General features: G+C 42.1%; 1 protein-coding gene across 1 annotated transcript; it reads left to right on the forward strand.

The window, feature by feature from the left end:
• The first annotated feature begins 4,615 nt into the window (after positions 1-4,615).
• On the forward strand, positions 4,616-55,513 carry Mfsd14b (major facilitator superfamily domain containing 14B). Its single transcript, XM_070033260.1, has 12 exons — positions 4,616-4,961; positions 21,828-21,923; positions 32,374-32,436; positions 35,591-35,718; positions 39,861-39,975; positions 42,388-42,606; positions 44,955-45,068; positions 47,067-47,138; positions 48,569-48,681; positions 50,050-50,147; positions 51,622-51,764; positions 53,767-55,513. Exons 1-12 carry the CDS (start codon positions 4,854-4,856, stop codon positions 54,013-54,015), a joined length of 1,518 nt encoding a protein of 505 aa, XP_069889361.1. The 5' UTR covers positions 4,616-4,853; the 3' UTR covers positions 54,016-55,513.
• Positions 55,514-72,089: the final 16,576 nt, after the last annotated feature.

Genomic DNA, 72,089 nt, shown 5'->3' on the forward strand with positions numbered 1-72,089 from the left:
TTGTTGGTCATGGGGCTTAAACTCTGGGCCTGGACACTATCCCTCAGCTTTTCAGCTCAAGGCTAGCACTCTACCACGTGAGCCATAGCACCATTTGTGGTTTTCTGGTGGTTTATTGGAGATAAGAGTCTCACAGACTTTCCTGCCTTTTGAACCGTGATCCACAGATCTCACTCCTGAGTAGCTAGGATTACAGGTGTGAGTCACTGGTCTTTTTTTTTTTTTTTTTTGGGTCCAGTCATGGGCCTGAACTCTGGGTCTGGGCACTGTCCCTCAGCTCTTCAGCTCAAGGCTAGCGCCCTACCACTTGAGCCACAGCGCCACTTCCGGCTTTTTTTCCCTGCTTATGTGGTGCTGAGGAATCGAACCCAGGGCCTCATGCATGCAAGGCAAGCGCTCTACCACTGAGCCACCTTCCCAGCCCCAGTCACTGGTCTTTTTTATATTTTTTTCCTATTCTTTTTTAAAAAAATTGTGATTAAGTGATTACATAAATTTCACAGTATTGTGGGATAGTGATACTTAGTTCAACTCACAAACACATTTTATCCTTCACGGGGCAAATTGTCTTCATCACGGTCTATAAAGTTTATGAGTTCTATGAGCTTTGACAATACAGTTATTTCTTCCACATCGGATGATATGTACATTTCTTTCCTTTTGCTTAGTGTCAGCTGTTCCCTCTTTCCTGCTCATTCCCTACCTCCCATCACTGCCATTGGGTTGCTTAGTTTGTTTTAATCAATGTCTAGTGCAGCTGATGGGTCCCGCTGTTGTATGTTTTCCCGTTTTCTTCTGTTTCTGTGTCCTCCTCCTAGTTTCCCTCCAATGTGCACATATATACCATCTATGTGGTCAGCAGCATGGGGTCATTTAGTAATGATTCAACCAGATGAGTGGAGGTCCTTTGTTTCTCGAGTCTTGTTTACTTTGTCATATCTCCATATGTTTTGAATTTAACATCCACTTATCAGGGAGACCAAATGCCATTTGTCTCTTTGCTCTTGGCTTACCTCACTCAACATGATTTCTTCAAGTTCCATCCATTTCCCTGCAAATGCCATTATTTTGTCCTTTCTAATGGCTGCATAATATTCCATTGTATATCGGTACCACAATTTTTGGATCCATTCATCTGTAGTGGGGCATCTGGGTTGTTTCTGTATCCTAGCTATTGTAAACAGTGCTGCAATAAACATGGAGGTTCATGTGTCCCTGTATCCTGGTTCCTGTTGTTCAGGGTAGATGCCTAGAAGTGGTATGGCTGGGACATAGGGGAGGTCTATATTTAGCTTGCTGAGGAGCCTCCAGACTGCTTTCTAAAGTGGTTGTATAAGTGTACATTCCCACCAACAATGCAGTATGGTTCCTCTTTCTCCACATCCCCTCCAGCATTTGTCATTGGCTGCATTTAGGATGTGAGCCACTCTGACTGGGATAAAGTGGTATCTCAGGGTTGCATTTATTTGCATTTCTTTTATAACCAGGGATGGTGAACACTTACTCATTTGTTTCTTTGCAGTTTTTATCTCTTCTTCTGAGAAGTCTCTCTTTAGTTCCCTTGCCCATTTAGTAATTGGTTTGTTGGGTTTAGGAGGGGTTCGTTTTTAGAGTTCCCTGTATATACTGGATATTAGCCCTTGTCTGATATATTTCTGGTAAATATTTTTTCCCAGTTAGTTGCCTGTCTTTCTAGTTTGGTTGCTATGTCTTTAGCTGTGCAGAAACTTTTTATTTTAAGGTAGTCCCATTTGTCAAGTCTCTCTCCAATTTGTTGTGACCCTAGGACTCTCTTCAGGAAGTTCCTGCCTGTACCTATAAGTTCAAGTGTCTCCCCTACTCTGTCCTGCAATAATTTCAGAATTTCAGGCTTGATGTTAAGGTCTTTAATCCATTTTGAGTTGATGTTGGTGCATGGTGACAGGCTGGGGTCCACTTTTAGTTTTCTGCATGTGGCTGCCCAGTTTTTCCAGCAATAGTTGAAGAGGCTGTGCTTCTTCCACTGTATGTCTTTGGCTTCTTTGTCAAATATCAGCTGACTGTAGGCGTGTGGTTTTATTTCTGGATCTTCTATTCTATTCCATTGGTCTTTGGGTCTGTTTTTGTGTCAATACCAAGCTGTCTTTGTTATTATGGCTCTATAGTTAAGTTTGAAGTCTGGCATTGAGATCCCTCCCGTGTTGTCTTTTTTGCCTAGAATTGTTTTCTAGGCAATTGTATTATAGGTCTTTTGTTGTTCTAGGTCTTTTGTTGTTGGACTGTTTTCTGTACTTTAGTAATGAACATCTTTGGGATTTTAATTGGAATTGAGTATGGATGGAACCATGAATATGAAGAGCTATTATTATTAATATTTTTTTGCCAGTCTTGGGTCTTGAACTCTTGGTCACTGAGCTTCTTTTGCTTAAGGCTAGAACCCGACCACTTGAGCCATAGCTCCACTCTGGCTTTTTCTGTATATGTGGTACTGAGGAATTGAACCCAGGGCTTCATGCATGTGAGGCAAGCACTGTGTCACTAAGCCATATTCCCAGCCCAAGCTATGATAAAAAGTGTGAATATGAGCCCTTCATTATAAAACAAGAAGAAAATGAATTCTAGCATTATCCTGATTAGAACTTTATCTTAAATTAATGTCTATAAAATATTTTTAAGTTTGAATAATTAATTGACTACGTTTCTGTAATACAGGTTCTTTTTGTGCTGGTCCTGGAGCTTGAACTCAGGGCCTGGGCACTGTCTCTGAGCTTTTGTGTTCATAGCTAGTGCTCTACCACTTGAGCCAGCTTCACCTCCAGCTTCTTATGGGGTGGTTAATTGGAGAAAAGAGTCTCCTGCACTTTGCTGCTGGAGCTGGATCTCATCTTTCTGAGTAGCCAGGATTACAAGCGTGAACTACTGGTGCCCAGAAATACTTTTAGTGTTTTGTTGATCAATTGGAGATAAAAGTCTCAGGATTTTCCTGCCGAGCTGACTTTGAACCTCAGTCAGTCTCAGCCTCCTTACAAGTAGTTAGAATTACAGGCATAAGACACTGTCACCCAGCTCATATTAGATTTTTTAATTTGATTTGATTTGATTGTAAAGATGCTGTACAGAGAGGTTACAGTTACATGAGTAAGGTAATGAATACATTTCTTGTCAAACATTGTTACCCCCTCCTTTGCTTTTTTTCCTACTATCCCTTCCTGGCCCTACCTCTCCACTTTTCCCTCGCCACCCCCTCCATATTGGAATTTTAAACAAATGGAATTTGATGTTTTTGCATAGGTATGGAAGGCAGAACCAGAATATCAAAGCACGGCTGAAACAGCCAAGAAGTCTTTGGCTCAGTAATAAGACAATTTCAGAAATTTATAAATGAACCAAGTCTGTTTAACATATTTTTTTTCAGCAGTATTTAAGCATTGGGGGCAATCTGCTGAGGTATTGTCAGGGGGATTTCCTGCTATAAGTACAAGGATGGCAGTGTCAAGAAAAAATCTTATCTCCTCTATACTAGAACATTTTCTGCCAGGATGAAATAGCAGTGAGTCTCTAAATCTGTTCAGGCAGATTACTAAATTTACAAAAATGACTACTATTTTTACAAGAAAGGTCAATTTTGGACATCAATATATTTGGAGAGGCAATGTTTGAACAATGAACATAAAATAAGCTAACCATACAGCAAAGATGTGTCAGTGAAAGGCAACAGTCTTTGGCATTCTGGTATACAAACTGTTTACAACATTGCAAAATGCAAATCAATATTTAATAGGCTATGCTATATCTTATGTGGTACTTCCAAGCTAGTAACAAGAAACATTTCATACAGTACTAACTTACCCAAAGTAGACTACTGTTCTTATTTTACAGACAAAGATTATATTTGTCACCAAATGATGAGTGATGGGCAGCTCCCCTTATTCTTGTAATTCCTGCATACTGTATGTAAATAAATAAAATATATATATATATACATATTTATTTTGCGGGTCCTGCGGCTTGAACTCAGGGCCTGGGCACTGTCCCTGAGCTTCTTTTGCTCAAGGTACTCTACGACTTGAGCTACAACACCACTTTCGGCTTTTTTCTGTGTATGTGGTACCGAGGAATCGAACCCAGGGCCTCATGCATGCTAGGTGAGCGCTGTACCACTAAGCCACCTTCCCAGCCCACTTATAAATTTTTGTAAGCCTACTTTCTAGCTTGCATATCTTGAGTCCGACTTTTTTGCTATTTGTTTAAAAAAAAATCACATTATTTTCATATCTCCTCATCCTTCCATCCTGCGTCAATATCCACACGAGTCCCCTAAACAAGACTACGCTCCTAGTCTCAATACAAATGGACCAGCCCTTCGTGCCTCCGAAGATGACGCACTTCCGGCCGACGGGGGCGGGGGAGGGCGCGGGGAGTGTGGTGGGGGGGGAGGGGGAATATACAAGGAGGTGGGGCCTGGGGTGGGCGGAGCGTTGTTGAAGGAGCTCGTGGCGTGAAGCCGACCTTTGGCGGGAGCAGCGTGTGGGCGGGGCCCCCTGCCGGTGCCCGCCTGTGAGGAGCGCGCGCGGCGCGGGGCGGGGCTTAGCGTCCAGACGGCGGGGCGGGACACTGACGCCGAGGGCGGCTTGGAGAGGTTGTTGTCAGTGCGGTCGCGAGCCGCGGTTTCTGGAGCTGTCGGCATCTCCTCGCCACTTCCGTGGCTCCAGCCTTGGCCATCTCCTCAGCATTTGGCGTCGCCGCTGGCGCCGCCATCAGATTCGCGGGCCGCCGTGGGCCGCGGAGCCCATGAAGACGCGGGCCCCGCCGCCGCTCCCGCGGCGTCGCCGTCGTCCTGGAGCGCTGCGAGCTCGCGTGGGTATGGCTGCAGCATGAACGCCAGGTCGCCACCGGAGCCGGAGTGGAAGGTGGCGATGCCACCGGAGGCGGGAGCCACGCGGGAGAAGCGCGCCGGCGCGCAGGCCGCGAGCGGCAGCTGGGTAAGCGCTTGGCGGGTCCGGGTCCCGGTCCCGAGCCGGGCGCGTGGGCTGAAGGCCGCGTCCGGGTGGGCAGGGCTCCGGGGTCGGAACGCCGGTCCGGTCGCTGCTACGCGCTCTCCGGACGACTGCTTGAAAGACGGCACTTTGGGCGGCTTGGGGTTTGGTTTGGTTTGTTTCCAGAGGCACTAGAGCTGGGAGGGTAAATGTCAATGATATGGGTAGCTCAGAGCTCGCCATCTCTGCGCCAACTGGTGCGATTTCGGCCCGAAATGTTAGACAATGCCCGCCCGTCGCGCCCCGCACTCCCGCGGAGCTGGCCGTGGAGGGAGGTTGCGCCCTCCGGGCTTCCGTTTTCTGCCGGCGGTCGTGCACAGCCGGCGACCCAGGGGAAGCTACCGACCGCCCCGCGAGGAGCAAGTTCAGAATGCCGTCTGTCGTGTTACTCAAGTTGAGGTGAAAGCTTGCTTTCGTTGGCCCAGGTTTAGCGGAACAGGCCTACTTGGCTCACGGATTTCTCTATTTTGTTTCCTGTGTGTGTGTCTCTGTGTCTCTGTGCTGGGACTTGGACTCAGGACTTGGGCACTGCCTTAGCTTTTTTACTCAAGGCTAGCGTTCTTTCTACTCCACATCTAGATTTTTGGTGGTTAGTTGGAGATGAGAGTCTTACATTTTCTGCCTAGGCTATCTTTGAACCAGGATTCTCAGATCCCAGCCTCCTAAATAGCTAGGATTACTAGTTACCTTGATTTCTTTCTTTCTTTTTTGTCGGTCATGGGGCTTGAACTCGGGCCTGGGCGCTGTCCTTGAGCTCCTTCAGTTCAAGACTAGAGCGCTCTACCACTTGAGCCACAGCATCGCTTCCGGTTTTGTGGCAGTTTATTAGAGATGAGAGTCTCGCCGACTTTACTGCCCGGGCTGGCTTTGAACCTGGATCCTCAGATCTAAGCCTCCATTTTTGTTTATTTGTTTGTTTTTGGGTCCGGTCGTGGGGCCTGGGCGCTGTCCCTCAGCTCTTCAGCTCAAGGCTAGCACTCTACCACTTGAGCCACAGCGCCACTTCCCGCTTTTTTCTTTTTTCTTATGTGGTGCCGAGGAATCGAACCCAGAACCTCAGGCATGCAAGGCAAGCGCTCTACCACTGAGCCACCTTCTCAGCCCCTAAGCCTCCGTTGTAGCTAGGGTTACAGGTGTGAGCCACTGGCACCTGGCAGTGGTTTCTTATGGAGGCAAATGAAATAAAGGTTTTGTCTTTTATTTTTATTTTTTTGTTTTTGCTGGTCATGGGGCTTGAACTCTAGGCCTGGGGCGCCATCCCTCAGCTCTTAAGATCAAGGCTAGGCCGGGCGCTGGTGGCTCACGCCTGTAATCCTAGCTACACAGGAGGCTGAGATCTGAGGATCGCGGTTCAAAGCCAGCCTGGGAAGTCAAGTCCGTGAAGCTCTTATCTCCTATAAACCACCAGAAAACCGGAAGTGGCGCTGTAGCTCAAGTGGTAGAGCTAGCGCCTTGAGCTGAAGAGCTGAGGGACAGTGCCCAGGCCCAGAGTTCAAGCCCCACGGCCGACAAAAAAAAAAAAAAGATCAAGGCTAGGACTCTACCACTTGAGCCACAGGGCCACTTTTGGCTTTTTCTGTTTATATGGTGCTGAGGAATTGAACACGGGGCTTCATGCATGCGAGGCAAGCAATCTACCACTGAATTACCTTCCCAGCCCTCCTCCTTTTTTTTCTTTTTTTTCCAATCCTAAATTTCAGAGGAGGAAGAGATTAGTTTAGGATCAGAAATACAAAAAAAAATTAATGATGAATCCATATTCAGGCATCATAGAGAATTTTGTCCAAAGGGAAAGAAAAGGAAATTATGGGAAAAAATAGTTGTCATCAGCTTTTCATTTTTAAGTTCATTTGTGCCACACCTCCACTTCTGGCTTTTTGAGTATTTACTGAAGATGAGTCTCATAGATTTTCTTGCCCAGGCTGGCTTCCAACTGCAAACCTCAGATCTCAACTTTCTGAGTATAGGATTAGAGATGTGAGCCCTTAAGGCCTGGCTGCCTTTATTATTATTTTTGTTGTCGTCCGTCATGGGCCTGAACTCTGGGCCTGGGTGCTGTCCCTCAGCTCTTCAGCTCAAGTCTAGCGTTGTACCATTTGAGCCACAGCGCCACTTCTGGCTTTTTCTGCTTATGTGGTGCAGAGAAATCGAACCCAGGGCCTCATGCATGCAAGGCAAGCACTCTACCACTGAGTATTATTGTTGTTACCATTATTATTATTATTTGCCAGCCCCTGGGCTTGAGCTCAGGGCCTGGGCACTGTCCATGAGCTTCTTTTGTTCAAGGCTAGCACTCGACCTACCACTTGAGCCACAGTGCCATTTCTGGCTTTTTCTGTTTATATGGTACTGAGGAATAGAATCCAGGACTTCATGAATTCTGGGCAAGCTGTCTACCACGAAGTCACACCCAGCGTTTAGTTTTTAAATGCTAAGTGATTGCAAGTGTGTGCGTGGTGATTTGAATTCCATTACCAGATTTAGAAGGGAAGTAGGAAGAGCATTAAGTAGGGTGGGGCCTGCAGAGCTGGTTTGTAATTCTGTTACTACTAGAGCAGTGCCACTCTTGACTGCGTGTTGGCACAGCCTTGCCCTTCATTGGCTAATCTATAAAATGAGGACATAATAATATTTAAGACTCTTCCTGATTTACTTTTTGAGAAAGCTCAGTGGTAGAGCGCTTGCCTTGCATGTATGAGGCCCTGGGTTCCATTCCTCAACACCACATAAGCAAAAAAAAAAAGCTGGAAGTGGCGCCTTGGCTTAAGTTGTAGAGCAATAGCCTTGAGCTGAAGAGCTCAGGGACAGAGCTCAGGCCCAGAGTTCAGGCCCCACGATGGACAGGAAAAAATAAAATGGAAAGATTATGTTGTAAAGAAAGGGGAATTCTGGTGAGGTCATCTTTAGCCTCTATACAAGACTAAACCATCAGTTACCCTTGTCTTCCTTTAGTTGGTGAACAGTAATTACTAACCAGAGGCCAAGCCAGTAACTTGACATGTAGTTTCTTTCACATCTTCCTATTCTTACAACAACCAGATAATTCCTCTTCATTGACCTGTTAGAGATTTCAGGGTTTTGTCTTCTTTTCCTCCTTCTGGTGGTTCATTTCTTTAGCGTTTTTGACATTAGACTTTTGACAATTGCTCACCTCCCATCAATCTGCCTTCCACATTGTTGACTGATGAGTTATAACATTTAAACATTTATATGTTTAACATCAATAATGGTGTCCTTGTTTCCATTGGATCCTTATGGCTTACCAAAAAACAAAACAAAACAAAAACGTAAGCCTACTTTACCTTTATCACCTGTGTTACTTGGCTAGGTTATATAAACTCTCCTAATGTGTGGGAATTCAGTTGCGAGAAGCCATATTTTGAAAGGTCCAATTGAGAATCATCATTGGAGAGCCAACAACTGGAGGTGGGCTTTTATCACAAAGACCTGCAGCTCAGAATGGAGCCTTGACCCAGCTTTTAAAGACAAAATCTACATGTTTGGGGTGAAGATCCAAATCCAACAGAAACAGACCATATAGAGAAAGCTCATGGGTCAGCTAAACTTTAGGACAACAGTTAAAGTTGAACAGATCTAACCATTAGAAAGATAATAACAAAGCTCTCTTGAGGCTAAACAGCATGACTTCTGCAATTCAATGATTGGCTTTTCTCACCTTTAGGCTTTTCAGAGTTGGGTGGAAAGCTCCCTCCACCCAGCAAGGCACCAGGATGGCTGTGAGATCGAGGCCAGGTTACTTAGATCTAGTCTCCCTACTTCACTAATAAAATGTTTAATTCATAGAATTGTGGGGGTTGCTGTAGCCCTCAATAAGTAATTATGTATTGTTCTCAATATGTTTTTTTGTGTGTGTGTGCTAGTCCTGGGGACTGAATTCAGGACTGGACACTATCCCTGAGCTTCTTTTGCTCAAGGCTAGCACTCTACCACTTGAGCCACAGCACCATTTCAAGCTTTTTCTGTGTATGTAGTACTGAGGAATCAAACCCAGGGCTTCATGCATGCTAGGCAAGCACTCTACCACTAAGCCACATTCCCAGCCCTGTTCTCACTGTTTTTGTGTGAGTTTTGCCTGGTCATAGTATATGTACCTTCAGTGATGAAAGTAGCCACTTCTGTTTTCTTATTTAAAAGAGATTGCATCCCAATCTAAAAATTAATGTTGCTAATTTTATGTATTTAAAGCAGGAAGGGTTTTTGTTGTTGTTGTTGTTTGCTGTTGTTTTTTCTTTGTGCCAGTACTGGGGCTTGAACTCAGGGCCTTGCACTCTCACTTGGCTTTTTATTTTTAGCTCAGGGCTGACACTCTATCTCTTGAGCCATATCTGTGCTTCTGGCTTTTTGCTGCTTAATTCGAGTTGAGAATCACATGGAATTTTCTTCCCCCAGGCTGGCTTCCAACCAATCCTTAGATCTCAACCTCTTGAGAAACTAGGATTGCAGGTGTGAGCCACCTGGCTAGCTGGAAGGTTTTTTTTTTTTTTTTTTGGTCGTGGGGCCTGAACTTTGGGTCTGGGCGCCATCCCTGAGCTCTTCAGCTCAAGGTTAGTGCTCTACCACTTGAGACACAGTGTCACTTCTGGCGTTTTCTGCTTATGTGGTGCTGAGGAATCGAACCCAGGGCCTCATGCATGCAAGGCAAGCATTCTTACCACTGAGCCACCTTCCCAGCCCCTAGCTGGAAGTTTTAAGGGATGTTTACTTAAAGAAACCCAGTTTTAGTTTTTTCCCTATTCTTTCTCCTTTAGATCCTGATAATATAAAATTTGGGCACAAATAATTGTTGCCGAGACTTTTTTGCCTGAGAGTGGGTAAAGCTGGTGTTGATAAGCAGCTAAAAATACTGAAGAGTTTTCTTGGTGTTTGTTGTAATTAGTTAACAGACAGGGATCAGTACATATTCTTAGTTTGTAGAAACTGAGAAAGCAGTAAATGCTTTTACTCATAGGTGTTCATATCATATGCCAGTACTCCTGCTTACAGTACCTTTCGGTGGTGTGTCCTGTAGTTCTCATTATCTACTTTCATTTTGATAATTTCTTTATTGCTTCGTTCCTGGAATATTCATGGTTTCATGTTATTTGATACTGCTAATAATCATAGGGAAGACTGCTCACATATAGGGAATCTACTTAGAATTTTTTCTATCTCATCAGCAAAGAAGTGATATAGCTTAATTGGGCTTGAACTCATGGCCTTTTTTTTCTGCTTGCAAAGGAGGCATTCTACCACTTGAACCACACCCCAACCCACAATCTGAAAAAATAAAAGGAATGAAGTATTTCCTTTATGAGATCATCTCTGTCTAGAAAAGAGAAGTGTGTATATCAAGTTAGCTCTCATTTCATTGTCCTCTGTTGCTTTATCACTTGCTGTGCAGACACAACACATTTTGAGATTTTTTTAAAATCAGAATTATTTGTTATTAAAAGTAGATGTTCCAATATGCATGCCCTTCATAGTCAAGCAAAGGTAAAGCTTATCAGGTGCTAGAAATTGCTCTTATTAAAGAGCACCAACTCCTCTCCTAGGGCCAAAAAGTAATACAATATAAAAGCCAGCCTTCATTTTGTAATTGTCTCTGTTCTAACAATTTGGGTCAGACTCCTACTTAACTCAGTTTGTAGGCATATTAATCATCCAAAGAGTATGAAAATCTGGTGATAGCTAACGTGTCATCCAAATTCATGGCTTGAAGATAGAAGGATAAGATTAATTGGAGTATTGTCAGTTTTCTTCTTCCTTTCCTCCCAGTCCTGGGGGCTGTCCCTAGCTTTTTTTACTCAAGGCTAGTACTCTCACTCAGTCACAGCCTTTCTACAGGCTTCAGTGCTTAATTAGAGATTAGAGTCTCTGGGACTTTCTGGCCCTGGCTGGCTTCTGACCTCATATCTTGGTCTAGCTAGGATTACAGGTGTGAGCCATCACCCAGCCACTGCCAACTTTATAATGACTGCTCCTGCTCCAGACCCCACAAGAATCTTAGTTTCAAGCCACTTTTCCCAAACCTTTGACCCCAGGAATCCTAAACCTGCAGTTAACCTTGGATTCTAGGAGCAGTGGAGCCTCACAGAAAGAACAATTACCAAGTAGGAGCTGTTGTCTCATAAGAACTGAACCATCCCTTCTAGCTGGACACTGGTAGCTCATGGCTGTACTCCTAGCTACTTGGGAGGCTGAGATCTGAGGATTGTGGTTCAAAACTAGTCCAGGGAGGAAAGTCAAGACTGATTTCCAGTGAACTATTCAAAAAAGTGGAAAGTGATGCTGTGGCTCACAACTTGAGTACTAAGAAGCTCAGGGACAGCACCCGGGCCCCAGGACTGGCAAAAAAAAAAAGAAAAGAAAAAAAAAGAAAGAAAAGAAAGAAAGAAAGAAAGCCCCAAACCAAAAAACTAGTCTATCTTGTAGAACTGAAATAATGAGCTACTGTTTGACCTAGACTGCTTTAATTATGCATATCTCTTGCCTTCTATTCCAATTTCAATGGCATACATAAATATAAGTGCACATTAAAATTCTTTTTAATTCACAATTGTCAATATATAGAAATTGAATTTATTTTTATTCATGTTAATGAACATTTTGCTTATTTCTACTTTTCAACTATTATAAATAATGCTATGAACATGGATATACAGATGTCTCTGAAACCTTGCCTTCAATCTTCTGGATATATACCCAAGAGAATTATTGGATTGTAGAGTAATTGTGTTTTTATTATAATAGTATTTTTTTAAAGAACTACTGAACCATTATTCCATACTAGGTATACTATGTATCATTTCTACTAGTACTGTACAAGGGCTCTAGTTTCTCACCAATACTTGTTATTTTTGGTTTTGCTTACATGGGCAAACGCACACATGCAGGTACTAGAGCTTGAATTCAAGGCCTAACCATTGTTCCTTATTGTTTTGTTGGTGGTGGTTGTGGGGCTTGAACTCAGGGCCTGTATGCTGTCCCTGAGCTCTTTCACTTTAGGTTTTTTTGCTTGTTCAAGGCTGGTGCTATACCACTTGAGCCATAGCTCCACTTCTAGCGGTTTTTGGTAGTTAATTGGAAATAAGAGTCTGATTGACTTTTTCTGCCCTGGCTGGCTTCAAACCTCCTGTCTCAGATCTCAGCCTCCAAAGTAACTAGGATTATAGGTGTGGGCCACTGGCACTAAGCTTTTGTTTTGTTTTTGATAGTAGTCATTCTGTTGGGTATTAAGTTTGATGTACATTTTCCTAGTGATTAGTGATGTTGAGCATCTTTTCATATGCTTGTTGACCATTTGTATGTCTGTCTGTCTGTATATATACACGTGCACGCGTGTTAGGCCTGGACAAATCTAAAACCTGACCTGAAAAGAAAGACAAGCAAAAAAGGGCCAGACATTTTCTTGCTCATCTGGCATCTTATTGTGATCTTCAAATCTCAGCCTCCTGAATAGCTAGATAATTACAGGAGTGAGTCACCAGGTCTTGGCTAACTTGGTATTTCAAACATCAGACATTTAGAATTTTTTTTTTTGTAGTAAGTATTTTTTACAGCTTTTTTTCTCCTTCATTTTCTTTTTTTTAATTTTATTTTTTTATATTTTATTTTATTTTATTTGAGAACATACTGTACAGAGGGGTTACAATTACATGGGCAGGATAATGCATACATTTCTTACCAAGCATTGCAGCCTCCTCCTTTGTTTACCCTTCACCTCCCTTCCCAGCCTCCCCCCTCCCCCACACACACCGACATTGTAAAGCTGGTTTTGACATGACATTTTGTACTTCTCATTGTTGCAACAGGTCCACCTGAATCCTTAAACGACTTGTTTGTCCCCATCTCCTCCACATGTTATACTGACATCAAATATAGTGAAAGCGGGGGTTACACTGTGGGGGAGGGATATACAAAGCAACAAAGAAATAATCTTATAAATGCGTTAGAAACACATGCATGAAAGAAACAAAAACATTAAAATACATATTTAAGGGTTCATTTTCCTAACATCACATTATCTGACCTTTTCCGCTTGACTCATACCTCTACTAGATATTGCAAATAAGGGAAACCATGGGGCCTATGTTTCTTTGGGCCTGGCTTACTTCACTTAATATAATTTTTTCCAAGCCTTTCCATTTCCTAACAAATGGGGAAATGTCATTCTTTCTGATGGAGGCATAGAATTCCATTGTGTATACATACCACATTTTCTTGATCCATTCATCTACTGAGGGGCATCTGGGTTGGTTCCATATCTTAGCTATGGTAAATAATGCTGCAATAAACATAGTTGTGCTGGTAGCTTTAGTGTGGTCTTTTTTTGTAAACATTAGGGTAAATGCCCAAAAGTGGGATTGCTGGGTCATAGGGGAGTTCTATGTGAAATCTTTTGAGGAACCTCCATACTGCTTTCCAAAGTGGTTGAACAAGTTTACATTCCCACCAACAATGAAGTAAGGTTCCTTTCTGTCCACATCCCCTCCAGCATCTGTTGTTGTTAGAGTTCTTGATTTTTGCCGTTCTAACTGGAGTGAGGTGATAGCTCAATGTTGTTTTGATTTGCATTTCTTTTATGGCTAGGGATGTTGAACATTTCTTCATGTGTCTATTGGCCATCCTTCTTTCTTCTTCAGAGAAGCTTCTCTTTAAGTCTTTCGCCCACTTATTTATTGGGCAGTTGTTTCTTTGAGGATTTGTTGTTGGGTGGTTTAATTTTTTGAGTTCCAAGTATATTTTAGATATGAGACCCTTGTCCGTTGTATGGCTAGTAAAGATCTTCTCCCAATCCGTGGGCTTTCTATTGATCTTGCAAGTATATTTTAGATATGAGACCCTTGTCCGTTGTATGGCTAGTAAAGATCTTCTCCCAATCCGTGGGCTTTCTATTGATCTTGCTAGCTATGTCATTTGCCCTGCAGAAGCTCTGCAACCTTATGCAATCCCATTTGTCCAACCTTTCTTTGATTTGTTGTGTTTCCGGGTCTCTATTCAGAAAATTTCGGCCTGAGCCAAGGAGACCTGGGGTTTCTCCTATTCCATCCTGTAATGTTTTCAGAGTGTCTGCTTTGAGTTCAAGGTCTTTGATCCATTTGGAGTTGATTCTGGTGCAGGGTGATATATAAGGATCTAGTTTTAGTTTTCTACATGTAGTTAACCAATTTTGCCAGCACCATTTACTGAAGAGGCTGTCTTTCTTCCATTCTATTGTTTTAGCTCCCTTATCGAAGATTAGATGGCTATAGGTCTGTAGGTTCATTTCTGGGTTTTCAATTCTATTCCATTGGTCCTGAGGTCTGTTCTTATGCCAATACCAAGCTGTTTTGATTACTATGGCTTTATAGTAGAGTTTGAAATTTGGTATTGATATTCCTCCAGCAGTGTTCTTTCCGTTGAGGAGCGTTTTTGCTATTCGGGGTCTTTTATTGTTCCATATGAATTTTTGGATTGCCTCTTCTATTTCCTTGAAGAATGAGGGTGGAATTTTGATAGGTATCGCGTTGAATTTGTAGATAGCCTTGGGAAGTATTGCCATTTTCACGATGTTAATCTTGCCAATCCAGGAGCATGGGAGGTTTTGCCATTTTTTTAAGTTCTGTGTTGATTTCCTTTTTCAAGATTTTAAAGTTTTCATCGTAGAGGTCCTTCACTTCTTTAGTTAAGTTAATTCCTAGGTATTTTATTTTTTGTGGGGCTATTACAAATGGAGTTGCTTTCCTAATTTCAGCCACACTTTTCTCATTGTTGGTGTACAGAAAAGCCATTGATTTTTGGGGGTTAATTTTATAACCTGCTACTTTGCCAAAGTTTTGAATCAGCTTGAGTAATTTGGGAGTGGAGTCTATGGGATTCTTTAAATACAAGATCATGTCATCTGCAAAGAGGGAGAGTTTTATTTCTTCTTTCCCTATTTGGATCCCCTTTATGTCTGCATCTTGTCTTATTGCTGTAGCTAGCCATTCTCATACTAGATTGAAGAGAAGTGGAGAGAGTGGGCATCCTTGTCTTGTTCCTGAGTTAAGAGGAAATGGCTTTAGTTTTTCACCATTGAGTATAATGCTGGCTGTAGGTTTGTCATATACAGCCTTTATTGTATTGAGGAATGTTCCATGGATTCCTAATTTTTCCAAAACCTTCATCATAAAGGGGTGTTGGATCTTGTCGAATGCTTTTTCTGCGTCTATTGAGATAACCATGTGGTTCTTGTTCTTGCTCCTGTTGATGTGATGAATAATATTAATTGATTTGCGTATATTGAACCAGCTTTGCATCCTGAAATGAATCCTGTTTGATCGTGGTGTATGATTTTTTGGATGAATTGTTGAAGTCGGTTGGCCAAAATTTTGTTGAGAAGTTTTGCATCAATGTTCATCAAAGAAATGGGTCTATAGTTCTCTTTCTTTGATGAGTCCCTGCCTGGTTTTGGGATGAGGGTTATGATGGCTTCATAGAATGTGTTCGGTAGTGAGCTTTCTCTTTCAATTTCATTGAAGAGTTGGAGGAGAATTGGTGTGAGCTCTGCTTTGAAGGCCTTGTAAAATTCCGCTGTAAAACCATCTGGTCCTGGACTTTTCTTAGCTGGGAGGTCTCCATTTTCTTTTTTCTTTTTTTTTTTTTTTTTTTTTGGGTCCGGTCGTGGGGCCTGAACTCTGGGCCTGGGCGCTGTCCCTCAGCTCTTCAGCTCAAGGCTAGCGCTCTACCACTTGAGCCACAGTGCCACTTCCGGTTTTTTTCTTATGTGGTGCTGAGGAATCGAACCCAGGGCCTCATGCATGCAAGGCAAGCGCTCTACCACTGAGCTACCTTCCCAGCCCAAATCTCAGCATGTTTTGTATGACCAAATTTCTTCCTAGGTTATCTGGTTGCAACACCCAGTTCTTTTGGTTTTCTAAGCATCTTGGTTTTGAAGGCAAGCTATTGGCTGTAACGAGCCATTCTACAGATTATAGTAAGTTCCTTGTGACCAGATACTTGAGGATAGAGGCTCTGAATTCTAACCCAATACCACCAAAAAGTTAAGTAATTATGTAAGGAAAGGCTACTCATTTGTCATTTTGTTCTTCATTTTCTGTATCTCATTTCCTATATTTCTTTTTGGTATTGATTGATTGATTAATTGACTGATGGATTGCCAGTCCTAGGGCTTGCACTTAGGGCCTAGGAACTGTCCCTGAGCTTCTTCTGCTTCTTCTACCACTTCAGCCACAGCACCACTTTCAGCTTTTTCTGTATATGTGGTACTGAGGAATGGAACCCAGGGCTTCATATGCTAACACCTGGCACTTGTACTTCAAGGAACTTATCCTGAAACATTTAGAATTACAGAAGTATTATTTATAAGGTATGTATACATTGATTATGTGTAAATGTGAAAGATTGTTACTTGATGAAACAATTGTGGTATGACAATATGGTGAAATAATAAACTGTTAAAAATTATGAAGGCCAGGCACCAGTGGCTCATACCTGTAATCCTAGCTACTGAGGAAGCTGAGATCTGAGGATCATGGTTCAAAGCAAGCCCAGGCAGGAAAGTCCGTGAGACTTATCTCCAACAAACCACTAGAAAATCAGAACTGGCACTGTGGCTCAAGTGGTAGAGTGCTGGCCTTGAGCTGAAGAGCATAGGGACAGTGCCCAGGCCCAGAGTTCAAGCCCCATGACTGACCAAAAAAAAATTATGAAGTAGCTATATGTTACTATTGTTATAAATGTGGTAAATATGTGTAACTTGGCCTCATGACAGTGTTAGTCCATTAAAAATATATTTGTATAGTATTATATATAGTTTGGCTCTTGAATGCTTAGGTATTAAAGGTTAGTCCTAGTTCATGGTACTAGTAGGAGGTAGATCTTAATAGAAGGAAGGTAGATTATTGCGGACATGGCTTTGAAGGGAAAATTGGGACTGTGGACTTCTCCTGGCCTCATCATGAAGGGAGCATGTTCTCTTCCATCATAATGTGCTGCCTCATCACAGGTCCAAATGCAACAGGCCAACTGATCATGAACTGAAACCTCTAAAATTGGAGAAAAAAAAAATCACCTCCTTTTTTTTAGATGTATTGTGTCACATTAATAGAAAGCTAACTTTATAGTTTTCTAGTCTGTGGTACTTTGGTTTAGAAATATTCAACTTGTACTTGTGATCCTTTGCAATAGTCGTCTTTGTATTTCATCATTGAAGAGTATATATGCAGCTATTTCTAAGTATTCTCTCTCTCATGCTCTCTCTTGTATGCTGTCTTTTTTCTCTCCATTGCCTCCCCCCCCCCCCCACCCGCGCCCCTATCCTCCTCCCCTCATCCTGGAGCTTGATCAGGGCCTAGGCACTGTCCCTGTTCTTTGTTTTTGTTTTTTCCCTCAAGGCTAGTGCTTTGGCACTTGAACCACAGCTCAACTTCCAGCTTTTTGGTGGCTAATTGGAGATGAGAGTCTCATGGACTTTCCTGCTTGGACTGTTTTCAAACCATGACTCTCAGATCTCAGCCTCCTAAGTAGCTAGGGTCACTGGTACCTGGTTATATTCTTCAATTTTAAATACAGTGTTAGGATTACATACTGATTACTTTTTAAGTATATTCTCTCAAATAAGATGTCTTAAAGGAAAATTTTGTATCTAGGACTGATAATATACTGCCACTTTGCCCTCTGTCCTCCCCCTTTAAATTCCTATCTCATAGAAAGCAGCTGATGATTCTCTAGCTGAAACGACCATATTATTTGTCTTCAGCCTTGGCTACCTGTAGAGAGAGAGAACTCAGGCTGTGGAGGGGAGGCAGAGCAGCTAGGCATTGCACATCATAGGGAAGTAATTCACTTGCTTCCATGCTGGCAAGTTGCTGGTGTTTACCATGTACTTTGATCTTTAAGTTGAGGATCATGTGTGGGACAAAGGGGAGCAGCCACTTTCAGCTTTATCTTTTTTCCAGCAAACAGAACAGATGATCTGAGTGAGAAAAGCTCTGTCCTAGTTCATCTGTGTTTCTGAGGTCATGTTGTCAGGTCAGGAAACATAAGCATTAAGAGTGTGTGCCCTTTTGCCCATATGCACGGTAGCCAGGCCATGCTTCTTAGTGTAAGGAACAGGGTGAGTAGGCAAGTGAAGGCCTGCACTTGCTTACATACAAACAGGCTACAGCTCATTCCTGCTACCTCTTCAACAAGAGTAGTGGAGGCTGCTTGCCACATTTAGGTGCTAATTCTATTTGTGGAGAATGGGTGCTCTAAGAAAAGCAACATATTATAATGGATACTAGTGTACACTCTGGAGGTATGTGACTGTCTTGCTGGAATGCCAGCTCAGACATTTATTTGTATATAATTGAGCAAGTTACTTAAACACTGCATCTGAGTTTGGCCTTCTACAAAATGGGGATAATAATAGTTTCTGTTTAAAGGAGAAGAAATATAACAAATAGGGTTTTTTTTTCAATTAGAGTTTGACATGTCTGTTGCTGTGTTTTCAGGTAACTTTAGCTTGAGTATTTCTCTTGTCTTTTGTAATACTGTTGCTAGCTTATATCCTTGTCCACCAGAGTGTCAATTTCCATTAGTTATATTCCATGAAACTGGAGCAAGGATCATTTCTTTTTTCTTTTTTTCTTTTTTTCTTTTTTTTTGGGGGGGGGATTTGGTCGTGGGGCCTGAACTCTGGGCTCAAGGCTAGCTCTACCACTTGAGCCACAGCGCCACTTCCGGCTTTTTTCTTTTTGCTTATGTGGTGCTGAGGAATCAAGCCCAGGGCCCTCATGCATGCAAGGCAAGCGCTCTACCACTGAGCCACCTTCCCAGCCCAAGGATCATTTCTTTTGTTGCTATTTGTCCTTCGTTTAACTGATACTTAGTAGACTTCATGAAGTATGCATTTAATGTTTATTTGCAATTGACTATTTTCACTATTTTTATTTTTTGGTTCATGTCTGAGTCCAGCCCAATCAAAAGCAAGAGACCATCAGAAAAAGAAAAAAGATGGAGAAATGTGGCTTAAGTGGCTCTGAGTTCAAACCCTAGTTCCTGGGAGCTGGGGAGGAGAAATCAGTTCTAGTAGACTGGGTGTAGTGGTTCATGCAGGAGGATCAGGGTTGTGGCTAGCTTGTCCAAAGTTAGTGAAACCTCAAAAGTCAGACATGATGTTACACACATATAATTCCAGAGATGTAAGAGATACAGCTAGGAAGATCACCAGCCCAGGTTGGCACTGGACAAAGATGATCTTGAAACCCCATCCAAAAAGGAAAGGAGGTTTGGGTGACTGGTAAGAGCATGGCTAGCAAGAATGAGGTCCTGAGTTCAGATCCACAACTGCCCCCCCCCCCCCAAAAAAAAATGTTAAAGCTTTGGCCATATACACTCTTCTCCCATTCTTTAATTTTTTTTTTGTTTGTTACTTAAGATGTTAATACAGGTGTTGTATCATTTCACAAGTCAGGTAATGATTACAATTTTTTTTTGTCTGTCCTGGGGCTTGCACTAGGATGAATGAGGGTTATAGGCGTGAGTCACCAGCACCTGACATACAGTTCTTTTTGGATAATGTTACCCTTTCACTTTACCCCAGTTTCCCCCTCCCATCTCTGTCACAAGTTACATAGTTAATCTTCCACACACTGTATGTTGAATACTATGACTGCATTTGTTTACCCTTCATCCTTCCACATCTGTGCCCCCTCAACTTGTCCCCCTTCATAGACAATCCAAAAACAACAAAACTTACATTTCCATTTGCTGGAATTTGATTTGATAAATGGTATTTTAAATGTTCAGAGTTACACCTTTGGGTTCCTCCCTTAAGTGTATCCTCTTTTAGTCTATTTGTGTGTAAATGCATAGAGCACTATGTAAGTTGTCATAACCAGTTTTGTTTTAGATCTAGTTTCCTCATATAAAGAAAATGTGTGCTGTTTGTCTTGCTGAACTTGGCCTACCTCATTTTATATAATTTGTTCTAGGTCCTTCCTGCAGAAGACATTCTTTCTAACGGACATATAGAATTCCACTGTGTTAGCCAGCCACTGGTGGCTCACACCTGTAATCCTAGCTACTCAGGAGGCTGAGATCTGGTTTGAAGCCACAGGGACAGGAAGGAAAGCTGTGAAACTCTTGTCTCTAATCAATGACCTCCAAAAATCCCAAGTAGAGCTGTGACTAAAGTGGTAGAGCAAGAAGTTAAGGACAACCCCCAGTCCCTGAGTTCAACCCCCAGGACAGAAATGTGCACACATGCATGTACACAAACACACACACACACACACACACACACACACACACACACACACACACACACACACACACACACACACACGTACATATACATAGTGATTATATTTTGACACTGCAAGATACTCTAGGCTTCTTGTGTATATTTCCTGTCCCAGTTTCAGAATTGGTCATTCCTCAGGAGTTCCTTTTCTTGGAGAATTATATTTGAAACCAAGACCTCATACTAGATATTTATATCACTATTAAGTTCTTTAGGTGTCAAAACTTTATAGACTCCCTAAGCTGATGAATAAGGAAATGACTGTCTATATAATGGGCATCTATACTTTTTTTCCCCATTAGTCATGGGCTTGAACTCAGGGCCTGCGCGCTATCCCTGAACTCTTTTTGCTCAAAGCTCTACAACTTTGAGCCACAGTACCACTTCCAGTTTTCTGGTGGTTAATTGAACATAAGAGTCTTATGGACTTTTGTGCCCAGGTGATTTTAAGCCGTGATCCTCAATCTCAGTCTCCTGAGTAGCTAGTATTACAGGTGTGAGCCACTGTCACCTGGCTATAAATATTTCTATATGTTCAGCTACAAAGGAACTTGTAAAAATGTCTTCAGCCCTAACTCAGTATAACATGCATCCTCTTATTTATTTGTAACTTTCCCTTGTAGCAGTGAGAACATTAGCTCTCATCATCAGCCCTCCCCAATATCTCCTAATTGGTTGATTCCAGTCTATAGGTTTAATGGTTTCATAATTGTCTAATTGTGTCCCTCTGAGGAATGTTTGTTGAATAAAGTTTGTCTTAAGTCTTACAGAATCTATTCCCCAAATTACTTGAATTATTACTTTTTCCTCCACCTCCTTTCTGAGGTTACCTTACACATTTAATACAATCATATTTTTTTGGTCACATTCTGCTTTCCATCCTGGGACTCCCTGGCCTACTAAATGGTTTGTTTGTTTCTGTGTTTGTTTTTAATTGAAAACCAGAGGTTCAGAACTTGTAGGATGTGTCTAACTTGAGGCTGCAATTTAGGGCAAAGCCAAGGAAGGCCAGCAGTCTTCTAATCCTAATCAATTTACATGGAGTTCCTTTCTTTCTATATATGAAGCATTGTAGACTGCTTATGGATTAGTTGAATTCTATAAATGTATAGAAGGATTTGACTGCTTATCTACCCTTCTCTACTATTATATACACTCCCAAGACGTACTTGCTTAGTTAGGGAACCTGTAATGAAGGGTAGGTCTAAAGGAAACTTCCACAAGGAGTAACATGGTGCTCCTAGCCATCCCTCCTTCATCTAGACGGTACATTACCATGAATTTGCTAAGTTAGCCAAAAGTGGCTTTTCCCAAAACTTACACAGCTGAAGACAAATCAATAGTTACTTTAACTGCAGATTGCACAGGGCTTTTTCCTGTTCTCCAGTTGCCCCTCTGTATACTGGCAGAGTAGCCCTGTAGAACTGGGCTGGACCTTGGGAACAACAACAACAACAAAAATAAAAACAAAAAACTTTGCCCCCATGCTGCACCAACTCCTGTCTCTTTACCTCTTTTTAAAAATAGCTTTCTTTCTTTTTTAGCTACAAGGCTTTGGCCGACCAAGTGTTTACCATGCTGCTATTGTCATCTTCCTTGAATTCTTTGCATGGGGCCTGTTGACAACTCCAATGTTGACTGTAAGTATTGCTAATCTAGGTTTATATGTCTGGGTATGTATGTGGGAGTAGCTCTTGATAATGATTTAAGACTACATGTTCAAGTGTGATGTTTCCACAGTTTGGTCTGTGAAACACCTAGAACAAAACACCTACCTGTTTAAGTATTCACAGGTAGCACTACACTCCCATGAAGTCAGTGTTAGGGATGCTGTTATATGAATGGACTGTATATATTTAGAAAAGCCTTTTAGATATCTTATAAGAAATATAAAACATTGTCAAAGGTTATATGTTCTTTCTTTGGATGTTAGTGGCCTTTAAGATTTCACTAAGTCAGAGATTGGTAAATATTTTGTAACAATGAAAGCAAATAATTGTAAGAATGTCTATATTTCTGATACCTTGTCTGTGACCATTTCTTCAAACTTTGTATTGAGAAAACTGAGTATCTAAAAACTTGGATATCTGATGTATGGTGTGGTTAGAGAAAAGCTAAGTACCAAAGAAAATACTAGAGGACTTAGGGCCTACTAATAATTTAACACTTAATTTTCTTTTTTTTAATAAGTTTTTTTATTGTGAAAATACTATACAGAGGGGTTACAGTTACATGAGCAAGGTAATAAGTACATTTCTTATCCAGCATTGTTGGCTCCTCCTTTGTTTTTCCCCTACCATCCCTTCCCTCTCACCTCCCAACACCCCACCTCGCAACACTTAATTTTCATAGAGACTTTGTTTTTGGTGTCAGTACTGGGCTTTAACTCGGGACCTGGTTACTGTCCCATTAGCTTTATAACTCAAGGCATTCTACCACTTGAGCCACAGCTGCACTTCTAGCTTTTTGGTGGTTAATTTAAAAGATGAGAGTTTCATGGATTTTTTTTTTTCCCTGTCCAGTCTAGCTTTCATCTCAGTCTTCAGGTCTCAGCCTCCTACATAGCTAATTATGGGTATGAGCCACTGGCTGGCCCAAAGTTTCTTTCTTTTTTTTTTTTTTTTTTTGCATCAGCCCTAGGGCTTGAACTCAGGGCCTGGACACTTTCCCTGAGCTGGTTTTGCTCAAGGCTAGCGCTCTACTACTTTAGCCTTAGTGCCATTTCCAGCCTTTTCTGTCTATGTGGTACTGAGGAATGAAACCTAGGGTTTCATGCATGTGCTAGGTAAGGACTACCTACCACTGAGCCACATTCTTGCCCCTCTTTTGTTTTTAAAGATGGATAATAAAAAATACCGCATTATATACATTTGCTGCATTTTTTTTTTTTTTTTGGTCTGGTCGTGGGGCCTGAACTCTGGGTCTGGGCGCTGTCCCTTAGCTCTTCAGCTCAAGGCTAGCACTCTGCCACTTGAGCCACAGCGCCACTTCCAGCTTTTTTCTTTTTGCTTATGTGGTGCTGAGGAATCGAACCCAGGGCCTCGAGCATGCAAGGCAAGCACTCTACCACTGAGCCACCTTCCCAGCCCCTTGCTGCATTTTGTTTATCTCTTCCTCCTAAGGAACACTTTATTTGCTTTTACCTTCCATGGCTTGTGAATAATGCTGCTGTGAACATGGGAGTATAAATATCTTTTCCATCCTTACATTGAAATCTTTTTGGAATGTGCCCAGAATTGAACTGGATTTCTGGATCATAGCATAATTCTATTTTCAATTTCTTGAACAGCTACTGAACTTTACTCCAAAGAGAACATACCATTTTAGATTTTTATCAACTGTAGACAAGGGTTCTACATTTTTCCTTTACTTGCCAACACTTGTTATTTCTGGGTGTTTGGCTGGCCTGGAACTTGGCCATGATCCTTGGGACTCCCAAGAGCTAGGATTATAAGCCTGTATGACCGTGTTTAACTTTGGGATGGGAGAGAGAGAGAGAGAGAGAGAGAGAGAGAGAGAGTGTACTTTGGGATGGGGTGTGTGGGTGTGTGTACTTTGGGATGGGGTGTGTGGGTGTGTGTTGCCAGTCCTGGGGCTTGAACTCAGAGTGTAGGTACTGTCCTTGAACTTGTTTTACTCAAGGCTAGCACTCTACTACTTGAGCCACAGCCCCACTTCTAGCTTTTTTCTGTTTATGTGGTACTGAGGAATCAAACCCAGGGCTTCATTCATGCAAGGCAAACACTCTACCACTAAGCCACATGCCCAGCCCTAACTTTGTTTTTGATAGTTTATTTTCTAGAACAAATAAGGTGGATCAGACCACTCATTTCAATAACTTTAAAAAAAGTTAGATTACCACACATTTGTAATATGAGGGGGTATTATAGCTGTATTTCCATATGATACACTGTGGCCAAATTCTCCTAATAATTGGACTTTTGTTTTTTGTTTTGTCGGTTGTAGGGCTTGAATGCTGGGCCTGGGCACTTTCCCTGCGCTCTTTAGCTCAAAGCTAGTGCTCTACTACTTGAGCCATAGCACCTCTTCCAATTTTCTGAGTGGTTTATCGGAGATAAGAGTCTCACAGAAGCCAGGCGCTGGTGGCTCACGCCTGTAATCCTGGCTACTCAGGAGGCTGAGATCTGAGGATCACGGTTCAAAGCCAGCCCGGGCAGGAAAGACTGTGAGACTCCTATCTCCAATAATCACCAGAAAACCGGAAGTGGCGCTGTAGCTCAAGTGGTAGAGCGCTTGCCTTGAGCTGAAGAGCTGAAGGACAGCGCCCAGGCCCAGAGTTCAAGCCCCATGACCGACAAAAAAAAAAAAAAAAGAGTCTCACAGAGTTTCCTGCCCGGGCTGGCTTTGAACCATGATCCTCAGATCTTAGTCTCTTGTGTAGCTAGGATTACAGGCATGAGCCACCAGCACCCAGCTGTTTTTTGTTTTTAGCATTGTTGGTTCTTGTCCTCTTACTATCTCTCCCACTCCCCCTCAGTTTTACATTACAAAATGAAGTGTTTCAAATACAGTTGTCCCTCTCTATATCACAGTTTACTTATTGCAGTTTCATTGTATCACATGTTTTTTAAAAGAAAATCATAAACGGTAATCCCTTACCTGTTGATTCCTTACCTGTCGCAGGAGCTATGTTCCAGAGACCCCTGCAATAAGTGAAAATCCACAAAGTAGCGATAAGTGAACCATAATACAGAGAGAGACGACTAACGCTGCTACTTCACAGATTTTTACCTATTGCAGGGGTCTCAAATCTAACTTCTATGGTAGGTAAAGGATCACTGTAGTATCTTTCTGGTGGGATGTGTTCTAGTGGTTCCTTATTTGTTTTAAATAGTAAATTAATTTTAATGCCCCCCCCCAAACACTGATGTACCTTCCTTCTAACTTCCCAAAGTAGGTAAGTTGTAATGTTTTCTGTGCCCCATGGTAGACACTGGAATGCATTTTGCAGCAACCTGAAGTGCTGTGACAGTGTTTTTGTGGTTTCTAAGCAATTATGTGCGTGCATAAATTTGGTTAAGGTGAAGGTCTAGGGCTGGGAATGTAACTTAGTGATAGAGTGCTTGCCTAGCATGCATGAAGCCTTGGGTTCAGTTCCTCAGTACCACATAAACAGAAAAGGCCAGAAGTGGTGCTGTGGTTCAAGTGGTAGAGTGCTAGCCTTGAGCAGAAGAAACTCAGGGAGCCGGGCGCTGGTGGCTCACGCCTGTAATCCTAGCTACTCAGGAGGCTGAGATCTGAGGATCACGGTTCAAAGCCAGCCCGGGCAGGAGAGACCGTGAGACTCCTATCTCCAATAAAACCACCAGAAAACCGGAAGTGGCGCTGTAGCTCAAGTGGTAGAGTGCTCGCCTTGAGCTGAAGAGCTAAGGGACAACGCTCAGGCCCAGAGTTCAAGCCCCACGACCGACAAAAAAAAAAAAAAGAAGAAACTCAGGGACAGGTCCAGGATCTTGAGTTCAAGCCCAAGGACTGGCCAAAAAAAAACAAGTATGAGGACCGAGTTGCTAGCATCATTTTGTAAAATGATTAAGAAGTGGCTGAGTTGGTAGATGTGCTCATTCTCTTTTCCTGGGCCTCTTTGGAGTTACTAAATTAAGCTTACTGTCCTTCACTTTTTAACCCTTCTTTATACTTCTCACCAGAGTGCTAAACTGATTCAATTTTTTACTCATCCTCCATTTTGAAGAAAACACGTTTTCCTAATATCTGCTATTTTCTTGTCTAATTTTTTTCCCTGTTGTCTTTTTATAGTTGGACAGAAAAGTGATAATGTTTGGCCCCTTGTCAAAGAAGGAACATGATTAGGGCTATTTCTTCAGAGCTGTAGGTCATTTTTCTTCTTTTCATGTTGGAGTTTGCTCTTGCTCAGTTTCTTGTACTTGACATCTTATGTGACAGATAATACATGTGTGCTGTTGGTTTTCCTTTACTATAAAACAGTGGACATCGTTTTCTTGCTTCCATTAAGGTGAAATAAAAACACAGCACAAATAGACCACTGTTGATTCTTTGGAAATCCAAAGCATCAAGTATCTATTAATATTTTGTTTAGTCTGACTAGCCCTCATTCTGGCAATAATTAGGATCTATTTGGAACAGTGCAAAGCAGCTTACCATGTACATTTTTCTCCATGAGATTTCTTGCCTTTATTATACGGCCTTGGCCTAGCTTAACATTTTAGTTTGTTCATTAAACACTATTGGAAAGGTCTCTAATGCACAAAAGCAAGTTTATAAAATTTGCCTCACACTGTAGCCTTCTAGTAGTAGTTTTGTGGTGATAGTGTAGTAGTAGTAGTAATAGTAGTAGTAGAGAAAAAGGAGTTTCTGCTTTAAAATGACCTTTTTTTCTGCCTGGCGCTGGTGATTGTCACCTACAATCCCAGCTACTCGGGAAGTTGAGAGCTGAGGATCCAAGTTTGAAGCCAGAACAGACAGAAAAGTCCATGAGACTTTTATCTCCAATAAACAAGCAAAAGGTGGGAGTGGATATGTGGCTTAAATGGTAGAGTGTCAGCCTTGATGATTGACCAAAAATCCAAGTGAAAGTGAGAAGTCATGAGTTCAAGCCACAGTCTCAGCACAAAAATATAAAAGAAAATTAAGTTAAAATTTAAAAATTACCTCCTTCCTTATTTTAAGTCCCCGGCTGACATTATACTCTCTAGTCAAACAAGATATACTTAATGTGCTTATGAATAAAGAATTTCAAACTGTAGAAGGCGGCATTGATCTTACCAACTTATTTGTTGAATTGAAACCCTGCTGTACAATTACTTAAAAATAATAGGATTTCAGCCAGGCTGTCCTGGTGGCTCACATCTGTAATCCTAGCTACTCGGGAGGCTGAGATCTGAGGATCACAGTTCGAAGCCAGCCTAGGCAGGAAAGTCCATGAGACTCTTATCTCCAATAAACCACTCACAAAACCTGAAGTGGTGCTTTGGCTCAAGTGGTAGAGCACTAGCTTTGAGCTGAAGAGTCAAGGGACAGCACCCAGGCCCAAAGTTCAAGTCCCATGACCCACAAATAAAAAAAAAATAATAATAGGATTTCATTTCTTAAGACTTAGAGATTTTCTTTTGAAATCGTAGTAGATTGAGAAATTCAGCATTTCCCACAAGTCCTTATCAGGTGATGATATGAAAAATTCCAACACCCTGCTGCCACATTCAGTTCTTTCATCTCTTCCTCCCAATTGATTCTCAAGATAATGTGCTCATTCATTCCTTCATTCAGTGAACATACTTTGTCTTGTCTGCTCCTTGGTTGTTTTATTGGCCAGCCATCCTGTCTCCTTCACTTAATCATTGTTTCTTTTCAGTAGTTAGAGTGCCTGCCATGGGATAGGACAATACTAGACATTATTCAGATACTTTGTAGACTAATTTGCCTCATATGGAAAGGAAGTAAATGGCCTATGTATAGTCACATGATATTTTGTTTTATGGAATCACAAGACTCATTGATTTTGGTAGTTTTCTTGTTGCTATTGCCCAGAATTTGCTGGTTTATGTACATGATAATTATTAAAATTAGATGTCTACCTTCACTAAGTATCTGTAATATGTCAATACTATTTGTTAAATTTGCTTTCTCCTGTATAGCTGGCTGTTATGCAGTAAGGAACATTTACCAAAACAGATTCAGTGATCTTTGCTTGGCATTACTTTTGTTTCATTGTTACTGTATGTTGTAGTCTGTCATGAATACTTGTGTATCAGACAAACAAGTTCCTTAAGATCTAATCAACAATAAAATTATATGAACTGGAAATATAAGTTATTGGTGGATCATCTTGTCCTAAAATTTGTCATATAAAACATTTTGGTAGCCAGGTGCCAGTGGCTCACACCTGTAATCCTAGCTCTGAGAAGGCTCAGATCTGAGGATCATGGTTCAAAGCCAGCCCAGGCAGGAACGTCCTGTCAGTCCATGAGACTCTTATCTCGACTTCCAAAAAACTGGAAGTGGGGATGGTAGGGGAAAAAAAAAAAAAAAAAACTGGAAGTGGCTCAAGTGGTAGAACATTAACCTTGAGCTGAAGAGCTGAGGGACAGCGCCCAGGCCCAGCGTTCAAGCTCCTTGACCAACAACAAAAAAAACAAAATGAAAAACATTTTGGTGTGCATTTTCTATAGTCTTTTCAGCAGTTTTAGTATATAATTATCCTGCCTTCTGGCACTCATTCTATCTGATGGGAAGACAGCTATTAAAAATAGTCTCACTTCAGAAAACAAGGCTTATGCGCTGGGAATGTGGCTCAGTGGTAGAGTGCTTGCCTTGAATGCATGAAGCCCTGGGTTCAATTCCTCAGTACCATATAAGCAGAAAAAGCCAGAAGTGGGGCTGCAGCTCAAGTGGTAGAGTGCTAGCCTTGAGCTGAAGAGCTGAGGGATAGCACTCAGGCCCAGAGTTTAGGCTTCACGACCAACCCAAAAATAAATAAAATACTATAGAGAAACTATAAATGCCAAGTAAAAATTATAAGCTGGATACTGGTGGGTCATACCTGTAATCCTAGCTACTCAGTAGGCTGAGATCGAGAATCATAGCCCAGAGAAGTCCATGACCCTATTATCTTCAATTAACCACCAAAAAACTAAGTGGAGCTGTGGCTCAAGTGGTACAGTGCCAGTTTTAAGCCCCAGTACCACCATGTTTCCTTTCTTTCTTCCTTCCTTCTTCCCTTCCTCCCTCCTTTCCTTCCTCTTTCTTTTTGTCTTTCAAGAAAACAAAACAGTTATTAATTACAGGCTTGTGATTCATGCTTACTGTAAAGTGGAAGTTAAAATTGTCTAAAACTTTAAGCTTAGTAATTCTGAATACTGAAATATACACCTAAGACCACATAAACAGAAAAAGCTGGAAGTGGCGCTGTGGCTCAAGTGGTAGAGTGCTACTTGAGTAAAAAGAAGCTCAGGGACAGTGCTCAGGCCCTGAGTTTAAGCCCCAGGACAGGCAAAAAAAGAAGAAAAAGAAAACAAGGCTTGGGGCTGAGAAGGTGGCTCAGTGGTAGAGCACTTGCCTTGCATTCATGAGGTCCTGGGTTCGATTCCTCAGCACCACATAAGCAGAAAAAAAAAAAAAGCCAGAAGTGGTGCTATGACTCAAGTGGTAGCGTGCTAGCCTTGAGCTTAAGAGCTGAGGACAGCACCCAGGCCCAGAGTTCAGGCCCCACAACCGGACCCCAAAAAAACAAACAAAAAATAAATAAAAAAGAAAACAAGGCTTATGAGCTGGATGTTGGTGGCTCTTGCCTAGCTACTGAGGAGGCTGAGATCTCTGAGGATCAAGGTTCGAAGCCAGTCCAGGGCAGGAAAATCCATGAAACTCCTATCTCCAATTAACTAGAAAATAAGCTGGAAACAGATGCTTTGGAGCAAAGAAGCCCAGTGAAAACTTAAGGTCCTGAGTTCAAACCCTAAGAGTGGAGCATATAATATGTACATACACAAACACACAGGGGAGGAGGTAGATAGGAGGGGAGGGGAGGGAGAAAAAAATAAGGCTTGTGATTGTTGTCTTGTGGCCAAATACAAAAGTCAGCAGCTTTGAGAGCAAGATACCAGAAAATTAATTTTGTGACCTTTTAATACTGCATTCATTTATGGTTGTTTCCCCTAATCCTCTTAAGTTCAACAAGTTCTTCCTGGGATCTGGAAACTTACTTTTTCAAAGGCCTCTTTCACCTCAAACATTACTTTTCTTCAAGTCTATGAGTTTCTGTTGTCAGATGCCCCTCTACTTTGGGTAATCTAGAAGTGCCTACAGTTACATTATTCTTGGTTTTCCAGCAATGTTATACAAACTTTCCTTCTGTGAAAGTGGAAGAACACAGCTTTGTATGTGTGTTTGTATTTACATATGTGCAGATATTTAACTTCTTTGTACTCATAAACAGTTCTAGCACTCCACCATGTGAGTCACAGTGCCACTTCCACTTCAGTCTTTTTCTGTTTATGTGGTACTGAGGAATGCGCACCCAGGGCTTCATGCATGCTAGGCAAGCATTCTACCACTAAGCCACCTTCCCAGCCCCTTTCAAAACTTTTTTGTGGGTTGGGAAGGTGGCTTAGTGGTAGAGTGCTTGCCTTGCATGCATGAGGCCCTGGGTTCAATTCCTCAGTACCACATAAGCAGAAAAAGTCAGAAGTGGTGCTGCAGCTCGAATGGTAGAGCCACTAGCCTTGAGCTGAAGAGCTGAGGGACAGCACCCAGGCCCAGAGTTCAGGCCCCACGACGGACCAAAAAAAAAAAAGAGGCAACTTTTTTTTAAGTGATAGACAAATACTCTTACATTTTACAGGCTCACACCTGTAATCCCAACTACTCAGGAGGCTAAGATCTGATCTAAGGAGCATGGTTTGAAGCCAGCCCAGGCAGAAAAGTCCTCATGAGACTGTTATTTCCTGCTACTTGAGCCATACCTTCAGCTATTTTCTGCTTTATTTGTGATATTGGGGTTTGAACTCAGTGCCAAGGTGCTCTCCCTTAGCTTTTTTCACTCAAGGGTAGCATTCTACCACTTGAGCCACACCTCCACTTGTGGCTTTTTGTTGGCTAATTGGAGATGAGTCTCAAAGATTTTCCTGTCTGGGCTGGCATTCAACCATGATCCTTACTTAGATCTCAGCCCGTTGAGTAGATAGGATTATAGGTTGAGTAGATAGGATTATAGGTTGAGTAGATAGGATTATAGGCGTGAGCCTCCCGACACCCTTTCTGTAACTTCCTTTTTTTAAAAAAGAATAAATTACTCATTCTGTGGTACTCTGCTGGTAGCAGTACAAAATGAGTCACTACATGTAACTTACTGTCTGTAGTAATTCTCTTTTCAGCTGCATCTAATCAGCTGTTGAACACAGAAGTCCTAAGTTAATGTATTTCTTTTTCAGTTCTAAAATTTCTTTATTTTGGGGCTTGAACTCTGCCTGCATTGTCCCTGAGCTGCTTTTGCTCAAGGCTAGCACTCTACCATGTGAGCCATAGCACCACTTCCAGCTTTTTTTGTTTATGTGGTACTGAGGAATGGAACCCAGGGCTTCATGCAGGCTAGGCAAACACTCTACCACTAAGCCACATTCTCAGCCCTCTTTTTCTCTTTTAAATCTTCTAAATCTGTGTACTTTAAATTTTTTTTTCTTGAGGTACTTGGGTCAAACCTAAGGTTAGTTGCATGGTTAGGCAAGTATTCTACTAAGCTACATCTCTAGCACTTAACATCTGCTTTATAGTCTTCCACATTTTTCAAAGTGTTTGTTTGTTTGTTTGTTTTGGGTCCGGTCGTTGGGCCTGAACTCTGGGGCCTGGGCGCTGTCCCTCAGTTCTTCAGCTCAAGGCTCTACCACTTGAGCCACAGCGCCACTTCCGGCTTTTTTCTTTTTGCTTATGTGGTGCTGAGGAATCCAGGGCCTCATGCATACGTATAAGGCAAGCCCTCGACCACTGAGCTACCTTCCCAGCCCCTCAAAGTGTTTGTTGAGTAATATTTTCTCCCCCGTTTTGGTGGGAGGAGGGAGTCTGGGTGTTTTTTGTTTGTTCTTTTTGTTTGGTTCATTTAGTTGGTTAGTTTGACTATTTGTTTCTTAGTGTCATTTTTTTCCCTTTTGTAAATAGTAATCTTTGACTAAGTGCAGGTAATTATTTTTTAAATAAACATATGGTCAAGTTGAGGCCTAACTCTAGGCATTTTGAGGTGCTGCCAGTCCAGCACTCTCAAGCTTTTAAGCTTTTCCTGGACTATGTAGGGGAGAGATGAACCTGAGTTTGTATCACTGCCTGGACTATGTGGGAGAGATGAGGGTGGGCTTGAACCTGAGCTTGTATCACCTTTATCACCGCCTGAGTATCTACATTGTGTTGAGGTTGAAGGGAAGGGACTAAGTAATAAAATATTACACTCTTGCCTCACTATCATATTATCTTCTTATGCCTTAGCATTTCTTTTAATCATTTATAATTTTTGTTACAGAGCTTATCTCATATGGCCTGCCATGAATAGAGGAAGAAATGTTTTCTGTAATTTGCATTTGAATATGTCCTGATACTTGTTTCTCTTTGTAGGTTCTACATGAAACATTTCCTCAACACACATTCCTTATGAATGGTCTCATTCAAGGTGTAAAGGTAAGAACAATTTTTGTGGTATTCATAAGGAACCAAAACCAAGAATCCTTAGTAATTTAACTGAGGCTTAGAGAACAATAATCACTTGTTTTGGAAATTTAAATGTAAATTTTAGTTTACATTTAATGAAGGCTCTTCTCATTTTCTGGAAGTTGGTCGTCAAAAGTTCTAATATTGAGCCTCCCTTTGGCTCCTAGGCCATGGATAAATGTTTTATTTCATAGGAGCAGAAAGCTGTTCTCTTCAGCTTGCCGCTCCTCCATTGAGTTCTCCTCTTGAATTGTCTCCCTTCCTCCCCCACTATACTTCACTTTACCTGTATTGCAGCCCTGCTCATTTTGTACTGGGTAAAATAGTAGCCATGGTCAGTGGGGCGATTGGAGTCTCTTCCTTTTTTTTTTTTTTTTTCTTAGTTATGTGACTTGGAAATCTTCTGTGAGTTAATTGTCTCTTTAAAAAATCCCGTTCCGTTTACTTGTCATCCCGAACACTGCCATTCACTAGACCCTATGACAAGGTCTGAGGGTAAGATAAGTCTCATGGACTTACCTTTTCAGACTGGCTTTGAACCACAAGCCTCAAATCTCAGCCTCCTGGGCCAGGCACTGGTGGCTCACCCTGTAATCCTAGCTACTCAGAAGGCTGAGATCTGAGGATCATGGTTCAAAGCCAGCCCAGGCAGAAAAGCCTTTGAGACTCATCTCCTATAAACCTCTCAGAAAACCGGAAGTGGCTCAAGTGGTAGAGCGCTTGCTTTGAGCTGAAGAACTGAGAGACAGTGCCCAGACCCAGAGTTCAAGCCCCACGACAGACAAAAAACAAAAACAAAAAACTTCTTCTCTATGATATTAATCCAATAGAATAGACAAATAAGAATTCATAATAAAATTGTTGAAATTATATGTACAGGGTGAGGGGAGTTTGTTACCCTTCTCCCCCACAACATATATCTCCACTGTATAATGAATCTGCTTCAGTAGCTAAGAGACTAGATAAAAGAGATACTTATTGCTTCCAGTTAGGAAGAATGACTAATAGCTTACTGGCTCCAAGTGTGGGAGGGAAACTGGCAGGGGCTTGTACAAAGGCCCATTGGCATGAAGGATATGGTATGTGTAAACTGCAAGTATTGTATACAGCCAAAGCACAGTTTGTGTACCTGGGGAAGAAATTTTTTTTTCCGTCCTGGGGCTTGAACTCTGAGCTTGGGCGCTGTCACTGTGCTCTTCAGCTCAAGGTGAGCACTCTTACCGCTTGAGCCACAGCACCACTTCCCGTTTTCTAGTAGTGTATTGGAGATAAGAGTCTCAAGGACTTTCCTGCTCGGGCTGGCTTTGAACTGAGATCCTCAGATCTCAGCTTCCTGAGTAGTTAGGATTACAGGCGTGAGCCACCGGTGCCCGGCTGGGGAAGATTTTGATGAGTGCTAGTTGTATACTATTACAGGCATTTATTAACATATCATTATAAGAATTCAAATACACTAAAGGAGAGAATAATAAATGGCATGTACTATAAGCTGTTTCATTATTCATCTTCATTTTTGTTCCCTGCCCTGTCTCAGCTATTGCTTTCCCCATACCTTTATCTGTAGTAAAGATTTGAATGTAGCCCACAGTGACTGATAAGTAACATGGAAGCCTTTTCCTTCTGTATCGTGTTAATCTTTCTCACTCTAACCACCCAGTCTCAGTCAACTCTGTTGTTAAAGCTGTGTTGGGATAGCCTTTACTTTCACAATCTACTACTTTTCTTGGGCTTGTCATATATACACATTTAACCCTCTTTTTTTTTTTTTTTGGTGGATCATGGGACTTGAACTCTGGGCCTGGGCTCTGTCCCTTAGCTCTTCAGCTCAAGGGGAGCACTCTACCACTTGAGCCACAGTGCCACTTCTGGTTTTCTAGTTGTTAATTGGAGTCTCAAGGACTTTCCTGCTTGGGCTTGCTTTGAACTATGATCCTCAGATCTCAAACTCCAGAGTAGCTAGTTTACAGGTGGGAGCCACTAGCTCTCAGCTTAACCCTCTTTTTTCTCCATGTAAGACCCTTGGAGATGTATAGTGTTTTTATTTGGGTGGCCTCATTGCAACAGTTAATACTGAAAGTGACACAGGGTGTTTGTGTGTGTGTGTCTACCTACCTACCTACTTCTTAAAGTGACACAGGGGTGTGTGTGTGTGTGTGTGTGTGTGTGTGTGTGTGTGTGTGTGTGTGTGTGTGTGTGTGTGTGTGTGTGTGTGTGTGTGTGTGTGTGTGTGTGTGTGTGTGTGTGTGTGTGTGTATCTACCTACCTACCTACTTCTTCCCTAGTATTTCCTGGAAAACAAGCTGTTCACGTATAGTGTGTTTATTTGGGTGGCCTCATTGCAACAATTAATACTGAAAGTGACACAGGGTGTGTGTGTGTGTGTGTGTGTGTGTGTGTACCTACCTACCTCTTTCCTGGAAAACAAGCTGAAAGTGACACGTGTGTGTGTGTGTGTGTGTGTGTATGACACAGGTGTGTATCTACCTACCTACTTCTTTCCTAGTATTTCCTGGAAAACAAGCTGTTCCAGCTATTTTACTCCTCTTCTCCCCCCCTCACCCCCTCTTGATTAAACTTTATTACTGACAAGTACTACATCACTTGAGTCACATTCTTAATCCTTTTGCATTTAGTTTGTTTTTCAGAGAGGGCCTCACTTTTGCAGGGGCCAGCCTTACACAAAGATATGAATAGCTGGGATTACAGGTATATGTCACTATTCCAAGACCCCAATCCTTCCCTTTCAAATTTTCTTTTTTTGTTGTTGGTTGTGGTGCCTGAACTCTGGGCCTGGGCACTGTCCCTCACTCAAGGCTAGCGCTCTACCACTTGAGCCATACCGCCACTTCCAACTTTTTTTGCTTATGTGGTGCTGAGCAATTGAACCCAGGGCCTCATGCATGCAAGGCACGCACTCTACCACTAAGCCACCTTCCCAGCCCCCCTTTAAAATTTTTTATACTTTCTCCCTGTTGTTAGGTTTTTTTTTTTTAATATCAGTTTCTGTTTAATGTTTCACATTACTACTTGAGGACCAGTAAAATGAATTGAAGCTAATATGTGAGAAAATAAGAGTTATGGGAAATTGGATCACATTCTAAATCTAATTCCATTTCTTCTCCAGGGTCTGCTCTCTTTTCTGAGTGCCCCACTCATAGGCGCTCTCTCTGATGTGTGGGGAAGGAAGCCCTTTCTCCTTGTCACAGTCTTCTTCACCTGCTTCCCTATCCCACTGATGCGAATCAGCCCATGGTGAGTGGCTTAGCCTTTCACTGTTAGTTCAGTTTTGTTTTTGTTGTTGTTGTAATTGTACTGGTCCTGGAGCTTGAACTAAGGGCCAGAGTACCTGTCCTGAGTTTAGGCTTAAGGCTAGCACTCTATCTACCACTTAAACCATGGCTCCACTTCTTGTCTTTTGGTGGTTAATTGGAGATAAGAGTCTCACAACTTTCTTGCCCAGGCTGGCTTTGAACCAAGATCCTCAGATCTCGTCCGCCTGAGTAGCAAGAATTATAGGTGTCAGCCACCAATGCCCCACCAGTCCAGTCTGTTTTGAGTCATATACGAGTCATATAATGTAGGTTGATCAACCCAACCAAAAATCTGTAATGTCCCAAATCCCCAATCTTCTGGATGCTAACATGAAACCGTAAGAGGGATGTTTCAGTATTCACAAAATTTGTTTTATGCAAATTTTGTTTTTAATGTTGTATAAAATTACCTCTAGGCTACTTGTATAAATTGTATGTAAGACATGAATGAATTTTCTCTGTAGATTTTTTTCTAACCCCTGCCCCCAAGGTAGCTCGTATATGCAAATATTCCAAACCATGGTCCCAACCATGTCAGAAAGTAATGTCTGTACTTACTATATCCACAGAGCACTTCATTAGCATCTCAAAGCTTTTGCATCTGTGTTATTTCATTCCTTCGGTAGTACTAATAGGTATTTTGAGTAACTGCCATCATGCGTACTTTATAAAGGGGACAAAAACACATTGGATTATTAGATCTGAATAAATTATTTAAGTGACAAAGGAAAAGATGTTTCTCAAGGCCTGCTGTTGGTGCTGTGACATAAGTGTACTATCCTGCAGGTCAGTCCTGAATGTGTACTAACAACCTCATCCTCACCACTGTGGCTCAGTTACCTTTTTAGATCTTTTTCTTTCTTTTTCTTTTTTGCCAGTCTTGGGGCTTGAACACAGGGTCTGAATGCTGTTCCTGAACCTTTTCTGCTCAAGGCTAGTATTCTACCACTTGAGCCACAGCACCACTTCAGGCCTTTTCTGTTTTATGTGGTACTGAGGAATTGAACCCAGGGCTTCATGCATACTAGGCAGCACTCTACCACTAAGCCACATTTCCAGCCCATACATCTTTTTGTCAGTTCATTGCTTTGGAGCACAGAAATGAGCATAGACTTCTGTGTATACTATAGTAGAATTCAACTGCTTCTGAACCATAATGAGAATTTCCTCCTTCAGTGTGGTAAATCCAGTGAGAGTATTTCACCTGTAATCAATCCACTTAATTACCATACAGAGTTTTGAATTTATATATGAGCCTTAGTTGTTTTTCTGGAGGCCGGAAGATAATATTTTGGCCAGAATTCTTATTGTTAATATGTTTTTCCGTTGTGAATATACATGCATGAAAATGGAACAGTAAGGCTTATGGAGATAGTTTTGGGAAAAGGGGATGAGAGTGAATGAGTGTAGGTCTGATCAAGGCACATTGTTTACGTATATGGACAATTGATGTGCATTAAAAATGGTGAAAGCTGGGTGCTGGTAGCTCATGCCTTTAATCCTAACTACTGAAGAAGCCGCAATCAGAAAATCACAGTTGAAAGCCAACCCCTAGGCAGTAAAATCTGAGAGACTCTTATCTCCAGTTAATCACAAAATGAGCAAGAAGTGGCTGGTGCTGTGGCTCAAGTGTTGGAATGCTACCCTTGAGCAAAGTTGCTCAGGGACAGCACTTTTTGGACTGGTCCAAAAAAGTTTTTTGGTCCGGTCGTGGGGCCTGAACTCTGGGCTTGGGCGCTGTCCCTCAGCTCTTCAGCTCAAGGCTAGTGCTCTACCACTTGAGCCACAGCGCCACTTCTGGCTTTTTTCTTATTGCTTATGTGGTGCTGAGGAATCGAACCCAGGGCCTCATGCATGCAAGGCAAGCGCTCTACCACTGAGCCACCTTCCCAGCCCCCCAAAAAAGTTTTAAAAAAGATAGCAGACTCAGTGGTAGCATAGTTTTATATAGTAATCACATGTTAGAGGACATAAAAACTAGGGTTTAAAATTGCTAAGCAGATGCCTTACCATTTGAGTCTTGCTCCTAGCTGTTTCATAAAATACTTTTGGTATCTGTGTCCAAAAAACACACTGATTTTCTGATGAGTTGGGATCATAAAATACTTTTGGTATCTGTGTCCAAAAAACACACTGATTTTCTGATGAGTTGGGGATTTTTTATTTATTTCTTTATTTTTTGGTCCATTGTGGGGCTTGAACTCTAGGCCTGGGCGCACTGCCCTGAGCTCTTTAGCTCAAGGCTAGTAGTGCTCTACCCCTTTGAACCACAGGGCCACTTCCAATTTTCTGGAGGTTAATTGGAGATAAGAGTCTCAGGGGGGCTGGGAAGGTAGCTCAGTGGTAGAGTGCTTGCCTTGAATGCCTGAGGCCCTGGGTTCGATTCCTCAGCACCACATAAAGAAAAAAAACAGAAGTGGCACTGTGGCTCAAGTGGTAGAGCGTTGGCCTTGAGCTGAAGACCTGAGGGACAGCACCCAGGCCCAGAGTTCAGGCCCCACGACCAGACCCCCCCCCCCCAAAAAAAAAAAAAAGAAGTCTCAGGGACTTTCCTTCCTGGACTGGCTTTGAACCATAATCCTCAGATCTCAGCCTCCACTAGGATTACAGGTATGAGCCACCAACACTCAGCAAGTTAGGGGCTTTTTAATGTCTTTTAGCTAGCTACCTTAAACTTGCTTTCTTTAGGTGTTACACACTTGTTAAGTTTTATTCCTATAAATTTTATTCTTTTCTGTTCTAATGCAAAATTGACTCTCATAATTGCTTGATTTCCTAGTTTTATTAATGTCATCAGTAAACTTACCTTTTTCTTTCCAGTTTCCATACTGCTCTCTGCTCTTGCTAATTATATTAACTAATGAATGACAATAAGTAAAAGTGACAATCATTTTATGCATATAACAAGAATGTTGTAATGTTTCATCATTGGATCTCAGACTAGCTTTTTTTTTGTTGGAAAATACTAATTCTTATTTTATTGAGAGGTTCTTTTTTAAAATAAAACTTAGATATCAAGGGGCTGGGAAGGTAGCTCACTTGTAGAGAGCTTGTCTAGCATGCATGAAGCCCTGGGTTTGATTCCTGAGCACCACATAAGTAGAAAAAGCCAAAGTGGTTCTGTGACTCAAGTGGTTATAGCGCTAGCCTTGAGCTGAAGAGCTGAGGGACAGTGCCCAGACCCAGAATTCAGCCCCCCCACAACCGAAAAAAAAATAGATATCAAGCTTTAAGATATTTTTAGCATTAATGAAGATAATTGGTTTTTCTCATGAATTGTTAATGTGATTATTAGTATAATGTTTTGAATATTATATAGAATTGATGTGGGTCAAGTGGTAGAGCATAAGCACAAAGCCCTGAGTTTAAATTCTAGTACTACCCCCAAAGAAATCGGGTATTCTAGAATAAACCCCACTTTTGGTTCTGAAATGTTCTCTGTGCTAATATTTTAAGTTTCTACACATATGTGATAGAAATTTATGGTCTTCATTGCATTAATTTTATTTTTTTGCCAGTCTTGGGGCTTGAACTCAGGACCTAGGCACTGTCTCTGAGCTTCTTTTGCTCAAGGCTAGCACTCTACCACTTAAACCACAGTGTCACTTCCAGTTTTTTCCTGTGTATGTGGTACTAAAGAATAGAACCCAGGGCTTCATGGATGCTAGGCAAGCACTCTGCCACCAAGCCACATTCCCAGCCCCCATTACATTAAATTTTTGTACCCACTCTGCTTTCATGTAGGATTTTTTTTTAAATAGTAATTTGTATGTTTTTTCTTAGCTAAAGCTAATTTGAATTTTTTATTGTTAGCCACTTTTAACATGATATCAAAAACTATACCTTTTTAAGTTCTTACTCTTTTTCTTCTTCTGTTTCTTCATTTTTCTAGACTACATGTACTATTTGAGTAGTGACAAAATTACTGTATTTTTACTTCATCTTGAATTTATTTTTCTGTCTTTAAGTATAATATAGATCTACATGTGTAATAAGTTATTTTTTTGGTTTATAATATTTACATAATTTCTTTGACTCTGATTATGAAAGTCTTCCCTGAGTAAATACAATAATTTTTTATAGGTGGTATTTTGCAATGATTTCCGTGTCTGGAGTCTTCTCGGTCACGTTCTCTGTGATATTCGCCTACGTAGCTGATGTCACTCAGGAGCATGAGCGAAGTACTGCTTATGGATGGGTAAGATAAAAATTAACATGAAGATAACAACATTAGAAATTCACCGTAATGTAAGATTTAAAAGAAGAATAGAAACCGAACCAGACAAGATACTGAATCTCTGTTGCTCTGCACCTTAGAGATTGTACAATTGAAAAGACCATTCATAAAACAGTTAATAATACAAAGTATAGGAAACTTTTTGATAATTTTATATTAGTCTTTCTAGTTTTGCTCAGGCACGATAATGATGTTATGGTTCTATAGGGGAAGAAAGACCTGTTAGAAGATGGCAGGGGAGAGGGGCTAAGAAGGTGGCTCAGTGGTCGAGCACTTGCCTTGCATGCATGAGGCCCTGGGTTTGATTCCTCAGTACCACATAAGCAAAAAGAAAAAAGCCGGAAGTGGCGTTGTGGCTCAAGTGGTAGAGCGCTAGCCTTGAGCTGAAGAGCTGAGGGACAGCGCCCAGGCCCAGAGTTCAGGCCCCACGACTGGACCAAAAAAAAAAAAGAAGTTGGCAGGGGAAGCGTTTGGGGTCAGAGGGTTACAACTCTGTGAGTTACTTTCGGTGGTTGAGGAAAAAGGTAGCTTGTGCGCATGTAAGTAGCAGCCATGGGCCTGAACCTGCTGGGACATGTACATTGTAAAAAGGAAAATGATCTGGCTGAATAGTGAAGGATAATGGATGAGAAAAGGATGGGTGGGATTTCAGGCCTCAGTGATTTCTCTTCTTCCCTGGGTCTTGCTTTTTAAAATTCCATTTCTTGGAATAGGGTTAATTAGTGATTCAGTGTTGACTATCTAAATAAATAATTTCGTGAATCAGTCATGGAAATACAGGCAACAAAACATAGCTTTTACTCTGTTGACTTTAGACATCATTGGTTTTGAAAGCCCCTCTTTTATCTCCACTACTCTGACTACTGTCTCCTCCCTCTTCCTGCCTGCCAAGAATGTCTTTCATGTCCCATGTGAAAGAAGGGCATCCTAAAATGACTGTGGGATCATTATTCTCTGCAATTTTATTTATTAGTTTTAAGTTGGGGGTGCAGGGGTCTTGGTACTGGGACCAGGCATGATCCATCAACTTTTCTTATTCCAGGCTACCACAAAAATTGCATACATTAAGGAGTGGTACCATGTTATGTTCTGTTACATTTGTACTTGCATAACTATTGGGGTTTTTTGGCCAGTTGTGGGGCATGAACTCAGGGCCTGGGCACTGTCCCTGAGCTGCTTTTGCTCAAGGCTGGGACTGTACCACTTGAGCCATAGCACCACTTCTGGCTTTTTCTGTTTATGTGGTACTGAGGAATCGAACCCAGAGTTTCATGCATGTTAGGCAAGTATTTACCACTAAGCCACATTCCCAGTCTCCTTGCATAACATTTTTTTTTTTTTTAAACCAGTCTTGGCTTGAACTCTGGTTCTGGGTGCTGTCCCTCAGCTCTTCAACTGAAGGCTAGTGCTCTACCACTTGAGCCAGTTTTCTGGTGGTTAATTGGAAATAAGAGTCTCACGAACAGCCGGGCATCAGTGCCTGTAATACTAGCTACTCCAGAGGCTGAGATCTGAGGATTGTGGTTCAAAAGCCAGACCAGGCAGAAAAAATCTGTGAGACTCTCCAGTAAACCACCAGAAAACTGGAAGTGGGGCTGTGGCTCAGTGGTAGAGCGCTCGCCTTGAGCTGAAAAGCTGAGGGACAGTGCCCAGGCCCAGAATTCAAGCCCATGACCGACAAAAAAAAAAAAAAAAAAAAAAAAAAAGTCTCATGGACTTTCCTGGCTGGGCTGGCTTTGAACTGTGAGCCTCCTGAGTAGCTAGGATTACAGGCATGAGCCACTGGTGTCCAGCTCCTTACATAACTTTTAAATCAGGTTTACTTAACATTTTCCTCTGAAAATTTTTTTATTAGAAGGTCCTTGTTTTCCACAGGAAAACTAGTCACAAAGCTGCTATACAAAGCAGAAGAGCTTTAAGGAAAAACATGGAGTCACTAGAAATGACTATGACAATTATCCTTACTAGCTTAGCTCTGGGTTTTACAGTGGCAGTTAGAATTAACGCCTACCCATGGGTATGTGGAGAAAAGTCAGTGAGGGTGTCCCAGCTGAAGTGTGTTTCCCAGACAGCTGTACATGCAGGCCATTGGATTTGTGTTGGGGCCACGATCTGGGCCAGTAACTACCTTGGTTAATCCTTACCCATCTTATAGATAGAAAAGTTTCATTCTTAGAATTTGTGTTCAACATATTTCTTAGTTAAAGTCAGAAAAGGATGGCTACAGGGGTGCCCCTGGAGGCCCTGGGTGAGAATGTGCTTTCCTGTGGGGATTTGCCTGTAGGACTATTTCCAGCCAATTGGAACTAGGGACCAATAGGTTTCTTTACAGATTTACCTGTAAAATCCTGAGTGATGCTATGTTTCTTGCAGGTCTCAGCCACCTTCGCAGCCAGTCTGGTCAGCAGCCCAGCCATTGGAGCATATCTTTCTGCCAGTTATGGAGACAGCCTTGTTGTGCTTGTAGCCACAGTGGTGGCTCTTCTGGACATCTGCTTCATCTTGGTGGCTGTTCCAGAATCTCTACCAGAGAAAATTAGACCAGTTTCCTGGGGAGCTCAGATTTCTTGGAAACAAGCAGACCCTTTTGCGGTAAGGTGAAACATGAAATACTGACTTCATAAGAATATCTAAGCCAAGCAAATAAAATAGTAGATAGCCTCGCTAAGAATCTCAGTGATTGCTGATCCAATTCTTTCTCCAGTAAAAACAAGAAAGGTTTAATTTACAAGTAAGAGGCAGAGATAGTTTATGCGTCAAGAATTATGTTGAGCCAGGCTGGGAAGGTGGCTCAGTGGTAGAGCGCTTGCCTTGCAATGCATGAGGCCCTGGGTTCGATTCCTCAGCACCACGTAAGAAAAAAGCCGGAAGTGGCGCTGTGGCTCAAGTGGTAGAGCGCTAGCCTTGAGCTGAAGAGCTGAGGGACAGCACCCAGGCCCAGAGTTCAGGCCCCATGACCGGACCCAAAAAACAAACAAAAAAAGAATTATGTAGAGCCTGGGCTAGGAATGTGGCTTAGTGGTAGAATGCTTGCCTAGCATGCATGAAGCCCTGGGTTTGACTCCTCAGTACCATATAAACAGAAAAAGCTGGAAATGGTTCTGTGGCTCAGGTGGTAGAGTGCTAGCCTTGAGTAAAAGAAGCTCAGGGAGCTGGGCACTGGTGGTTCACGCCTGTAATCCTAGCTACCTACTCAGGAGGCTGAGATCTGAGGATCTCAGCCTGGGCAGGAAAGTTCATGAGTTATTTCCAATAAATCACCAGAAAACCAGAAGAGGCACTGTGGCTCAAATGGTAGAGCCCTAACTAGCCTTGAGCTGAAGAGCTGAGGTACAGTGCCCAGGCCCAGAGTTCAAGCCCCAGGACTGGCAAAAAAAAAAAAAAAAAAAAAAAAATGATGTAGACTTTGCTAGGCACTGGTGGCTCATACCTGTAATTGTAGCTACTCAGGAGGCTGAGATCTGAATATCAAAGCCAGCCAAGACAGGGAAGTCTGTTAGACTCTTGTCTACAATTAGTCACCAGAAAACTGGAAGTGGTGTTGTAGCTTCAAGTGGTAGAGTGCTAACATTGAGCAAAAAAGCTCAGTGACAGTACCCAGGCCCTGAGTTTAAGCCCTACAACCAACAACATCAACAAAAAGAAAGAATGTAAACTTAGTTCTAAGCCAACCATGTCATAAAGGAAGAAAGAGCAAATAAATATCAACCTAATCCTTTTATGAGAATTTAGGAAGGAATTCTTTGTTTTCGTGTGTCTGTGTCTGTGTTTCGGGGCTTGAACTCAGCCTCACACTCTCTTAGCTTTTTCACTCAAGACTAATCCTCTAGCACTTGAACCATATCTCTGCTTCTGGCCTTTTGCTTGTTAATTGGAGATAAGAGTCTCACTGACTTTTCTTCCCAGGTTGGTTTCCAGTGGGGGTCCTCTCAGATCTCAGCTTCCTAAGTAGCTAGGATTACAGGCATGAGTCAAGTCACTGGTGCCCAGCCATTCATTCTATTTTTTTAAATTGTTATTATACAGGTGATGTACAAAGGAGTTACAGTTAAGTCAGGTGGTGGGTACATTTCTTTTTGGACAATGTCACCCCTTCCGTTTTTCCCACCAGTCATTTAATGAAGGTGGTTATTTAAAGTGAATTCATTTTACAGAGAATAAATATACTTGGTTTGACTATAATGTGGTTGTTTGTTTTTGTTTTTTGGGTCCGGTCGTGGGGACTGAACTCTGGGCCTGGGCGCTGTCCCTCAGCTCTTCAGCTCAAGGCTAGCGCTCTACCACTTGAGCCACAACGCCACTTCCGGCTTCTTTCTTTTTGCGTATGTGGTGCTGAGGAATCGAACCCAGGGCCTCATGCATGCAAGGAAGCACTCTACCACTGAGCTACCTTCCCAGCCCCTAAATGGATTTTTTTTGTGCGCTAATCTTTTGGAGGTTATGGGGGAAGTATGTCACCAAAAACATTTGGTGCTGAGGTAGAAATGTCACAATGAATTGTCTTCTTGTATAGCAAATGTATGCTAATACTGCAATTTTTTTAAAAGTTCTGAGAAAAAGTAACTTTTTCTCACCACCACCACCCCAAAATCTGGTTTGAAATTGTTCCTGAAAGAAATGTGTACAGGAAGAAAAGAACTGGAGGCTTGATTTTTTTGCTTCTTATCCCTGAGTTTAACTTTTAGGAACCATAGTTGTAAGAAGAAAATTCTTCAGAAATTCTTATCTAAAATACTTACGTCAGACAGTAAGAGAAGAGCCTGGGGCAGGAGCAGGTGTGAATAGGCAGTTATATAGACTTCATATTTCATCAACATGAACTTCTGGATCCTACTTAACATGTACAAATGAATTAGTGTAGTATGCAGTAAGTAGGGAGGGCTCAGTAAACATTAGCTGGAATGTCTATTGACTTTGTGTTTGTTTTCTGCTAATTCCAGTCATTGAAGAAAGTTGGGAAAGATTCTACTGTTTTACTAATCTGCATCACAGTGTTTCTTTCATACCTCCCGGAAGCTGGGCAATATTCAAGTTTTTTTCTCTATCTCAGGCAGGTGAGTAATTTTTTCCTAGTTAATTTGAACATAAAGGCTATAGAATATTGAGATTTGTCTAAAGATAATTTGGAGGGGGTTGGGGATGTGACTCAGTGGTAGAGTACTTGCCTAGCATGCATGAAGCCCTGGGTTTGATTCTTTAGTACCACACATACAGAAAAGGCCAGAAGTGGTGCTGTGGCTCAAGTGGTAGATTGCTAGCCTTAAGCAAAAGAAGCTCAGGGATAGGCCCAGAGATCAAGCCCCAGGACTGGCCAAAAATAGATAATTTGGAGGAACCATAGAAGAAAAGGAAGCATATTAACTTGCTTCTAGTTAAAAAATGCATAGAAGCTGGGCACCAGTGGCTCATGCCTGTAATCCTAGCTACTCAGGAGGCTGAGCTCTGAGGATCATGGTTCAAAGCCAACCTGGGCAGGAAAGTCCATGAGACTCATCTCCAATAAACCATCAGAAAACTGGAAATGGCACTGTGGTTTAAGTGGTAGAGCACTCTCCTTGAGCCGAAGAGCTGAGGCACCTAGGCCCAGAGTTCAAGCCCTACGACCGACAAAAAAAGAACCACCATAGATGCAAGCTTGGTGCTGGTAGCTCATACCTGTAATGCTAACTACTCAGGCTAAGGCCTGAGGATTTCAGTTGGAAGTCAGCCCCAGCAAGAAAGCCTGTGAGACTCTTCAGTTAACCAACAAAAGCTAGGAGAGGTGTGGCTCAAGTGGTAGGATGCTAGTAAAGAAGATACTCATTTGTGACCTGGGAAGAATATATAAAGTAAGTATAAGATACTTTTTCTGTGTTTTATCGAAGTTCAGTAGAGGACAAGATTGTCCTCTTGGGGGATGGGGAATGCCTGCACTGGGCCTTGAACTCAGGGCCTAGGCACTATTCTGAGCCTTTTTGCTCAAGACTGGTGCTCTACTATTTGAGCCACACTTCTATTCTAGCCATACCTCTACTCTGGCTTTTTGGCATTTAATTGGAGATAGGAGTCTCACAGACTTTCCTGGCTTTGAATCATAATCCTCAGTTCTCAGTCTCCTGAGTAGCTAGGATTGCAGGCATAAGCCATTGGTACCCAGCTATTTATCCTTTTTAAAACTTAAAAATGTTTAGGCATTTCAGAGTTACTGTTAAATTAGAGGCTTACAAGTTACTACCAACCTATTTAGTATGCTCACTCACAAGAGCTTTTTAGATTGTACTTATCTCTGGGAATACCTCAGAGCCTGAGGTAATTGGGCTCCTGTGGATTTGCGCTTCTAATTGCTTTCTTCCTTTTTTTTTTGGGGGGGGGGTCCGGTCGTGGGGCCTGGGCGCTGTCCCTCAGCTCTTCAGCTCAAGGCTAGCCCTCTACCACTTGAGCCACACAGTGCCACTTCCAGCTTTTTTCCTTTTTCTTATGTGGTGCTGAGGAATCAAACCCAGGGCCTCATGCATGCAAGGCAAGTGCTCTACCACTGAGCCACCTTCCCAGCCCTGCTTTCTTCCTCTTTATCCTCCTCCTCCCTATCCTCTTTTCTGTGGCTCACATGATTTTAATGGGCAACCCCTACTAAAAAAGTCACTGGCTTTGCTGAGCAGAGAATTCTCTATTGACAGTATTGAAAGACAAATCATTTTCTTTCCTATTTTTTCCCACGCCCTTGGTCATGCTCTCTCATTCTTCCTCCCTGTTTCTGAAACCAATTTCAAGAGCTTCATTGTTTCATTGATGTTGACCACATAAAGTATTCATTCTCTTCATACTCTTTTCATTACATGTAATTGTTACATTTGTCAGTTTGTGTGTTGGAGAGTATTAAATATCAGAGTTTAAGTTGTGCCTGCTTAATTTCTCAAATCAGATTTAGATATAAATTATTGGTTATTGGTTAAATAGGTTCAGCTTTCGACACTGCTCTAAACTGTCCTGAGTGATTTTATCTTATCACTTTAAAAGAACAGAACATTTATTTATTCTGCATTACAGTAAAGTGTTTTCCTCCATTTCTGCAGATCATAGGGTTTGGATCCGTTAAAATTGCAGCGTTTATAGCCATGGTAGGAATTCTGTCAATTGTGGCTCAGGTGAGTATCATTTCACCCATGTGGGATTTTTTTTTTTTGGTTTTGATTTAAAATTTTTTTTTATCTTGACAGTCATAGATCCACAGGTAGCCACATGTAAACTTAGAGGGAGATACCTGTTCTGGCACAACTTACACAAGTAGAATATAACATCTAATTTAGGCCGCTGACAAGGGCCTTGACTCATAACCAATCCTTTTTAATAGAATTTTGAAATCAGGATTTAAGAGCAACTTCATTCAGTTTTGTTTTTGTATATGTGCCCATCCTGGGGCTTGAACTCAAGGACCAAAATTACATCTAACTTTTAGATATTGTGGAATTAGCCAGGAGAATGTGTCCATGTTAATGTCAGTGGTGGAAAGTAGAACTGTTCCACACTCTGCTGTCTGCAGAATCAGCTACAGAATCAAAGGCAGTGCTTGTGTCCCAGGTGTGTTTACTGTGCCTTTTGGGGCTGCATGGAGGTAATTGCTGAGCAGATGTTCTTTGATTTGGAAGAAATGAAAAGTTGCAGAATGGTTTCTCCTAAATACTAGAATCAACCAGGCTCATGGGAGTCACCAAGGCAAAGGCCTTTTTTATTGTTTGGCTTTGACTAAATCAGAAAATGCAAATGATTCTAAAACTTTCCAGCGCCTAACTTTTGTTTTTTACCTCTTGGTTAGCTAGTTCAGAGGCTTCTTTCACCCTAATCCATTTCAGCGTATCCCATCTAGTTATTAAGTAGAATATGTATTTATTAAAATCAAACTTAAACCAGTTCCAACTTAAGAAAACTGTTGGAAAATTGTTCATCTCTAGCAAAATTCATATCTTCTATAAATGGTCAGCATATTTATTTCTCATCCATAGTTAAGTGCTTATTCATTTCTCCAGAGACACTCGGATGTGTCCCTTGGTCATGATAACCAGTGATGGCAGTGAAAACCTGTTGGGGCCAAAGCACCTGTCAGACACTTGTCAGGAAAAGGCCCCACCCCAGTTCTAGGTCTATGCTGTGGCTTCAGCGGAGATAGATCTGTACTGTCTGGCCTCTTGAGGCTATGGGGGGAGGTATCCATATAGACCCTCAGTCATGAGCATTAGGGAGCAGGTTTCCTCACAAAGATTACATTCTGAATTTGAGATTGCATTCCACATGTTTTTTTGGTGGGTTTTTTTTTTTTTTGTGAGGGTTTTTTACTGGTCCTAGGGCTTGAACCCTGAGGTTTTAAATTTGCTCAAGGCTAGTGCTCTACTACTTGGAGAGCTACAGCTTCACTTCCAGCTGTTTTGGAGTAGCTCATTAGAGACAGTCTCTCGGGCCTTTCTGCCTCAGATCTCAGCCTCCTGAATAGCTAGGATTGTAAGTGTGAACCACCAGCGCCCAGACTATTAAAACTGTGTTGTGTTCACATGGGTTCTCACTTGTCTCCTTTCCTTTGCAGACGGTCTTTCTTAGCATTTTGATGAGGTCACTGGGAAATAAGAATACCGTCCTCCTTGGCTTGGGATTCCAGATGCTCCAATTGGCCTGGTATGGTTTTGGATCTCAGGCCTGGTAAGCCTCACCATTAGATTCTTGTACATTACCAAACTTGGTTTGTCCTTGAGATACTCAGGCTTGTTAAGCAGGATGAGAAGCAAAAGGTTATTTCACTGGCTTGGTGTGTTGGACATTTCAGAAACCTTCAGGCTAAATTTATGTTGGGCAAGGGTAGAGCTAGATAATCTAAGGTGACGATAAAATAGAATGCTGGCACTCAATCAATCATTGCTTAATTGAATCTGTCCCTCTTCCCCAGCCCTCCCATAGAGCCCCATGTCTGCATTTGTAAATTTTTTTTAGGGATATCACATATAGTCAAAACAAAAGGAGAAGTGAAAGTCATTGATTATGGCATAACCAAATGACCTTAGGCAATAATATGACCATGAAACAGCATTTGAGTCACTTCAGAACCAACCATGTGTATTCTAAGGCAGTTTTTAGTACTCACATTTTTAGATTTCCATCAACAGCAAGGAACAAATAGAATATTGAGCTCCATTTTGTTGTGTGGCAAACTTCCTGTTGTGCCTGGTTGCTAAATCTTGGAGAACCTGTATCCCTTGTAGATACCAGAGCTAGTTCTGGCTTTGCATGTGTAAATGGAAGTTAGGACATAGTTGTTAGGTTAATTGGGCAGCAAACATGAGACAATTGGACAAATTACCTTTCTGTGTGGTATTTTGCCTAACATTAACTTGGTTGATGCTTTATGTTTATTTTGGACCTAGGAAGTTTGGTTCAGGAGCTTATTTAGTCAAACTCTTAGTATAGTTAGTGTTAAAAAGATTTATGTCATCATAGTTTTCTTTCACAGTAAAGACCATCCCCAAGGAAGTATGACCCAGTGGGGAACAGATAACCACTCATCTCATTAAGAAGAGGAGGCACACTATATTGCCAGGACTAACCTTGGAGAAGTAGAAGATTGGGAAAGTCAATAGAGAAACGAAGTATAGAAATAAAAAGGCCCCTTAAGGTGAAGGTCCAGTGTGGTGGTACATACCTGTAGTCCCAGCTATTGGAAAGGTGGAGGCAAAGAAAATCACTATTTGAGGCCAGTGTAGGCAAATGTCAGTAAGAACCTATCCCCAAAACAAGCCTACTGTAGTGACTACACTAGGCTTGTTTTGGGGATAGGACACATGACTGTGGTCCTAGGCACTTGGGAGATGGAGGTAGAAGGAACGCAGTTTGAGGACAGGCCTTATCCATCCAGGAATTCTAGTTCGAGTCTCCTACCCCAGCTGTGAAAGAGGTAGAGGTAGGAGGGTCACAGTCTTTGGAACATGAGAAAACAAAAGGCATTTGAAATTGTTGCTAACTAAATTGTGAAACATAAGCTTCTTGGGACCTTACCATAAATGTCTTGTCTTTTAGGATGATGTGGGCAGCAGGGACTGTGGCCGCTATGTCCAGCATCACATTCCCGGCAGTCAGTGCCCTAGTATCTCGGAATGCAGAGTCGGATCAGCAAGGTGAGGTCCAAGTCTTTGCAATTTCCTCCTTCAGCTAGGGCTTCCTTACCTAAATCCCTGGGTTCTCACATGGACAGTAGGAGGTGGCAGGCAGCACTGTGGTCCCTGCTCCAGGTGAATAACCATACCTATTTCCTTTCTCAACAGAAAGGGATTGTGTTCCTTTTTGTTTATACTTATTCTTCCCACACCCAAAAGCTCAGATTACTAAGAATTAGGAATTACCCGTTTTCCTTTTCAAGGAGGGAGGGAGAGAGAGAGAGAAGCATGTGTTGTTACATGAATTCAGTGGTCTAGACACTGTCCCTTGGGTTTTTTTTCAAAGCTGACAGTCTACTACTTTGAGGCACACCTCTAATTTTTGCTAATTTGAAGTGAGTTTCATGGACTTTTCTTCCTAGACTGCCTTCAAATTGAGATCTTCAGATCTCAGCCTCCTAAATAGCTAGGATTACAGGTGTAACCCACCAGCACCTGGCCCTTTTCCAGTTAGACTTCCTTTGCCTGTACTATACCGTGTACATATATATGTCCACGTAGATGTTTTCATGTATGTGCATATATACATAGTGAATGTGTGTATGATGTGATTATCTAATTTGTGGGATAAAACAGAAACGCCTTGTATACACTAGGCAAGAGCTCTGTACTAAGCTGCAACTCCAGCCTTATGAGGAATTTAATAATTGAGTGCTGTTCATTGCTAATCTATTTTTTACATCAGAATTGGCCATTTTAGGGGCTGGGAATGTGGCTTATCAAAAAAGTACTTGCCAAGCATGCATGAGGCCTTGGGTTTGATTCCTCAGCACCACCTAAACAGAAGAGGCCAGACGTGGCGCTGTGGCTCAAGTGGTAGTTTTAAGCAGTGTTGCTTTAAAACACACACACGTGTTTTGTATGCCACCCCGGCTGCATACAATAGCTCCGCTGGCTGTGTTAGGTGTGAAGGTTCGAGCCCTCCATGGAGGCCTGTCCTCTTGTCACAACACAGAATTTGTCACATTAGTATGGATGTTTTAAAATATCAATGCACAAAACTTGCAATGTATCATATTAGGCTAACTTCTATTTGATCATTGTCAACAGAGAGAGAACCAGTTCACATTATGGTTCAAGCTCATTTTTTACCTGCCACTTTAGAAAGTAGATAAACCTACCTATTGGCACTTTTGGGAATTTTTCAGTACTGTCTGCATTGAGGTGGAGGTAGGTGCAGCTGGCCCTGTGAGAACTCAGTCTGCCTGCAGGCAGATAGAGGAGGTTGCTGCCCCGCACATGCTATCAAAAAGGAAATCTGTGCAGAGCAAGCCACATTGAATGGGCATAACAAAACCAAGAAAACGTTAGTGTTGGGGGCAAAACACTCTTAGTCACTTTCCTCAGAGTGCAGCTTGGGTTTTAGGAGTGTGCTGATAAGCTTCACATCTTGAGATGCTTTTCTGAGACCATCTCCCTCTTTGTTTTGGTGTAGGAGTTGCACAGGGGATCATAACTGGAATACGAGGACTGTGCAATGGCCTGGGACCAGCTCTGTATGGGTTAATATTCTACATGTTCCATGTTGAACTCAGCGAGCTCGGCCCAGAGCTGAATTCTGATGATGATGCCCTACAGGTAATTTGGTGGTGCTATTTTGTAACAGTGGTTATATCCAATTTTGTGGCCTTAAAATATTTTTGCATGTATTTGCTATTGTATTTGACAGCAGTTAAACTGTTTATTGCTTTGGAGGTTGGAGAGGAGTCATTTCATAAATTTATCATATTACCAAAGACAACTTGCCTTAAATTTAGGTTCTGTTTTAACCTACACAATCACTGTGGTGATGTTATTCTGCCTAAGCACAGGCTAAATGAAATATGAAAAGGCCTAGAAATACTTAAAACTGAAGTTAGGGTGTTTTCTGTTTTGTGCCAGTTCTCAGGGCCTGAGCAATGTTCCTTAGCTTTTTCACTCAAGACTGGCATTCCCATTTGAGGCACAGCTCTACTTCTAGCTGTTTGCTGATTATATATATATATATATATATATACATATATATATATATATATATATATATATGTATATATATATATGTATATATATATAATCAGCAATCTCACAAACTTTACTGTCCCAGCTGGCTTCCAATTACAATTCTCAAATCTCAGCCTCTTGAGCAGTTAGGATTACAGGCTTGACCCACCAGCACCCAGCTAGCTTTTCTGTTTTTGTTTTAAGAGAGATTAAATATAGATTTCTCTACAAGACTATCATTTTTATGTCTATTTATCTGTGAAGTCATAAAATGAGATTATAGATAAGCACTTGCTGCTTTTATAGGCTTACAGGTTGGATTGAGCCAATTAGTATAGTAGAAGCAGGGGCACCTTAGCTCAAATCTATAATATATTCCTGGCTACTTGGGAGGCATAGCTTAATTTCATAAGACGCCCCCTCCCCAGCTCCCAACCAATGTCTGGCTATGATGTTAAGCCCCTGTCATTTCCCAGCCACTCTAGGAACCGAAAATAGGATCATAGTCTTGGCTGGCCTGGGCATAAAGCATAAACCCAAACCAAAAATTGCAAAGGCAAAGCTGGGTGCTTTGCTTAGAGTCCTAACTACTTGGGAGCCTGAGATCTGGGATTGTGGTTCAAAGCCAGCAGGGAAGTCCATAAGAACCTTATTTTCAACTAACCACCAAAACAGGAAGTGGAACTCAAATAGTAAGTGCTAGCCTTTAGACATTTAAAAAAAAAGTTCAGAAACAGTACCTATGTCCTGAGTTCAAGCCCCACAGGGCCTGCACCAAAGAAAGAAAAAAAATTACCAATGTACAAAGGGATTGGAAGTGTGGCTCAAATGGTAGAAACTTTACCCAGAAAGCAAGAGGCCCAGAGATCAAGTACCAATACTGCCCCAAAAAATTATAGTACAGAAAGTAGTAATAAGTTACTGTGTTGTAGCTCAAACTCTAAACTTTGCTATAGAGTTGGTACTTTCATTTAATATATGCTTTCATTTAATATATACTTTCATTTAATACATGCTTATGAGAAAATGCTCACTTTTTCATGATGGTTTTTTGGGAGGCGGTCACCCAAGACTGGGTATGGTAGTACCTGCCTTTGATCCTAGGATTTGGAAGGTGGAAATAGGAGGATCAGAGTTCAAGGCTCTACAACAATGACAATTTGCCTTATGAAGGTTAAAATGTGTTTGTGACTTTAATTACCACTATTCTACAATTCTGTGACATTTATGTAATCAGTCTCAAAAAAAATTCAAGCATAACCTGGGTTATAAATGAAACTGTCCCACCAGGTACGAATGGCTCACGCTTATAACCCTAACTACCCAGGAGGCTGAGATCTGAGGATCGAGGTTCAGAGCCAGCCTGGGCAGGAGAGCCCTTGATTGAGACTCTTATCTCCAATTAACTGCTAGAAAACTGGACATGGTGCTGTGGCTCAGAGTGGTAGAGCACTACCTTGAGCAAAAAAAAAAGGGCTCAGGGACAACACCCGGGTCCCCATTTCAAGCCCCATGGCCAACAACAACAAAACTACCCCAGAAGAAGGAAAAGGAAAAAACCCTAATCGTTCTGTTTCCATTTGTTTTCTACATCTTGCAGAGAGCTCTCATCCCAGGCCCACCATTTTTATTTGGAGCATGTATAGTTCTGGTGTCTTTTCTGGTTGCCTTATTCATCCCTGAATACCGTAAGGCCAATGGAGTTCAAAAACATAACAACATTAGTGGCAGCCTGAGCACCATCCCCGACCGGGGCAGTGATGAGGACATTGAGCCACTGCTGCAAGACAACAGCATCTGGGAGCTCTCCTCTTCTGAAGAGCCTGGGAACCAGTGCACTGAGCTGTGACTCAGCAGACACAGCCTCTGAGAGCCTGCGGGAGCCACGCCACTGGAGACTTCATGGTGCTGGAGGGGCGATGCTAGCAGCAGTATCGTTCCGGCCAAGTTTAATAAGTGACTCCTTCTCTTCATCTCTCTGCCCTCCTCTTCCTCTTCCTGTCTCTTCTTTTTCATTCTGTTTGTACATACTTCTCTGCAAATGATGTGTACCTATCAAGGTTACCTGGAGTCTATACTGAACTCAAATAGAAAGTCCTATCTCTGCTAGAAAGGATGGCTTGTCTTTCATAACCAGTGAGAGTGACAGCAGCCTCTCCATGCTTTTCAGTAGAGTTGCAAGAATGGCAGAACTGCCATCTTGAGCGAGATTTCAGGTAGAGTCCTTCCTTCTTTCTTGGAATTATTCCTGGTTAGCTCATAGGTGTGGATGAGTGCTACTCAGAATCAGGGATCTGTTGCCTTTGTCCAAAGGTCAAATGAAAACCTAGTTTTACTCTTCCTTTACTTCCTCTGCTTCTCTAAACATTAGTAATACTGATCTGTGGTGACCTTTACCAGATAAAGGAAAGCTTTTTTACAGTTTCAAATCATGTTGTACTTAAGAACTTGGATTCCTGGACCTGGGGTCCTGGTGGGATCCACAGTCATTTTTACAAAAGAAAAACAAATTGTGTTGAGCCAGGTGTCGTGGCACATGGCTATAAGCTCAGCTATTCAGGAGACTGAGGCAGGGAGGGTCATGAATTTGGGGCCAGCTTAGTAAGACCCTTATCCCATCCCCCAAAAAAGAGTCGTCATCAAACATTTTAACAGCAACAAAGAAATTGGAGTCTCATCTAAGTCTTTTAACAAATTGAGGAGTCTTGAGAGAGGTTGAGTTTCTATCTTCCAAGTTTAGACTTAGAATATGTGATTTCTATTTGCTCCTTCCCACATCCCCACGTGCTGTGGCATCACACTCCTGCCTTAACTGCTGTGTATGCGCATTTTGTCCCCAGTCTGTGTCTCAGTCTGCTTAGCTGACTTGAATCTCATGGGAATACGCACATTAAGTTCCTTTCTAATATATGAGGGTTTAGTGAAACTCCGTTTCACAATAAGTGTCTTGCTAATTTTTTGAGATGTTTTATGGACAAAGAAAACTTTACAGATTTATATGTATTTTGCTGCATAGTAAATGGACCATTAACTAGGGCCTACCTTTAACAAAGCACTCCTTTGAACGTTTTATAGGTATGAAATACATGTAGATATTTGTAAGGGTTTTAATTTTTTTTTGATGGGGTGCTCTGTAAATCTTGTATTTATAAATGTAATGAAGGTATTGTCAGAAAAAATATATATACAACTTTTATAAAGGATTGTGTACTGACTGAATACATTTAAAAGAAAATATATTTTGAAACCTGTTCTGCCAGGGACAGAGATAACATATCTTTTTACAATGCTGTTGGTTTTTAGGTTAAGCTTCCTAATGCATAATAAATTTACAATGGATACTTTTATGTCTTTTGTGTTTTCTTTACAGTATGTCTAAACATTTTGTAGTTAATAATTTAGGGGTAAAAGCTGGAAAAAATTGCTAAAGTGCACCTTCTTTCCTGTTTATCCCAAATCAGTTCACTATTTAATACACCTCAAAGTTAAATTTTCTGTCAGTACAAAGCAACCACTATATACACATAAAATACTTATTTATCTAATAATTTCCCTGGATTATCCAATGTGCAATGCACAATTCCAAAAACAATAATTTGGGGCAAGTATACATGAACTGAAAAATCACAAGTTCAAATCTTTAAAGCTTGTTCTTAAATTTATAGGACATGCAGGTCATTTTTACTTCAGTAAGATGTTGTATTGTCCATCTGATTATCAGATTAACTCATAAAAAATTATGAGATGCCAATTCAAAGGGACTAACAATAAAACTTTAAAGTTCTCTATTTCTTAATGGCTGAATAAGATCATTACAACTGAGTTTGTGTTTATATTCTGCTGAAGACTTTGGTATAGTCTCAGCACATAATTATCCAAGCTCCAGGACCTATCGGGTTAAATGATAGCATAATATTTTATTATTTATTCATTTATTTTTGTCGGTGGTAGGGCCTGCACTCTGGGCCTGGGCACTGTCCCTCAGCTCCAGCTCAAGACTAGTGCTGTACCCCTTGAGCCACAGTGCCACTTCCGGCTTTCTCTGCTTATGTGGTGCTGAGGAATTGTGCCCAGGGCCTCATGCATGGAAGGCAAGCACTCTACCACTGAGCCACCTTCCCAGCCTAGAGCATAACATTTTAAAAAGGAGCCAGTTACTTCAGGATAAGCCATTAAGAGCCCAAAATCTGAAGAATGAACAAAATCAAATATTTATAACTATAAATGTGATCCACATGTGTCCACCACTAGTTTTCCAAAAGAAACATGCTATAAATAAGCAAACTACATCTGCTCACTGTTACATTTGGATTCTCTAGATGTCTCATTGGGCTTAATTACAGACAACTCACAGTAATAGAGTTTTAGTATAAAGTATAGCATGATGTTAAGCCATTTTGCTTTTGCACATACATACTGCACTTCTGGCTGATAATGGAGAAAATTTTACAGCATTACACTGTTAAGCTAAGTTGCATCCATCCTTTTAAATGGCATCAGTATCAATATCCTTGTCAGACTTCACAGTTTCAACTTTTGGTTTTTAGGTTAAGCTTCCTAATGCATAATAAATTTACAATGGATACTTTTATGTTTTGTGTTTTTAAAAAAATGGTACCAGTGGGCCACTGCTCATACCTGTAATCCTAGCTACTCACTGGAAATCTGAGAATCGCAATTCAAATTCACCCCAGCCAGGAAAGTGAGACTCTTACCTCTAGTTAACCACCTCAAAGTTGAGGGACAGTGGTCCAGAGCCCAGGCAAGAGTTCGAGGCTTAGGGCTGGGAAGGCGGCTCAGTGGTAGAGCGCTTGCTTGCCTTGCATGCATGAGGCCCTGGGTTTGATTCCTCAGCACCACATAAGCAGAAAAGGCTGGAAGTGGCACTGTGGCTCAAGTGGCAGAGTGCTAGCCTTGAGCTAAAGAGTTTAGGTACAGCACCCAGACCCAGAGTTCAGGCCCCACGACCAGCCAAAAAAAAAAGAATTTACTGAGACTGAGCTGAAGATGTGACTCAAGTAGTAGAGCATTAGCCGAGCAGCACAAAAATAAAAACTCCTAATAAAAAGAAAATCAGAGACAACCTGTTTTAGCGGAGAGAGTCAAAATGGGCTGTTTGAGGTGGGAGCCAGTAGAGTTGGGGAGGGGGAAGGGAGCAAGAGGAGAGTAAAGGTGTGACTGTGATCAGAGTACTTGAAACACATGACAATAGTAACCTGTCCAAAATTGTCTAAAAAGGAGAAATAATAGGATCAAAGTACACTAGATGCACATATGAACATTTCACAGTGAAACTTTCACAGTGAGTACAAATAATTTTAAAAAGCATATTTACAAACTAAGCTATCACTGGGTAACTAGAGTATAAAGTACAGGGCAAGTGTCTTGTGTGGACTTGAATTCAAATCAATTTAAAATATACAGACTTGATGGGTGGCCAAGGACAAGTGACCGTTCAACATCTTCAAAATGGAGGCGAGTGCTGGTGTAGCAAGGTGTCAGAACAGTTTAACTCTATGCAAAGCATGCGACCAAGGATAGAACCAAGCGGGGCCAAAAAAAACAAATGGGCAGTGGGTCAGTAAATTGATTATGGTTTAATATGGAAAATTAGAGTAAAACCACTTTTTTAAAACATGAAGCAGTGTCACAGTGCCCAATTTGAAGTCTTACTGTAGCTATAGTAATCTAGACATGTGTTGCAGGCAGGACAGGCCTGTATTTTCTATGGAACTGAGAATCCAGAAATAGCTCCATGTGTGCAACTGACATTTTTGACAAAGGTGCAAAAGTAATTGGAAGAAGGTAATTCATGGAACTATTTCACCTGCTGGGCATATTTTATCATAGCAGTAGCACTGCTTATGGCTACAGCTGTTCTATCTTTAATCTTCCACAAATTACCTAGAGGGATCCCTTTTTTTTTTTTTGGTCTGTCATGGGGCCTGAACTCTGGGCCTGGGTGCTGTCCCTCAGCTCTTCAGCTCAAGGCTAGTGCTCTACCACTTGAGCCACAGTACCACTTCTGGCTTTTTCCTTTTTACTTATGTGGTGCTGAGGAATCGAACCCAGGGCCTCATGCATGCAAGGCAAGCGCTCTACTACTGAGCCACCTTCCCAGCCCTAATGTGCTGTTTCTTAAAGTGTCTCAATTACATCACAATTTCTCAATTTCTCCTGTTGACAGTCACCATCAGCCTATGTCCTGCCCCTTTCTCTGTGACCCAAGTTTTATCTAATAAGCCATGTTACCACATGTCAGCTCTAGAATACAATGTAAGTCCCTCTGGGGAAGAATTTCCCTTTCACTGTGCCATTCTCAGCATGTAGAACTTGGCTCCTAGTAGGTACTCAGAAAACACTTGGACTCATCGATGAAGTTATGTATGAGTGGGTGAATTCTTCAGTAGATTTTTGTTTTTTGGTGCCAGGGCAACTCAGTGTCTGGATGGGTGCTGTCCCTTAGCTTTTTCACTCAAGGCTGGCTTTACCATTGGACCCACAACTCTAGTGGTTTTTTGGTGGTTAATTGGAGACAAGAGTCACAGACCTTTTTGCCGGCTTTAAACAGTGATCCTTAGATCTCAGCCTCTGGAGTAGCTAGGATTGAGGTACGAGTCTCAGACGTTTTGCCCATACTTGGCTTTGAACCTTGATCCTCAGATCTAAGCCTCCTGAGTAGCTAGGATGACAGCTGTGAGTCACCAGCACCCATCAACAGTCTGTTCTTAATCACAATTGTCACTGTTTAGGGTCTGCTCAGTTCTCCTGAGGCTAGATGGTTAGATCTGTGTATTGAACCTGCCCTACAGAACTGTGGGAGGCCTGGGAGCATGGATCATACAAACTGGAGACCAGAGAGCAAGAGCTAAAATACAAGACACTCAACAGGGTGGGTATCACTGTCCTGGGTGGAAGAAAACCCCTTTGGAGGCAGAGCAGTGCCAGTTAGGGCCTCTGCCCTGCAACAACCTAGAATTTCTTGCAGTACAGTTAAGAGCCACCATCCTTAGCTAGCTGGCTGTTATTAAGTGAATTGTATGCTTTTTCCCCCCTTAGCACATCTTCTGTCAGACTTAATCTGGATTGTACTTACCACTGAATTCTTCTGTCCTTCTGTCTGTGGCCCTGGTGGTAGTTTGCCATGTCTCTCACCTTCAGCCTCACAGTATATATATGGCCAGTCCTTGTGTCTTTGGAAGGCTTGACATTTGTGAAGATGGTAGAGCCCAGCTTGAGCCAGGTGCCTTGTGGCTTATTATCAGATTCAGCACCCAACAGGCCTTGGACTTCAGCTTCTTCTGATGATTTCTGTTATTTTTTTGTTGTTGTTGTTATTTGTTTTGTTGATCGTGGCCTGAACTCTGGGCCTGGGCACTGTCCTTCAGCTCTTCAGCTCAAGGCTAACGCTCTACTACTTGAGCCACAGCGCCACTTCTCACTTTTTCTGCTTATGTGGTGCTGAGGATTTGAACCCAGGGCCTCGTGCATGCAAGGCAAGCACTCTACCATTGAGCCGTCTTCCCAGCCTGTTCTGTCTCTTGACCCAGGAAGATGGTTCTCTTGTCTGAAATTTGAATTTTGTTCTTTTTGTGTTCTTTCTTCCTCAGAACAAGGGGGAATAGTGTTCATGATAATTACATAGATGCACAGTGTGCTTTGAATGAGCTGATCTGTCCGTTCTATTCCCTCGCCCTCCATCCTTCCCATTTTTTTCAGTGTTTTATGGACTTCATTACATTGTCTTCATATATACATATTTTACTCCTCCTCATCCCTCAGTCTCCTTTCCTCCTCCTCCCTCCCCCTTCCCACTGATTTCCCAGGTGGTCCTCCTTACACATCCCTGGTCCATTATCATCATCTCTTTAGGTCTAGATTTTACAAATGAGCAAGCTTTATCACTTAGTTTATCTAGTTCAATATCTCCAGTTCCATCCGTTCCCCTGCAATGGCATGATTTCATTTTCTCTTTGTGTGTGTGTGTGGTGCATGCATACGCATGCACTCACACACACCAGTACTGGGGCTTGAACTCCGCTGTCTCAGCTCTTTTGCCTAAGGCTGACACTGCCACTTGAGTCACAGCTCCACTTCTAGCATTCTGGTGGTGAATTGGAGGTAAGAGTCTTACAGACTTTTCTGCTTAGGCTGGCTTTCAACCATGAACCTCAGCCTCCTAATTAGGATTACAGATGTGAGCCACTCATGCCCAGCTTTCATTTTTATTTATGGCTGAGTAATATTACACACACACACACACACACACACACACACACACACACACACACACACACACACACTTACTTTTTCATCTGTTACTGCATATTTGGGCTCCTCCCACAGTTTGACTATTGGGAATAGAGCTGCAATAAATGTGGGAATGCCAAGTAATTCTCTTGTGTACATATTCTATTTCAGATATATGCCCAAGAGTGTTACGGTGGGATCATAATGAATCTAACAGTCACAGATAACCAATAAACACATGAAGAAATGTTCAACATCAAGGAAATGGAAGTTAAAACCATATTAAGATTCTAGCTCACCCTGATAACAATGGCCCTCATCATGAAAAGCAACCATAAGTCTAGAGAGGAGGGTGGGAAAAGTAACCCTAATACATTATTGGTGGGGAGGTAAATAAGTAAAACCACTACGGAAAACATCTCCATGTCTGTCTCGCTTAGTTCTGTGTGAAAGCTGCTTTTCTTTATTTTATATTTCCCTGGGCTGCCTTGCTGTAATGACCAGAGTTCTCTCATCCCAGAATTCATTCCTGCTACCAAGCGTGGCTCTTCTGGTGACCTAGGCTACTGACTTGGGTATCCCCTGGGAAGAATGACACATTAGGTCTCTATAACAGGAAGAATCAGACTTTCTAATGAGCAAGCCACTACAAACTTCTCATTCTAGTTCCAGCAACATTTTACCTCTTGATCAGTATTGATCTTTTCTCTTCAGAGCTCCATGGTTATGAACTGTGTTCCTGGTTGGCACTCATACCTTTATGTCATGACAACTTGCACCAACCTAGTGACTCTGTAGAAGTTAAATCTAAGTTGTAAATGAAAATATAGTCAGGGTTATATGCAGATACACACAAAACATTGACTAATGTATGGCATACCCAGAGTAGAAGACTGATGGTGTGATGTCTATCAACAACTTAATAATGCAACAAAATGAATACCAGGAAACTGGAACATGTGTTATGGGATGGGGAGGTCGGAGAAGGGGCACAGACAGAGGAAGAATGGGCAAATATAGTCATAATATTCAATATACATATGTGAAAATGAAACCAGGTTAACTTGGATGGGTAGGGATTAGGAGTGATGGGAGAGAATGAAGGAAGGGGTGACATGATCACATGTACTCCTATACTGACAAGTTGAATTGAAACGCCTTTGAACAATTACATAAAGTTAAAAACAGCCATATTGTCAAGCACTGGAGGTTCACACCTGTAACCCTAGCCACTTGGCTGAGATCTGAGGATCTCAGTTCAAAGTCATTCTAGGCAGAGAAGTCCATGAGACCCTTATTTCCAATTGCGGACCAAAAAGCTGGAAGTGGCGAAGTGGCAAAGCACTAGCCTTGAGCAAAAAAGCTCAGAGACAGAGTTCAATCCCTAGTACAAGGACAAAGTAAATAAGAGCCATACTGTACACATTATCTTGCAATAAAGACCAAGAAGTTATGAACAAATTATACTTAATCTACCTCTAGCCTCAGCCATGCTAAGCTGAAATGTTTAAAGTCCTCATAATGAAGCCATGTGCTGGTGACTCATACCTGTAATCCTAGCTACTCAGGAGGCTGAGATCTGAGGATCATAGTTCAAAGCCAGCCTGGTCAGGAAAGTATGTGAGATGTATTTGCAATTAACCACTAGAAAACTGGATGTGGTACTGTGACTCAAAGTGGTAGAGCTCTAGCCTTGAGCAAAAGAGCTCAGGGACAGCACCCAGGCCCGAGTTCAAGCCCAACAATGGACCCCCCAAAAATCTGCATACTGCCCTCTTTCTACATCCTCAACATTCCACATCTAGACATGCCTTTCTTGTGAGGCACAGTGTTGCAGAACAGGTGTTCCTATTCTGCTCTAACTTATGCATGTTCACATTACTGCTGCATTCAGCATCTCACCATGGCAACTGTGTGATCCCACTGCAGATGGTAAGTGGTTGAGTATCTTGTGTTTCCTCCATCTGGGTTTCTAACAGGATGCATGCCTAGTCTTTATTGGGCAAAGTAAGGAACCTCCCTTAGGAACCCTTGCCCTTGCTGTTGTTCTCTGACGTTGACCCCACCATGCCCATCCAGGATACTCTACAGCCCAGGCTGCACCTGGCTTAAGAGGTAGCATGCCACTCAAGGGAGAGCAGCATGATACATACAGACAGACTGATAGGCAGGTTGACTGACTCTCAGCTAGCTGTAATCCTAGCTGAGAGTTGGAGAGTTTTAGCTTGAGGCTAGTGTGGACCAAAAAGTCCACTAGACTCCATCTCCAAAATAACCAGTAAGAAGTTGGGCTGAAGGTATGGGCCAGCATTCAAATGCCAGCCAAATGAGCTAATTGGACACAAAGCCCTGAATTCAAATCTCAGTACTAAAAAACAAACCAAAAATGATGAAATTGTAGCTCATGTTAATTAAGTTAAGCCAAGCTCAAAAAGACAAATATGCTGGGTGCCAGTGGCTCACACCTGTAATCCTAGCTACTCAGGAAGCCAAGATCTGAGGATCGCAGTTCAAAGCCAGCTTGGGCAGGAAAGTTGTCCATAAGACTCTTATCTCCAATAAACCATTCAGAAAAACGGAAGTGACACTGTGGCTCAAGTGGTAGAGGGCTAGCCTTGAGCTGAACATCTGAGGGACAGTGCCCTAGCCCAGAGTTCAAGCCCCATGACTTACCAAAAAAAAAAAAAAGAAAAAAGAGACAAATATGTCTTTGCTAATATGTGGAAGTTAGACCTAAAAGACATATTCATAGGCATGTACAAACATAGATACCTATACATGAACATATATAGAGATATCTATGCATACAAACTTACACACATACAGAGAACATGATTCTAATTATAGGACTAAGTAGGAGGATGAGGGAAAGAGGAGAGGGAAAAAGAAACATGGGAGATTACTAATTTCAAAATAGTGCAACTATGTATGAGGACAATATAAGAAACCTCAGTGAAAGCCATTGATCAATAAGGGATTGGAGGGGCAGGAGAAAACTGGAGAAGATTTTTGTGAATAAGACATATAACACAAACACACTCATACACACATATATTAAACAACATAAGCCAGGACTCAGTGGCTCACACTTGTAATACTAAGAAGGCTTAGGTCTGAGGCGAAGTCAGCTAGGCAGACACATCCACTCAATTCTTATCAAGTAACCAGCAAAAAGCCAGAAGTGGAGGTGTGGCTCAAGTGCAGAGCACTAGCCATAAGCAAAAAAACCAAGTGGGAGCTCAGGGCCATGAGTTCAAAACCCAGTACTGGCACCTCCCCCCACACCCCTTCCCCCACCAAAAAAAGATGTAATATATGAACATCTGAAATACCATAGTGAAGCCCCTTGTGCAATGAATGTTAATACTACTATTGCTAAGAACAACAGGAGGGCTGGGAATGTGGCTTAGTGTTAGAGTGTTTGCCTAGCATGCATGAAGCCCTGGGTTCAATTTCTCAATACCACATAAACAGAAAAGGTCAAAAGTGGTACTATGGCTCAAGTGGTAGAATGCTTGCTTTGAGCAAAAAGTTCAAGCCCCAGGACCAGCACTAAAGGAAGGAAAAAGAAGTAAAATTTTATAATGCATGTACATTTTCTGTATTTGTAATTATTCTTCTAAATGATTCAATTTAATTAAGAAGCCAATCTTAGGAGAGGTTGAAAAGAAATGGACTAATGGACTGCAGATCATTATTGTTGTTTCATGGAGTTTCTAATTTTTTTTTTTTTGTCGGTCGTGGGGCTTGAACTCTGGGCCTGGGCGCTGTCCCTCAGCTCTTCAGCTCAAGGCGAGCGCTCTACCACTTGAGCTACAGCGCCACTTCCGGTTTTCTGGTGGTTTATTGGAGATAGGAGTCTCACGGTCTCTCCTGCCCGGGCTGGCTTTGAACCGCGATCCTCAGATCTCAGCCTCCTGAGTAGCTAGGATTACAGGCGTGAGCCACCAGCGCCTGGCAAGTTTCTAATTTTTTTAAGTCATATTCCTTTTATGTTTTAGGAAATACAAAATTTGTATCACTAATTTTTATTTCTTTTTTGTCAGTTGTGGGGTTTGAACTCTGGGCCCGGGCGCTGTCTCTCAGCTCTTCTGAGCCACAGCACCACTTCTAGCTTTTTCTGTTTTTGTAGTGCTGAGGAATCAAACCCAGGGCCTCATGCATGCAAGGCAAGCACTCTACCACTGAGCCACTTTCTCAACCCCTATATCACTGATGTTTTTGGTGGTGGTCATGGGCCTTGAACTCTGGGCCTGGGCGCTGTCCCTCAGCTCTTCAGCTCAAGGCTAGCGCTCTACCACTTGAGCCACAGCACCACTTCCGGCTTATTTCTTTTTTCTTATGTGGTGCTGAGGAATCGAACCCAGGGCCTCATGCATGCAAGGCAAGCGCTCTACCACTGAGCCACCTTCCCAGCCCATGAGACAACTTTTTCTAGTAGATTTCATTGTGAGATCTTGTATCTATTTCTCTATGGCTGTTTTATTTCACTTAATAATTGGTCCAGTTATATCCATGCTATCACAAATGGCTAGGAAAGGAGAATCAATACTCATCTCTGAGATCTGGAGGATCCCTTAACTATGTTCCATGGTAGCAAACATAAATGTCTCCCACTCTTATTAGAATAGGTGAAATACCAGCTGGGCACCGCTGGCTTATCCCTGTAATCCTAGCTACTCAAGAAGCTGAGATCTGAGGATCGTAGCTCAAATCCAGTGCATGAGACTCTTAGCTTCCAATTAACCACCAGAAAACTGGAAGTGGTTCCGGGGCTCAAACTGGTAGAGCACTAACCTTGAGCAAAAGAGTTCAGGAACAGTGCTCAGGCCCTGAGTTCAAGCCCTATGACCAACAGGAAGAGAAGGAAGAGAGAGGAGGAGGAGAAGAAGAGAAAAAGAGGAGGAGACAACAAAGATGATGACAGTGTAGATACCCAAGAAACAACTCAGTGACTAAATGTGCCAGGAAACTCAGTTATTTACTACGTGACTCTCAACAATGAAGAGCTCTGTGTTAGGAGGATGGGACACAGGTACCTGGGTGACAGCCCTCTCCCTGCTGTATCTGAGCCATGTTCTTGTCCTTTCCCAGCATCTCCTCAAATGCCTGTCACTACGCTGACCCAAGCTCAGTTTACTTTTGGTACCTATAATGAGATGCTAGGGATTACAAAAACAGCTTCCATTTGGCACCTGCTATATTTACATCAATATTCACCTGGTCTCTACAAAAACCTTATGAAGTACTCCTGGAGCGAATAAAATTGATATATATTGTTTAGGGTAAGTGCTGGGATACAGCGAAACATACCGTCTCTTGACACCTCAAGCAAAACATCTGATTTTCCCCAAGATGGCGTTCTTTTATAAGAACTGTTCTTAAGGGCTGGGAAGGTGGCTCAGTGGCAGAGCGCTCGCCTTGCACGCATGAGGCCCTCAGCACCACATAAGTAGAAAAAGCTGGAAGTGGCACTCTGGCTCAAGTGGTAGAGCACTAGCTTTGAGCTGAAGAGCTGAGGGACAGCGCCCAGGCCCAGAGTTCAGGCCCCACAACTGACAAAAATAAATAAATAAAAGAAAAAAAAGGAATTCTTAATATTTGATAACAAACATTCTGTTAGTTTCCCTTATAAACTGAGGTAGAGGTTTTTTTTAAGATTTTTTTTTTTTTTTTTGGTCCGGTCGTGGGGCCTGAACTCTGGGCCTGGGCGCTGTCCCTCAGCTCTTCAGCTCAAGGCTAGCGCTCTCCCACTTGAGCCACACCGCCACTTCCGGCTTTTTTCTTTTTGCTTATGTGGTGCTGAGGAATCGAACCCAGGGCCTCATGCATGCAAGGCAAGCGCTCTACTACTGAGCTGCCTTCCCAGCCCTGAGGTAGAGATTTTTCAATTTTATTTTATTGTAAAGGTGATGAACAGAGGGGTTATAGTTACATAAGTAATGAGTGTATTTCTTGTTGAACAGTGGTACTCCCTTTTGAAAGTATGTATCTATCATTGTTTCTGATATTCTGTCTCAAATACATGGTAACTATGAATATCTTCTGGGACTCTCAATCAGGGAACTAAGTTCTGGCTTTCCAGAGTAGTGAGTGAACTTATGTGATAGCTCAGGACTTTAGAGGAAGTATTCCCAGGTACAAACCAATGGTCTTAAAAGATGACCTGGCCACAGGAGTCCACAGGCACAATGTCACCATACTCTTGTTCAAAGCAATTGCAAAGCTTCCCAGACTCACCAGGAGGAGTCTCAGAGTCTACTTAGTCTACTTCTCAAGTGACAGCTGTTTCCATGTGCTGGCAGCTAACTTTGTAAATCTCCATGTATTGTAGTGAAAAGGCTTTCGGATAGAAAAAATAACTTATCCAGATTTGGATTTTGATCAGATCTACTTAGCTATAATGAAAATGGATGTGGGGGAGCCCAGGAAAGTCTGAGGTATGTGTGTATCTGTTAACTTGGACAGGGTAGGGATAGTGGTAATTTTATTTATTTATTTATTTTTGTCGGTCGTGGGGCTTGAACTCTGGGCCTGGGCGCTGTCCCTCAGCTCTTCAGCTCAAGGCGAGCGCTCTACCACTTGAGCTACAGCGCCACTTCCGGTTTTCTGGTGGTTTATTGGAGATAGGAGTCTCACGGTTTCTCCTGCCCGGGCTGGCTTTGAACCGAGATCCTCAGATCTCAGCCTCCTGAGTAGCTAGGATTACAGGCGTGAGCCACCAGCGCCCGGCTAAGAAAATAATTTTTAAGGGCTGGGAAGGTAGCTCAGTGGTAGAGTGCTTGCCTTGCATGCATGAGGCCCTCAGCACCGCATAAGCAAAAAGAAAAAAGCCGGAAGTGGTGCTGTGGCTCAAGTGGTAGAGCGCTAGCCTTGAGCTGAAGAGTTGAGGGACAGCGCCCAGGCCCAGAGTTCAGGCCCCACGACCGGACCCAAAAAAAAAAAAGAAAAAGAAAATAATTTTTAAAAGTTTAACTATCAGTAAAGGAATTAAAATGGTATACTGTAAGATAGCTATTTGTAGAAAGAAGGTATTACTAAGGAAGTGGTAATGAAGCCAGACACAATGACTCACACCTGCAATCCTAGCTACTCAGGAGGCTGTAGATCTGCGGAGTTTGGTTGGAGGCCAGCCCAGGAAGAAAAGTCTGAGAGATACTCTGATATCCACTTAACCAACCAAAAAAAACTCCAAAGTGGCTCAAGCTGACAGAGTGCCAGCCTTGAGTGACAGAGCCCAGGTCCTGAGTACAAGCCCCAGTACTAGGACACACATACACAGAGAGAAGAAAGAGAGGGAAGAGGAAAGAGAAGAGAGGAAATAGAGGGGAGAGAATAAAAAGAGGGGATGAGAGAGGGAGGCTGAAGAGGGAGGAGAGAGAAAAAAGGGAAAGGAGGGAGAAGGGGGAGATAATCAACACAGATGTCCTACGCTAGGTGTGTGGTTAAACTTTGGTACATACATACCATAGATTAACACTCAGAAATAAAAGAAATCACTGAACCATGACAGTTGATGGATCAGTCTTGATGGAATTATGCTGAGCGAAAAGCCAATGACCAGAAGTTCCATACTGTATGATTCCATTTATAAAACATGTTCAATATGATACAATTTTAGAAACAGACAACACATATATGGTTGCCAGAGGGTAAAATATCATTATAAAAAGCCAACACATGTGATTTCTTTTTTTCTTTTTTTGCCAGTCCTGGGGCTTGAACTCAGGGCCTGGGCACTGTCCCTGAGAATTTGCTCAAGGCTGGCACTTTACCAGTTGAACCACAGCAACCCTTCGGCTTTTTCTGTTTATCTGGTACTGAGGATTTGAACCCAGGGCTTCATGAATGCTAGGCAAGCACTCTACCACTAAACCACCTTCCCAGCCCCAACACATGTGAATTCTTATAGTGATGGAACTGCTCATTATCTTGATTGGGGATACACATTAGTGTACACATAGAAACATAAGCATCGGGTGGCGGGGAGGAGGATGGGAAGGGATGGGAAGGGGAAACAAAGGAGGAGGCTACAAGGCTTGTAAGAAATGTACTCATTATCTTGCCCATGTAATTGTAACCCCTCTGTACAGTATTTTCACAATAAAAAAAATAAAAATTCAAATTGAAAAAAAAGAAACATAAGCATCCACACATATGTAAATGAGATGGAAAATAAAGGCAGTCTGAAATTTATTACCAAAAAATACAGGCAGGGGTGACAAATGGAATTTAAAAACTTCATCAAGGCTGGGAAGGTGGCTCAGTGGTAGAGTGCTTGCCTTGAATGTCTGAGGCCCTGGGTTCGATTCCTCAACACCACATAAGCAGAAAAAGCTGGAAGTGGTGCTGTGGCTCAAGTGGTAGAGCGCTAGCCTTGAGCTGAAGAGATGAGGGATAGTGCCCAGGCCCAGAGTTCAGGCCCCATGGCCAACCAAAAACAACAACAAAAAAAACCCACAAAAAACTCATCAGAAGACCCTGACAAAAGTGAGACCCTAGCTTAGAAAAATAAACTAAGAGCAAAAGGGCTTACGGCATGGCTGCAAGTGGTAGAATACTTGTTTTGTCTAGCAAGCACAAGCCTGAGTTTAAACCCCAGTAAAATAAATGAGAAAATTGCAGACCAATTTCTCAATGACAAAGTTGTGCAATCAGTTTTTTTTTTTTTTTTTTTGGTCAGTAGTGAGGCTTAAATTTAGGATCTAGACCCTAACCCTAGTTAGGCTAGCGCTCTACCACGTTGAACCACAGTTTCAACTTCCAGTTTTCTGGTAGTTAATTGGAGGTAAGAGTCTCATGGACCTTCCTGCCCAGGCTGGCTTCAAACTGTGATCCTCACATCTCAGCCTCCTGAGTAGATAGGATTACAAGTGTGAGCCACCACTGCTCAGCTTCAGGCATTAATTTTAAAAAGGATAATACAGCCAGATATCAGTGTCTCACGCCTGTAATCTTAGCTGCTCAAGAGGCTGAGATCTAAGGTTTAAATTTCAAAGACAAATCTGAAAGACTCTATGTACAGTTAGTCAGTAAACTGCTGGACCGGAGGATTGCTCAAGTGATAGAGTACCAGCTATGAGCAAGAAAGCTAACAAGAGTGTGAGGCCCTGAGTTGAAGCTTTGGTAGCCAACTTATGGAACTGTAATTCCTTTGTACAACTCCTTCATAACAATAAATTTGTCAAAAATTGTAGTATAAAGCCAGGCATTGGTGCCTCACACCTGTAATCCTAGCTACTCAGGAGGCTGAGATTTGAGGATCACAGTTCAAAGCCAGTCTGGGCAGGAACGTCCATGAAACTCTGATCTCCAGTTAACCACCGGACAACCAGAAGTGGCACTGTGGCTCAAGTGATAGAGCGCTTGCCTTAAACTGAAGAGCTGAGGGACAGCACCCAGCCCCAGAGTTCAAGCCCCACAACTGGCAATAAATAAATAAATAAATCTATAGTATAGGGACTGGGAATATGGTTTAGTGGTAGAGTGTTGGCTTAGCATGTATGAAGCCCTGGGTTCGATTACTCAGTACTACATAAACAGAAAAGGCCAGAAGTGGGGCTGGGAAGGTGGCTCAGTGGTAGAGTGCTTGCCTTGCATGCCTGAGGCCCTGGGTTCGATTCCTCAGCACCACATAAGAAAAAAGAAAAAAGCCGGAAGTGGCGCTGTGGCTCAAGTGGTAGAGTGCTAGCCTTTATTTTTTTCTGCCGGTCATGGGGCTTGAACTCTGGGCCTGGGCACTGTCCCTCAGCTCTTCAGCTCAAGGCTAGCGTTCTCATGCATGCCAGGCAAGCACTCTACCACTGAGTAACCTTTCCAGCCCGAGTGCTAACCTTGAGCAAAAGAAGCTAAGGACAGTGTCCAGACCCTGAGTTCAAGCCCCAGGACTGTCAAAAAAAATTGTAGTATATGATACCCAAGTGGGGTTTATTTGAAAAATGATTTGTGAAACATTTGATCAGTATAATTTATTTCACAAACAAAATAAGGGAAAAATTATAACAACATAATATATCATTGGCAAAAGTCAATACCTAATTATGATTTTAAAGGAAACAAGCCAACCAGTAATCAAGGGGAATATTATTACCTTTAACGAGGTTCTTAAAATGCTGCCTGAGACTGGCATTGGTGGTTCATGCCTGTAATCCTAGCTACTCAGGAGATTGAAACCTGAGGATTGTGGTTCAAAGTCAGCCTGGGCAAGGAAAGTCCATGAAATTCTTATCTCAAATTAACTACCAGAAAACCGGAAGTGGCACTGTGGCTCAAGTGGTAGAGCACTTTCCTTGAGCTGAAGAGCTGAGGGACAGCGCCCAGGCCCAGAGTTCAAGCCCCACGACCGACAAAAAAAAAGGAAGAAACTGGTAAACTGGTTCTAAAAGTCATACAGACATACATGGGCCAAGAATAGGTATGACAATCTAGGGTTCTGGGATTTGAACTCAAGCCTTATATTTAGCAAATATTCTACCACTTAAGCCACACAGCTGACATTAGAATTTATTTGGTGCCAATCCTTAAATCCACTAAAGTAACAAAAAAAATTCTTAGCAGAAATAAAACAGCAAAAACTAACAAACACATCACAAAACACAATACCTAAAGGAACATTATCAACAAAAACATAGTCAACAAGTCCTTACAGTCAAATCCTCACCAGAAAGGGTAAAATGAAAACATGGAATGTATTGAATATTCATGCAGATGTGAAGAACCTAGAACTCTCTGATAGGGATGGCAGGAGAATAATTTCCTTTTTTTATCATTTTTTTGGTGTGCCTATACTGGGACTTGAAATCAGGGCCTGGATGATGTCCTTAGATATTTCCATTCAAGGCTGAGACTCTACTCCTTGGGCCACAGCTCTACCTCCGGCTAATTGGAGATAAGTCAGAAAGACTTTCTTGTTGATATGCTCGGACTTATGACCCCCTGAAGACCCAGAGACCAAGATCAATGTAAGGGATAAAAGAGTCATTTATTGCAAGCTCGAGCTTGGTCCTCCGCGCACTCTATAACCTGTGACGTTAAGAGGCCCCGAGCACAGAATCAGCACAGTATTGAACAAACAACTTTAAAGAACTTTTACATGAGAAATTACATGATTGGCTGACAGTTAAACCAAGCTAAGCTGGGCAAACATGATTAGTTAAACTGTTATTGACAAGAATTGTCTGACTACTGAGTCACTGTGTCCTGCATGGCCACCCAGTGTCTGACTGATGCATCTGGAGGAAAATCCTGTGGTTTTTTCAAGGACTGTTTATGTCCCTAGTTGCCCCAGAATTGTTTTTCTCTTTGTGTCATTCCTGGGTCGGGCTCATGGACAATTCCATAACTCAGACCTCACAAGATCGTTACTGGCTTAAGATGGAATCACTCAGGCATCAGGCTCTTCACTGTCCAGGCCAGCTTTGAACAGGTATTCTCAAATCTCAGCCTACTGAGTAGCTAAAATTACAGGAGTGAGCCATTGTTGCCCTACTTGGAAGGGATTTAATACATCTACTTTGAAAAATACCCTGGCAGTATCCACTAAAGTATATTTACTCTCTAAGGCTCAATAAGTTCACTCTCATATATAAAGCCAGCAGAAATGCTATTAATATGCCCCAGAGGGCACCTACTGAAAAGCTCATATTAGCAGCAGTTAGAATAGATCGAAGGTGA

Source organism: Dipodomys merriami, unplaced genomic scaffold (assembly GCF_024711535.1).
Source record: "Dipodomys merriami isolate MVZ:Mamm:240054 unplaced genomic scaffold, mDipMer1.0.p SCAF_22, whole genome shotgun sequence".
NCBI classification, from domain to species: Eukaryota; Metazoa; Chordata; class Mammalia; order Rodentia; family Heteromyidae; genus Dipodomys; species Dipodomys merriami.

Bases quoted from the DNA above. Each gene is read 5' to 3' on its own strand.
- Mfsd14b (XM_070033260.1), top strand. From the start codon at position 4,854: ATGAACGCCAGGTCGCCACCGGAGCCGGAGTGGAAGGTGGCGATGCCA. The intron at 45,069-47,066 runs GTGAGTAATTTT...CCATTTCTGCAG, and splicing joins TTTTTCTCTATCTCAGGCAG to ATCATAGGGTTTGGATCCGT. The intron at 47,139-48,568 runs GTGAGTATCATT...TTTCCTTTGCAG, and splicing joins TTCTGTCAATTGTGGCTCAG to ACGGTCTTTCTTAGCATTTT.